The 72,089-nt window shown below is 38.9% G+C and overlaps 3 protein-coding genes and 1 pseudogene across 3 annotated transcripts; 1 reads left to right on the top strand and 3 right to left on the bottom strand.

Moving 5' to 3' along the window:
• Positions 1 to 28,496: 28,496 nt before the first annotated feature.
• On the bottom strand, positions 28,497 to 29,300 carry LOC145557630 (uncharacterized). Its single transcript, XM_081618805.1, has one exon. The coding sequence runs from the start codon at positions 29,298 to 29,300 to the stop codon at positions 28,497 to 28,499; it is 804 nt and encodes a 267-aa protein (XP_081474931.1).
• A 14,355-nt stretch (positions 29,301 to 43,655) lies between these two features.
• Positions 43,656 to 43,754, top strand: LOC145561168 (small nucleolar RNA R71; annotated as a pseudogene).
• Positions 43,755 to 46,223: 2,469 nt separating this feature from the next.
• LOC145557629 (uncharacterized) lies at positions 46,224 to 47,384 on the bottom strand. Its single transcript, XM_081618804.1, has one exon. It carries the CDS (start codon positions 47,382 to 47,384, stop codon positions 46,224 to 46,226), a length of 1,161 nt encoding a protein of 386 aa, XP_081474930.1.
• An 11,256-nt stretch (positions 47,385 to 58,640) lies between these two features.
• On the bottom strand, positions 58,641 to 65,089 carry LOC145557628 (uncharacterized). Its single transcript, XM_081618803.1, has 11 exons — positions 64,427 to 65,089; positions 63,374 to 64,299; positions 62,678 to 63,323; positions 62,490 to 62,513; positions 60,279 to 60,546; positions 60,064 to 60,166; positions 59,875 to 59,969; positions 59,625 to 59,743; positions 59,002 to 59,180; positions 58,843 to 58,905; positions 58,641 to 58,680 (listed from the first exon to the last, which is right to left on the bottom strand). Exons 1-11 carry the CDS (start codon positions 65,087 to 65,089, stop codon positions 58,641 to 58,643), a joined length of 3,126 nt encoding a protein of 1,041 aa, XP_081474929.1.
• Positions 65,090 to 72,089: the final 7,000 nt, after the last annotated feature.

The following is a 72,089-nucleotide window of genomic DNA, read 5'->3' as shown; positions in this document are numbered from 1 at the left end:
TCAAAGGTTGTGAGGACTAATTGATAAGAGCAATCAATTGGAATCAAAGAGCTATCTCCTAATTGTTAAGCTAGGGTTCACTATGAATAACAAATTAAGAGAATCACAATCAAAACCAATAGACAATTGCAATCCCTAAATCAATTGTTTGTGTCATTAGCAATTACAATGCAATCTAGTATAATTCTCAAGGCCTAATTGAATTACACACATGCAAACCTTCATTAATCACTTTAACCTCAACAATTAATCAACACAATTCCAAAATTAATCACAATTAATCAATCATACAAGTTTCACCCAATTCCTAGCCAACAACTACTCAAACAACATCATCAAATCAACTATCAACTATAGAGAACAAGAATCAACAAAATATCAAGAACAATTACTCTAATCAAACATCAAATATCAAAATCAAACCAAACAAACATCAAATTAAACAAAGCAATTGAATGAGATAGAGTTTAGAAATGCTCATTGATAATTAAGAAGATCTCCAACACAATTGTCACACTTGCATCTTCAATCTCTCAATCACCATTGAAATTCCTCACTTTCTCTCTCTAAAACTACTCCTAATCTAGCCTAATCTAGAGAGGGAAGCTCTCAACCTAAGAGAGAGAAAACTAAAACTAAAACTAAAGAATTACATGAATGAATAATAAAGGAAACCAAAAACTATATAAACAAAAGGAGAAAAGAAGCTTAAAATCGTAAAAGACCCAGAAACCCGCGCCCGCGGATAAATCGGCCGCGCCCGCGGAGGGGAACGGACACCCCGATAGCCGCGCCCGCGGCCCAAGCCCGCGCCCGCGGGGCCAAGGCCCGCACCCTCGGAGAGCCCTCGGGACAACCGCGGGTGCTTACTGCCCAAATACGGCAGTTTTGGAGCTGCAGCAACCCCGCGCCCGCGGCAGTTTTCCAGGGCCAACTTCAGAAGGCTGTAACTTCCGACCTAAGAATCGTATGAAGGCGTGCAACCTATCATTGGAAAGCTCTTTAAGTCTAGTTTCCAACCCAACATGAATCACTCTAATACGATCTGTAGAACTTGAGATATGACTAAAACAATGAACAAAGGTCCTATTTGATACTTTGCAATCCTTCGTTTTCCTTTGTTTCAAACTCAAATTCAATTCCGAAAAGTGCATATTGATCCTAGTGGGTGCTATTTTCAATTCCCATGCATATATCCCGCGACGTACCTACAAAACAAGACAAAGAAACGGAGAAGCAAGAGAAATAGCCGAGAAATAAATAAAATGATAAGAAAGCCATTAAAAGCATGCATTTCTCTAAACTAACACAAAAACACGCGAATCGAGCATTATTCTCTAAAAACACGACATAAAAGACTATAAAGGAGCATAGAAATATAAAGAAAACATAGCCTAAAGGTGCCATAAATGACACGGATCAATCAGGCCGAACGTAGCTCTCTTGAGTATCCTACTCAAGTACTTATGGGTAGTATTTCTTAAGTTGGTCAAGATTTGTCATGTTTGAGAATTCATTGCCATCCATATCAGTTAGTTTTGCTGCATGACAAGGGAATAAACGCGTCGTCAATTGTCTATCCCTAGATCAAATACAATTTATACAACCTAAACAAACCTAATACGAGTATAAAGCAAGCATAGGGGTCGAACCACAGAGAACGGTAAACACCACCAAATGTTATCGACAATTAAGCTAGTCCGGAATAGGGGATAAATAAACTAAAGTCTAAAAATGCTAAAACAAGAAATAAAACATTAAGGGAAATGGTTTAGGTATAACATTCACTTGAACATAAACAAAGGCATAGAAATTGAATTAATTATGAACTAAACATGCTCGAACATCGAAATAAAGGGTCCAATCTAGCCGCCTTCCGGGGTCAATTGGCTTCTCCTAACATAGCCTCTATGTTTCCACACTAGAACCATATATTAGAAGGTGCAATCAATGAACTATCGATAGTAATGAACCTTAACTAAGTCAACTTCCGTTTCTTGTTAGCAAAGATTCACCTTTAATCAACCAACAATGTGCACTTGCAAGAAGATTAAAGAATATCAAGCATATAAAGACTTTAATCACAAATAAATCAATTCTAAACCCTAGAACATGCTCAAGGTCCAACTACACCACAACCATCCCCTTAATGGGGAAATTACTCACTAATCATGATAATAACAAGATTAATCAACAAATAATCAAGAATCAACATGATCAAGAAGCAATACCAACAACTAAAATAATAATCAAAATAAACAAATAAAAATAGAGGAGAGAGAGTAAGAAATTGCCCATTAATTGAAGATGAAGGTCTACAAAGGATTGAACAAGCTCCTTCTTCAAAATCCAAGTTCATTAATGAAGAAAACCTCACTTTCTCTCTCTACCAAAGAAGACTAATCCTAACCTAACCTAAAACTAAAACTAACTAGAGAGAGGAATAGATAGTTATTATTGAATGTTCCTAATTACCCAAAAAAATGGGTACTAACTTAATAAAACTAGGAAAAATAGAAAAAGAAAATAAAATAAAAAAAATTAAAAGGAAAAGTAAAAAAAATAAAATCAGAAACTAAAAAATAAAAATAAAAGAAAAGAAAGAAAATAAGAAAAGGGAAAAGAAAAAGAAAATAAAAATAAAACAAATCAATTCCCACCAAAACAATCAGCTACCCCCTTTCCCCTTCTTCGAATTTGGCTGCTTCAATATCAACACCAAACAACCATCATCAATGGCTCAAAATCATCACCGACATCTTCATCAACCAGCAATCAATCAAGGCCGTTCAATTTTCATTAAAACTCGCGTGAGAAGCTCGTGAAATGGTTCGATCGAACCGGTGGCTGGTTCGACCGAACTACGGGGTTGGTTCGGTCAAACCAAGGGTATGTTCGACCACTCCTCTTCGAATAACAAAACCCCCAAAGTCTCTGACTCGAAGTTCGGCCGAACACTCATTGATTTGCTCGAACTTGATTAATTTGCTAATTGTTCTGATTTTTGGGTCGAATGGTTGCTTAATTGGTGGTTTGAGTAGTTGCGGGTCAGGTGTGGTGAAGGGCTGCCGTTTGGGTGGAGTGAGTGCCCGCTGCAAAGGGTATCGAGAATGGAGATGAATTGGAGCTATGGGTTGCGGGCTGCTCTGATTTGGGGCTGTTGCTGTGCGAATTTGTGATGCGGGGTGATTGTGTTGCTGTTGGTGTTGTTGGTGGTTGAGAACGGTGGCGCGGCTGGTGGTAATTGGGTTGGTTTTGCAGGCTGTAAATTGGTGGTTGAAGGTGAGGGTGAGCAGGGGTTGCGCGAAGGTGGATGAAGGCTGGTGGTTGGAAGTTGGATTGGTTGGGGATTGGCAACCGGTGGCTGTTGCATTGGGTTGTTGGTGTTTGCGGAGTTGCAGGCTGGGTTGCGGTTTGTTTGTGTTGGTGTTGCTACGGCTTGTGTGTGTTGGTGCTGCTACGGCTTGTGGTGTGGTCAGGTGGTGGCTGGTGCTGCGGGGTGAAGTACATGGCTGGTCGAGGGAGCTGCTGTGAGGTGAGGGTGGAAATGGTGTTTTGGTGTGGTGGAGGATAAGGGGAAAAGAGAGGAGGAGTGTGGTGAAGGATAAGGGGCAGCAGGTTGCGGTTTATGTTTGACTCAACTTGGAACCCGAACTCATTTGACATAAAACCCGAACCCCTGCACACAAAACCGAGGAGAAATTGGGATAAATAAAATAAAAATAAAAATAAATAAAATGGAAATAAATAAAATGAAATAGAAAATAAGAGACACAAAACTAAAACTAAAAATAATTAAAACTACGCAAGCAAATAAGATAAAAATAAAAAAGGAAAATAGACTAAAACTAATAAAGTAAAGAAAATAAACTAAAACACACCAAAATTACCAAAATAAGCTAGAAATGTTATTAAGAGAAAATAAGAGAAAGAAAGGGAAAATAAGATAAAATAAACACGAAAATGACTCTAAAACTACTCCCTAAGAGTGACATAAATGTCACTCATCACTGCACCTCCTGACAGGATTGTTTTGACAATGTAGGCTCCAGACTAATTAGGTCTAAATTTTCCCCTTGGGTCTAAGACATTTTTCTTTAGTGCTTTAAATACCAAATTTCCTACTTTGATATTTCTTGTCTTGACCTTCTTATTAAAATGCCTAGCCATACGAGTATTGTAACACTGAGTGTGATGTAGAGCTTCTAGTCGTTTTTCGTCGAGTAGAATCAATTCTTCGTATCTTGCTCTAGTCCATTCAACTTCATCGAGTTTATTCTCTAACGCGATGCGTAGAGATGATATTTCTAGTTCGACAGGTTGTACGACATATATACCAAACAAAATGGCGTATTTCCTGTTGATGTACGGATTGACGTGCAGTAACCCCACAATGCGAAGTGAAGTTTGTCAGGCCAATCTTTATAATTTTCAATCATTTTCTCGATGATAGTCTTTAAATTTTTATTAGCTGCCTCGAATGCTCCATTTGCTTGAGGTCTATAAGGGGAAGAATGATGATGTTGAATGCCGTATTTTTGTAGCAATTCTTCACATTCGGCTTGAAAGTGAGTTCCATTGTCACTTATCATTTCATGTGGGACTCCGTATCGGCAGATAATATTTCTCTCGATAAAGAGTGCTACATGTTTTGCAGTGAGTTTAGCATATGATTGCGCTTCGACCCACTTTGTGAAGTAATCAATTGCTACTAGAATAAATTCGTGGCCTCCTGTTCCTGGGGGAGTGATTTTGCCAATGATGTCAATTCCCCATGTAGAGAATGGCCACGGCGATGTGTAAGTATAAAGCAAAGATGGAGGGACATGTTGTAAATTGGCGTAAATTTGGCATTTAGGGCATCTTTTTACATATTGATGGCAATCCTTATTCATTGTAGTCCAATAATATCCTTCTCGCATTATTTTCTGGACTAACAATTTGCCGTTTACACGAGTGCCACAGATTCCTTCGTGAACTACTCTCATTACTCTTTGTGCATCCATCTTTCCTATACATAAGAGAGCTCGACCCTTAGGTACCCTTTTATCTAGCTCGTTGTCTATGAGTACATATTGGGAAGCCAAAAGTCTTAATGCTCGTTTTGCTCTTTTGTCAGCATGAGGAGGGTATTCTCCAATGGTGACATAATTGAGTATATCCATGTACCACGGTTCTTCTTCTTCTTCTTCTTCTTCTTGGAGTAAGTCGTCGTCTTCTATAGCCTGGATATATGCTGGTTTGTGCCTTTTTTCTATAGTTAGAGGCATTTGCTCGATTTCCGTGGGAATCCTAACCATTGAGGCTAATCTTGCCAAAGCATCGGCAAATTGGTTTTCCTCTCTAGGTAGATATGTATATTCTACCTTGTCTAATTGATCAGTGAGCGTTTCCAGGTAGGTTTGATAAGGGGCTAGACTTTCGCTCCTTACTTTCCACCTTTTAGATATCTGATTGATGATCAAAGAAGAGTCTCCGAATATCCTTAACTTCTTTACTCCCAATGCCAAAGCTGTTTCAAGGCCTACCACGCATGCTTCATATTCAGCAGCACTGTTGGTAACGTTGAAATCAAGCTTTATTGAGATTGGAACGTGCTCTTCTTTAGGTGATACTAGTAGTACTCTAAGTATCATCTTCAGTAACCATTATGTCTTCATCTTGAAATTCATTGTCTTGTATTGGCGTCGAGTCTTCTATTGGAAAATCTGCTAGAAAGTATGACATCACGGATCCTTTAATAGCTTTTTGTGGCATAAACCTTACATCGAACTGGGCTAGATTGACTATCCATCTTGATATGCGTCCATTGAGAGTAGATTTCTCGAATAGATACTTGAGTGGATCTAATCGGGAGACTACGAAAACGGTATGCACCAACATGTAATGTCTTGACTTAGTTGTGGCCCACACCAAGGCGAGGCACAATTTCTCGAGCGGTGTATAGCGTGTTTCATATTTGAGCATCTTTTTACTTAGGTAATAGATTGCGTTCTCTTTGCCTTCTACTTCTTGTGCTAGCATGGCTCCCATTGTCTCTTTGGTAACCGTCAAGTATAACCAAAGAGGTATTCCGGGAAGTGCTGGTGCTAATACGGGAGGATTTGCGAGATAGACTTTGATCTTTTCAAAGGCTTTTTGACACTCGTCATCCCATATTACTGGTACATTCTTTTTGAGCTTCTTGAAGATTGGTTCACATATTGTCGTCAGTTTCGATATGAACCTACTTATGTATTGCAATCGGCCAATAAATTCTCGAATCTGTTTCTCAGTCTTGGGCAGTGGCATTGACATGATTGCTTTAATCTTGGTTGGGTCTACCTCTATTCCTCTAGAGCTTATGACGTATCCCAAGAGCTTGCCTGAGGTGACTCCAAAAGCACATTTTGATGGATTCAACCTCATGTTATATTTTCTTAGCCTTTCGAAAAATTTCCTTAAGGCTAGTTGATGTCCTGGACGGTCTTTTGATTTTACAATCATATCGTCGACATATACTTCGACTTCTTTATGCATCATGTCATGGAGTAAGGCAGTTGCTGCACGTTGGTAAGTTGCACCCGCGTTTTTTAATCCGAATGGCGTTATAAAAGTTGTTTTCTCCATGTCTTCTTCTGCCATGAGAATCTGGTTGTAACCTGCGTACCCATCCATGAACGAGAGAAGCGCGTGATTTGCCGTGTTATCTACTAGAATATCGATGTGTGGCAAAGGGAAGTCGTCCTTTGGACTTGCCTTATTTAGATCTCGATAGTCGACACACATCCTTACCCTTCCGTCTTTCTTCGGAACTGGGACGACGTTGGCGACCCATTCGGGGTATTTGGATACCTTGATGAAACCTGCAGTTATTTGTTTTTGAACTTCTTCTTTTATTTTAAGTGCTACGTCGGGTTTCATTCGACGCAACTTTTGTTTTACAGGTTTCATTCCTGGAATTAGTGGTATAGTGTGTTGAGCTATTTCTCTGTTAATGCCTGGCATATCTTCATATGGCCAAGCAAATACATCGATAAATTCTTTAAGTAAGTTAATTAAATCGGTTCTTTCTTGTTTATTCAATGTTAATCCGATTTTAACTTCTCTTTTATGAGTTGAATCATTTGATATATCAATTGTTTCAGTCTCTTCAATTACCGGTGTTTTCTTTTCAAGTGTTTCCATTGCTTTAATAATTTCTTTGTCTTTTTCATTGTTAGCTAAGCAATGATCGTCATCTTGAATTAGAGAAGAGCACGAGAAGTAAGTAGAATGAGAAATATTATTGTACTCTGAGATCATTACATCAAAGAGTGATATGTACTTAGGGATTGGATCACTAACTATCCTAGGAGAAGCAATAGGAGGGGGAGGTGTTACTACTAAAGACTTAGAAGATTCTAAAGGGAAAGACTCTGACTCGGACTCTGACTCAGACGACTCTTCAAACATCGGTCCTTGCCCTGTCGTGATGGATATCTTCCTTCCGCTTGGAGTAGTCACCTTGATAGTCTTGCGCCACCCTTGTAGTGATCCTTCAGCTGGAGTAATTAGCTTCGAGGGATCAAAGCTTTCACTTTGTAGGACTGTTTGAATGAGCGAGGAGTTATCCTCTTTATAAGTTGGCCATTCTTTTCTCGCCCAAACAGTAATCCCATGACGTTAAAGTAAAAGCATGGAGGTTCTTTCTCCTTGTGGACGGGAGTTGGGATTTCATCAATGAAGTCGCAATCCAAGAAAATCTCGAATCCCGGTTGTCGTATGTCGTTTACAACAAATGGCTCGGGAAATTCATGGCATAGATAGTCCTCTCCTTCTTTTATGAACTGACCATTAAGCGTAAGGGGGTACTGATCCATTGGAATTGCTTTCTTTTGAATGCGAGCGTCCCTACGTGCTTTCGACTTTTCCTAGGCTCGCTTGAGATCTTTCCGAGTCGGTTCGAAACCAAGTCCGAAAGTGTCTAACTTAGGGAGGCCAGGTAACTCCAGCGGTTTTGCCATTCCTTTCTTCTTCCCTAGGTTCATCCCAGGAAAGTATGCTTATTTCTTCAGCATGGCATTGACAATCATGTTTGAATGTGGGTCATGGCAAAGAGGGGTCCTTTCATCCTCCTGGATTAAGGAGACTTCTTTGTTAAAGCCTCATAGGTCTTCATCATCCTCGTCGTGTTCCACATTAATAATTGGATTTTCTATAGATTTGATTCTCATTGGCGAAGCATCGATGGTGATTGGAATTCCTCCAACTATAGCTTTCACTTGTTGGTGGAGAGATGAAGGGATGGCCTTTAGATCATGAAGCCAAGGGCGTCCCAACAATAATTTAAATGAAGCTTTGATGTCTACTACTTGGAAAGTAGTAGCATGTTCTATTGCTCCTGCTGTTACATTTAGGGTAATTTTGCCAAGAGCTTGACGACGAGTGTTGTCGTAGGCCCTTATTCCTTGTGTAGACAGAGTTAAATCTTCGTCCCTTATGCCGAGCATCCTTGCGGTTCTAAGTGGAAAAACGTTGATGGCTGATCCATTGTCTACGAGAGTCATAGGAACATTCATCCTTTTGCAAACTACTGTGAGGTTTAATGCCTTGTAGTGTTTGTCACCTTCTGGAGGTAGATATTTGTCAGAGAAAGTGATCAAATTAATCGGGCTTGGAAGATCACTTGTGAGGAAGTTGGCTAGTCCCTCAGGAGTAGTGTTAGAGTCTATCCCGATTTGGTCCAAGGCATCCATTACAGCCAACCTATGTTCTCGAGATGTTGCCAGAAGTTTCCATACATTCATCTCATCTTTTGTCTTCTTAAACTGCTTGACAATGTTGTTGTCTTCAATGATAGGTATGGGAACTTATTCTATGGTTGGTATAGGTTGTGTTGAAACGGGAGGTTGCATTCTCCCAGATCTTGTGAGGACATCTATTGATGAGTCTTCTCCACCCCAAACGTCATCTGTGGTGTATGACACAGAGGCGGAAGTTCTACTAAGTCCTTTAGATAGACATCTTCTTCATCACTGTCCCAAACTCCATTAATGATTGCATCTTCTTCTTGTTGGACTTGGACTAGTTTCTTTTCATCAATCATTTTCTGTACCAAATCCTTGAACTTGAAACAGTTTTCTATAGCGTGACCCCCTGATTGATGATACTGACAGTAATATCTTTCTGTCCTTTTCAATGATTCGAATGGTCTCGGCTCGAGAGGTTTGATCTCGCCATTCTCAGAGAGCATTTCGAACATTTGCGCATATGGGATCCCGATTGGAGTGTAGATTCTATTGCTCTTCTTAGGTCTCTCAGTGACTTGTAAGGGAAAATATTTTGCCTCATAAGTCGTTCTCACTGGTGTGGATTCTCTTTTAGGTTCATCTTTCGGAAGTGGAAGTTCATCATATTTCTTATGGAGTTCGTTCATAACTTTGAGAGCTTCACGTAGTAATTGCGATACCTCCTTCATAGACAGTGTGAGCAATTGTATATCATCTTTATTCGCCGGTTCTGGAAGGTTATCCTTGACATCGAAAAAGATCTTCTCTTCTTTTTCTATGGCACTGATTTCTTTGACAGGTTTAATGAGAGAGGAGAAGTCAACCTCGTTTTCCTCATCGGAGATAGCCAGGGTATGACCTAGAGGTGCATTGTCGATGCTTGGCTTCTTACTGGCAGGGGGCAACGACAATTTGTTATTGTCGATCAAGTCTTGGTTAGCTTCCTTAAGCTTCCAACAGTTTTCAGTAAGATGACCCCTACCTTGGTGGTACTTGCAGTGTGCATTGGGGTTCCAATTAGCTGACCTCTTCTCAACTGGTGGGTCCCCAAATGGTCCAATAGGAGTTATAAGACCCTTTGCATTTAATCGATCAAACGCAGTGTCATAACTCATGCTAATAGGAGTGAAGTTCCTCCTAAATGGTTTCTTCTGTCCTTGGTTGTTCATAGCAATGACTTCTCCTAAATTAAAGGTGCTCACATTGTTTGAGTGGGCGGTTTTGGAAGAAGAAGGATTGTCGTTCTTCTTTCCTTTCCAGCCACTGTTGGAGTTATTGTTGGCAGCTTTTAATTTAGCCAAGTCATCTTCAATGTTGATCCCAATGTCATAAACGGCCTTGAAAGTATGGAGATTATTTTGATATTTGAGATGCTTGGAATATTTTTCTTGGAGATTCTTGATGAACAGTCTCACAGATTCTTTTTCACTTGGCACCTCAATCATCTTAGCAGAGGTTTTTCTCCACTTGTTAAAGAAAGAGGTGAAGCCTTCATTCTCTTTCTGCTTGAGGATTTCAAGTTCCCTATGATCAGTCTCGACTTGAATGTTGCACTTGTACCTATCAACGAAAGCGTTTGCTATTGACTCCCATGTAGAGGTCTTTTCCTTCTCGAGAGAAAAGAACCATTGTTGGCAAACAGTCTCGAGAGATAGTGAGAACAGAGAGGGGAAGACTTTCTTATCGATACCCTTAATACTCATTATGGTTTCGAATGCTCTTAAATGAAAGTATGGGTTGTCAGTTGCTCTGAATTTTGGGATGTCGTTGGCGTTGAACTTCTGCGGAAGAAGATCTTTATCCACCGAGACCCCTTGTGATGTAAGCTCTTGAAACTTGTAGTCGCTAGACAACTTTCTTAAACTCTCTTGCATGAGGTCCATTTGTTGTTGCTTCACGGGATCATCGATCCTAAGTGCGAGAAGATTCAGTGTCTCAGTCACGGTAGCCAGTTTGTTCTTAAGATCATTGACTTCTTCTTGAGTTGCCATTATAACCTTAGATTTCCTCTTACGAGCTATGGGTTTGTCGAAAAGTTGGACTTGTACGAAGAGGTTGTCTTTGATTAATCGTCCTTCCTTTCTTGACCACGCGCTGTAAATAAACCATTTTGCGTTTTAATTACTCGACTCGAATCATCTTGACTTTACGGTTTATTTTAAGGAAAAAAGAAAAAAGAAAAGGGTTCATATTTTTGGCAAAAAATAATGTACATATTTTTAGGGAACTAAGTATTATTATTTTTTATTGGAGGATGTTGAATGATGATTAATATCCGACTTACCCCCCTAAAAAAATGACGAAAAACGCGCACACAAGACTCTCTTAATCATGGTCAAAGTATGTGTATTGGTGTGTGCGTTGAGTGTAAGTGACATGCTTGGACTCTTGTGTAAGACCATGGGACTTAGTGCCTAAACTCGATAATTGATTCAATTAAATATTACTGACAGCAAAATTAACTGAATTAAATAGAAGACTGATTAATTAGACCCTAGGTGATGACTCGACCAGTAATCCGAACTGTCGGCCAAGCAACAGAACTAGCGTCGCACTGTGGAGCTTGGCGCCAGGCGACAGAACTGTCGTCAGGTGCTACACTCCATAATGTGGCGCTACAGCTCAGACCTTGGCGCTAATATTGGAGCTTCGGTCTGGGACTGTTTTCGGTGTTATTAATCAACTGGGGTATGCCTAAAGTCGTACTAGGTCAATTCCGATTAAAATATTAGACTTTATTGACTCATATTAATTAATTAATTAATTAATTAGGCAAAGTTCTTTAAGTCATTAATTTATTTAGTTTCAACACAAGTCAACAAACGGTTATGAGAAACATAGAATATATATGCACAACAAATAATGCACAATTAGTCAAGTAGGCACAGCATGATGCAATGCGTTTGCAACCTTACCATGGCTCTAATTCTCTAAAGTTCGGGATATGGGTTAGTCAATAGAGGGTCCATGGTTAATTGTCCGGATGCACCGCGCGGAAGCCTAACCGTGAAGGGTTGGCGCGAGTGGATGGGACACCGCGAGTTTTAGAAAAAACTCGCTTCCATGGTTTGGTGAATTCAACATCTCGGATGTACCCTTTGTTGCACAGAGCGTTCAATCAGGTAGATGGAGCATGAATTCCCAGAGGGTTATGTCCATATGTAGAACACATATGGGTTTCAGAAAAGTGAGAAAAAATTCAATCAGGAAGTAGGATCGAGCAAACAATACGAAAAACCGGTCGAAATTAGAACGCATATTTCTAGCTCGGTATTGGGGGAAATTGGCGCCAGCAATCAGAGACTGGCGCCAGCTTTTAACTGTAGCGCCTGGCGCCAATGCTGGCGTCTAGCGCTATGGTTAAAATACTGGCGCCAATGCTCTGGCCCTTGACGCTACTTCCCACATGCCTCAGCAGCTTTATGTGCTCGATAAAATTTTTCAGTTTCGCGCGGTGTTATTTCAGTCCTAGTTGTGAAAGATATTTCTCAAGTTTCCTACGTGTAAAATCCTATGTTTTTAACTCATTATGGATGGTCTTTCCAATGAGATCTTTTTTTATGCATATGACAATAATGTTAATCAAAATTACGTACATGAAATACTTAGAACTTTTCGAATCTCATCCACTCATTCTAAATCATTGCTGAAACAAATTCAGGAATTAAAATAAAAATCCTCCCCAGCGGAGTCGCCAAAAAACTGTAGGGAATAATTTCAAGCTTTAATCCCACTAGCTTAAACCCCACTGTGATCATACACTAAAGTACGGTGGCGTCCAAAAGGGAAGAAGACAGAGCAAAAGAGTCGCCAACAAGTTTTTTTTGAACTTGTAAACCGTTCACAGGGTGAAGGTTACACCCCTTAACGATCCAAGAGATCGTCAACTCCATAAGGTTTAGAACCAAATAAGGGTTCGGGGATGAAGGTACAAATCCAACATAAAAGAGATTGAACCTGCCCTAATAATAGGCCTCCACTTTATTCTGATCGTATTCATGTGCGCTTTCTGACTAACATGCAAACATTAGGATTAACCCTAAACCTGTTTAATCTATGTTGGTTGAATATTAATGCACAAATAAACTATTATTGGTGATCATTTGAATTATAATCAAATTAACCCTTAACAAGATTATTAATTATCTTATTAAGCGTGATTACAAGTACCAATTCCCTATAAACATGCAATAAAAGGTGTGATCAAGCAATAAATAATAAGCATCAAGCAACATAATAATAAATATCATCATCATAAACAATAAACATCATAATAACAATCATACTAACCATAATAATAATCATGTTGATCATAATAATAATAATTATAACAATAATAAAATTATAATCATAATCAAAACAATTATAAATATAATCATAGATCATGTTAAAGCATAATAATAGCAAGATCCTAGGCGTGATACTAACAAGATTAATAACAAACCCTAGCATGTCACTAAGCATTAAAAATCAAATCTTTAATCCTAACATGATACTAACAATCATAAATATTAGGAAGAGAATAAAAGGCATCGCAAGAATCATATTTGATATTAAAATTACCCTAGACATGATACTAGGAATATCATAATAACAATATAAACATGATTTCTACATCATAACAATTAAACCATTAAAGTACTTACTTCGATGCTTCGTACCTCTTTCTAATAACAAAATACACACGTTAGTAACTTCAAGGAAAATAATAAACAAACAATTAAATTAAATAATTGAAAGAGAGATTTGACACCATACCCTCTGAAATTAAACCTTTCACGTCTAAGGCGAAGGCAACTTCGAATATGGCTAGGTGTTTCTAGATCTTGTGAATGCGGAATTTTGTATGTAGAAAGCTATTTTAGAAAGAGAGAAAGAGAGAGAGAATAATCAAGAAAACTTGATGAGAGTTGGTGAATGATTAAGAGAGAACTAGAGAATTAACGATTGCGAATGAAAACTGATTGTAGGTGAATGATGGATGTAGATGATGAATGAAAACGGAGTTTTTAATACAATATTTATAGAGAAAATCAGCCAAAAAGATAAAATAAACAAAACAGAGTCTGACGCACAAAAAACAGAGCTGGCGCCAGGCACCAACACTAGCGCCAGGCGCCAGGCCTGGTTCCAGGCGCCAAGGCCTGGGGTTAGGCACCAAGCATGATTTTAACGCGTTTTCGAAAATCAGATAAATTTGTCGTACTGGAGGATAAAATCATATAATTTCCTCGAAAATGCTACTTGATTTTAATTAAAACTCTGAAAAGTCAAAAGTCAATTTATCAATGCTAATTGAATTAGGAATGAAAAGAACCTTCTAGAAGATTCTAGAAGACTAAAACCATTCCTAATTGCAGTAGGAATGATAAATCACATTAGGCCCTCTTCTAGATCATTGGGCCGCATATAAGGCTCAAACCGGGCCCAGTTTAGTAAATTGGACATAATTTCCTCAATATTCATCGGAATTGGGCTTATAATATATCATTGGAAAGCTCTTGTCAAGCCCCATCCAACTACACTATTATTGGACCAATATCATGGACCAACCAAACTGGATTGGCTGTTTTCTTAAAATAAGTTTTCAAAAACAGAGAGAAGAGAAAAGAATTAAAACTTATCCGCAACACTAAATTTTCCACACTTTCGCTTCATTCGATTATGATTCGACGCGAAAGGTACTCAATACTGGGTTTGGTTTTGGGGAGACACAAATGGGTGTCTACAATAAGCAATAGAGAAAAGTGAGAAATAAAGAACTATATACAAAGAAAATTGTTAGTAACTTCCAAACAAAATAAAAGAAGAAAAGAAAGAAAAAAAATAATGAAAATAAAGGAAAAGCAATTAGTAAAAGCAAAAGGAGTAATATCCAGTGAGACATCAGACCGAAATAGTAACTGGAAAAAGAATATCAGATAATCAACATTAGGAATCATCATAATAGAGGTACAGAGAAACGCATCAGACAGCGATCATCAAATCAAACAACAAGGCCAATAAGCCGGGCTGAGAATTCAATAGAAGCACATCATCATCATCATAAAACCAAAGGACTCAGAGATCGACACCAGAAGCAGACGAGACCAGGAATGAACTACAAAAGCAAGGGGGGAGAAACAACGAAGCACAACAATAAAAGACATAGAATACCCCCAAGATTAAGATGGGCCACCCCCCTAACTATAAACCTAAAGGCATATAGGCAAAAGAGAAACATCATATAAAGCACAAAAGAAGGGGGGGGGGCATGGTAGTATCATTCCGCACTATGGTAAGGGATAGAATGAGGACTCCCCTCACTGGTCTCCATCAAATGACTAGAGCTTGCCATCTCGCTCACCTCCATGGGAGCCTTACCCCTCAACCGACTTTCCCTCCTAATTCTGTTAAGCTCAAAATAATGAGACCAATCATCTAAGATCGGCTCACCCGACCTACCCCACCTACCAAAAGTCTCGGTGTCCGGAAAAGGCGAAGGATTAGCTGGATCATATGCATAATCACAACCACCGGGTCGCCTATAGTCGTAAGTGCCCGGGGTAGTGCCTATTATAGAACTATGGTGAATATGGGGGCCCTCCCAATAAGGGTAACAAAGTCTAGGACCCACAGTAGGGTAAAAAGGCTCCCATTGAGGGACAGGTCCTTATTGGACCGGGAGGTACGGATAGTTGACGTAAGGTTCTATTTCTCCCCTCCAAATATGCAAATAATATAATCGATTCGTATGGTAATCATAACCAAGGGAAGGGTGTTGCACATAAGGCATGTAGTACAACATGTTAGCAATAGAATCAAGCTTGGCATGAATTGTTGACATATCAAAAGTAGAAGGAGTAGGAGAGGGGAAAAGAGTAGGTGTACCTCCCGGTTCAACCGGGGGAAGAGAATGAGCATTCGATGAGCACGCATTGGTTGAACGATCTCTTGTACAATTTTTCCTTCGTCGGATAGAGGGATTAATATCTCTCACCGGGGGCCTCCAAGACAAAGAATCTCTCTCCTCGGGGCGAGTAGTTGCCTCCTTGCAAGGGATGAGGAGCCATTCCTTATACCGAGAAACTTTCCAAATGAAAACATCATCCTTCCTCGTTCGATCAAGAAATTTTTGATTCACAAGGGCGGAGATGTTTAGGAAATGAGAGGGAGATTTTTCTCGAGGATCAATAATTGGGGAAATCTCATCTAACAAAGGCTTGTAATCATCATTGATGCAAAGAGCTAGGATAGAAATCATTCCACCCTATTAAATGCACCCCGATAGGCAAACTCCATCACGAATATCCAAGAATCGAGAGATCAAATGCTCCGTGAAATCCACCGACTCAATCTCAAAGTCGTTTTGGTCGGCTATCCACAACCAACAAAGCTCCTTTGAAGTTTGAAGCACAGAGCGTATGTGAGGATTCGGTTGAAATACCTCATAGCCGGATGAATCATGGAAGCAGACTTTGAAGTTTGAGGGTCATAATTTCCTTCCTCCAAGATACTCCTCCACCAACGTTGCTCATCATATCCATGCTCACTTGCCATTCTACTATTAGTCGGATAGATACAATGATCCGGATCCTCCACCCAAGGAAACTTGAAATATGAACATGGTTAAGCATCCGTCAATGAGTGATCATTGTTGAAGAGCTGGAAAGTCAAAATCTTTGAGTAATTTGAACTCGGCTCACCCGACAGGGGAATTGCGTGGTTGATGGTGGCTGAGGTGCGGCTAGGTTGGCAATTGGTGGTGATGTGCGTGGTTGTGAGATTGGTTGATGTGAGGGAATGCGGGGTGTTGGTGTTGGTTGATACAGGTTTTGGTGGACGGTGGTTTGGGTGGCTGAGATTGGTGGTTGATTGGAAGGTGCGGTTTATGGGAGCATGGGAATGGTGTTAAGGGTGGCTAAATGTGGTTGTTGCTGGTGGATTGGTGGCTGGAGGTGGTTGTGATTTCGGTGGCTGGTGAGAGTGGTGATGTGAGGTGAAGGGGGCAGCAGTGGTGGAGCTGGTGGTTGCTGTTGGTGTTGGTGGGCAGCAGTGGGTTGGTTAGGGGCAGCAGCTCGTGAATGATGTTTGGCTTGAATTCGAGACTCCATTTATGACTCAAAACTTGAGACACGTATATTGAACCTCGAACCTTGGACCTCCGAGCACAATCCTACACAAACCAAGAAAACCGAGGGAAATAGGGACAAAAACTAAAATAAAATAAAATAAAATAAAACAAGAGAAATAAAGTAAAATAAAATGCTAAAACTAAAGAAATAATAAAATAAAATGAAATAACATAAAATAAAGAAAACAAACTAAAAACTAAAAGAAAAAATAAATAAAAGGAAAAATTGATGGAAATAATCCCACCATTTGAGCATCGGCGATTAATAATCCCACCTTTATACCTTATCCGCTCCTAACAGTCCCGGGTGACTAGTAATCGGTTGAAGAGGTATTTTTTTTTTAAGTTTATTTTACACATGTCACAATTTGATTTGTCCAAAATTAAAAGTAAAAATAATTAAAAAGTAAAAAAAAAAGAAAAAGAAAATCAACACCACAGCCACGCCATCCCCACAAGGCCACCACCACCACATAGACGCGAAACCACCGCAACCCACCCCAGCCAACCTAACCCCAGCCAGAAACCACGCCACCCAGACCCGAAACCACCTTCGAAAAATAAAAAACCCACCAAACCCAATTCCACCTTCAATAAGTCGAAAATCCCACCAAATTGGCTGAATCGAGGTCGGGGAAAGAGGAGGGAGGTCGGGATAGGGACGGAGGAAGGGGAGAGAGGATCAAAACGGGGGAAAAGGAGGGGAGCCGGGATCAAGGCGGAGAAAGGAGGCTGGAAATCAAGGGTTGTGGGATGGTTGGTTTTCAAGGGTTTTCGTGACGGTGGAAGGGAAGCTGGTGGTTCGAGGGAGGAGGAGAGGGGGCGTCGACGCTAGGGGAGTTGATCTGGGCGGTCGGCGTCATGGGGCAAGGCACTTTGGCGGCAATGATGGCGGGATCAGGTGGCGGGGAGGGTGGTTGCCTGGCCGGGGATGGTGGGTGGTTTTTTTAATTATTCAATTATTATTTTTTTCCTAAAAAAATTTTAAAAAAAAATTAAATTTTTATTTATTTTTATTTTTTTCGACCAATCATAGACCAACACGTGTCTGGTAACTTGTTATAACAAGTCACATGACCGGTTGGGACTGTTAGGAGCGGATAAGGTATAAAGGTGGGATTATTAAAAAGAATCCCAAAGGTGGGATTATTATTCTTCGATGCTCAAAAGGTGGGATTATTCCCATCAATTTTTCCTAAATAAAAAGAGAGAAACTAGGAATTAATAAAACTAAGTTAATCTAAATTAAACTAAAAACTACAAAATACTCAAATAAAAAGATAAAAGACGAGAATAAGCAAAATAATAAAAATAAAGGATAAAATGAGCTTAATTATTAAAATAAGCCGGAAAAGTATTCAATAAACACCCCTAAAAGTGACATAAAAGTCATTTATCACCCTCCACAAAAATGAGGGAAAATTTTTGTTTTTTGCATTTTCGAGTCGCACGATCACATTACAATGCACATTGAGTCATGTCGTGTCATCACATTGAGTCAACATTATGCACACACGATTCACACGAAGTGAGTCATCATTAAGTCAAGTTTATACCTTGAGTCGTGTCAAGTCAATGAGTAAAGCAACACTAAGTCTCAGGTTAACCCAGAAAGATATGAGCAAAGTCCTATAGTCAAAACTATAAATGCAGGTGCATCCCAGCAAGCGAGGACATTCCTTGATTTTTTCGAAATAAAAAAATCGCGAATATGACACATCAAATTCTTCCAAGATGAGAGGAGTTTGAGCAAAATTACATGTATTAGTAAATTAGAGATGAAGAGCTTTAATTTACAAAAGATTAGAGCAGATTTGGTTGAAAGGAAACGACCAAGTTCAAATTTTGGAGCAAAACCGAGCAACGAACAGCAGCAGCAAAGGCCAAATAGGGAAGACCCGACTCTAGTGCCAGATGACCAGGCTTTCGTCTGGCGACAGAAGCAAAATGTGGCGACACAATGCGTGGCCCCCATATTAGATTACGCGGACCCACTGCAAAAATTTCCGGGTTCCTTGGTACGCCAGTTAGCCCCTATAAGCAATTTGACATGATTAAGTAGTCGGTTTGATTACATTCGCAAATAAGTGATTGACCTGACAAAAGATCGTCTCACTTAGCTTAAAGCGCCAAAACATTGGCTCATCGCAAAGGCACCAACACAATGGTTCATAAACAGAAGCACCAACATACTGGTTTACAAGCAGTATAAGCACCGATGCACTGGCATGGCAAAATCAAAGTTCAAGCGAACTTTAAAGGATCAACAAGCGTTGGTCTTCGGTAGTTTTCTCGGGAATATTATCGCAACAACCAAGGATGACTTCAAGTGAAGTTATCTTCGACAGCATTTGCTAAGATTGTGGAGGTTGTCACCAAATATTTGAGAAGATAGCACGAGATGGGCGGTCTTCGATAACATTCGCTAAGATTGTGGAGGTTGCCACCAAGATTTGAGAAGATATCACGAGATAGGCGGTCTTCGACAGCACTTCGCTATGATTGTGGAGGTTGTCACAAAGATTTGAGAAGATAGCACGACATGGGCGGTCATCGACAGCACTTTGCTAAGATTGTGGAGGTTGCACGAGATGGGCGGTCTTCGACAACATTTGCTAAGATCGTGGAGGTTGTCACCAAGATTTAAGAGGGACGGTTCGTGATGAGGCGGTCTTCAACGACTTTTTCTATGATTAGGAAGGTTGTCACTATGATTCAAGAAAAAGGCTCGAGATGTAGCAACATTGATCGGCAGCGTTCCCTAGTTTGCGGGGGGTTGTCACAAACAACAGGAGGTGATTTCAAGAGAAGTTATCTTCGATCGTATTCCCTGGCTTACAAAAGATGGCCACAAAGCGCTAGAAGGTCGTTTCAGGCGAAGCAATCTTCGATAGAGTTCTCTAGCTTGCAGAAGTCTATCACGACGGAATTGGAGGCAGTTATAGGCGTAGCAGTCTTCAGGCGGTATCCTCTACCTTGAGGAAGATTGTCAAAGCAGCAGGATGACATTCCCTTGCTTGTGGAAGGTTGTCTCAACAGCAAATGCAGCAACAAATCGGTGACCTTTAGAGACGTGTGCTCGACGGTGCAAGATACGCGTTTCTTAACTCTTTTATCTAATTTAACTAACGCTAGTTTGCAGGTATCAGCGTTACAAGAATGATTTAGGATTGCAGAACGTTCTGAATCATTCTCCATCCCTATCGATACTTTAACTTTTGTTTTTGAAACTCGCGTTTCTCCAAACTCAATCAAAGTGGGGGCTTCTCTAGACACCCAAATGTGTGTCCCCAAAACCAAACCCACTGATGAATACCTTTCATGTCATTTGATTATCAAACATAGCGAAAGTGTGAAAAGTCTAGTGATGAGGATGTTTTTATAAAAATATCTCTTCTTTCTGTTTTTGAAAATATTTCTTATCTTACCCTATTTTTAAAAAACGTGAATTATAGTTTAGTTTGGTCCTTGATATGGGTCCAATAATGGTGTAGTTGAATGGTGTTTTAAAAGACCTTTCCAACGATATATTATAAGCTCAATTCCGATGAGTAATGAGGAAGTTAGGACCAAAATACTAAACTGGGCCCGGTTTGGTTTTTATATGCGGCCTAATGATCTAGAGGAGGGCCTATTATTAATTATCATTCCTAAAACTATTAGGATTGATTATAGTCTTCTAGAATACTCTAGAAGGATCTCTTAAATCCTAATGGAGTTAGAATTGATAATTCTGTTTCAAAGAGTTTGAAATTGAATAAAACTACTCTTGTTTCTGGAAACAGAATGCTCCTGGGAGTCTTAGGATAGTAAGGGTAATCAAGATGTCCTAGAACTATGTCCAATGAATGTCTGAATGTCCTTCAGCTATGCCTTGCTGTCCGAGAGCTAGGTCTGCAAAAGAGAAAGAAGGTTAACTACCCCGGGGGTGTGACCCGGGAAAGCCCCTCCGATGCTTTAGTCAGCGAACGTACTTTCTAGTGAGAGAAAGTAGAGAGAGAAAGAGTACTTTAGAGAGAGAAAGTAGAGGGAGAAGATTAGAGAATTAGGAAAAAGTTACCATTATCAATGATTGGAGAGCTATTTATAGATGTACTTTCAGGTGGCAGAAGTTGTACTTGTTTAGACAGATTAGGGGTAAATCCGTACTTTGCTCTGACTAATGATGGGCTGGATCATGGAGGGGTATTTTTGTAATTCCAGGTCATTGGGCTAAGGACAATGGACTAGACCCAAACATTTAGTCCCACGCGTGATGTGGGAGCGAGATCGCATGAAGTTCGGATATCACGCGGAATAGGGATCAGAGAAGTTGTCACATATGCTGAAGTAAATCCCGAGACGCACGTGGGGGCTAAAACGAGCCCCAAGGGTACCCGAGGGCTAAAAAGAGCCCCAAGCGACTTGCAAGGGTGAGAACCAGCCCCAAGCAATGCATAGAAGGTACTTTAATTCAGATGGTTGAGCAGTTTTGAGAGCTAAGCCTGATGATGTCTTAGGAGTAATTGATGAAATTTCCATTTTCGGAATATTTTCTTCAGGCCGAGCCCCATGCATTTTGCTGAAGGAATGTCTTGTTTCCAATTTTGACTGAGCCAGGGATTTTTAGAGACAATCTGATGATGATTCCCTTCTAATTAAGCTGGTAATAAAGCTTAATCCTTCAATGGTGACTTTCTGGGCTCAAGCATCCCTTAGGCCTATTTGAACCAGAGTTTTGAGGAGTTGCCATCTCCTTAGCTTGAACATATGAATTCCCACTGTACTTGCATTTGCCTCTCATTTCTCATTTTCCTTAGCGAATTTCTCAAAAAAATCCTCCCCAATTTTCTCCCAAATTCTTGAGAGCTTGAGCATTCAAGTCACATCACCCAAGTTCATCCAAGTTCATCAAGATCTTCAAGAGGTTAGTGAAAATTTTTACTTTTTGATTTATTTTCATAGATCCGAAAGCATGTCTAGGTGTTTTTGAATTTTTAATTTATGCTAGGAGTAGACAAACTTGGATTTTGAATTGACTTAACCCCGGGGTAGAATGGCTATGACCAGCCGATTTTAAGGATTTTTGTGAGTAATTTTCGAATTTCAGGGGTTTGTGCTTGAGAATTCCGATTTTTTTTTTTTATTATGCCTAGCTGAAATCAGGTGAGAGAGAGAGTGATTAGCGAGGCCGAGGGAGGTATTTGGCTAGCCGAGGGGGTAGTCGACGCACCATGAGGCCTGCTCGCCGAGCATTAGCCCGAGAAAGGATGAGGGAGAGGTGCGAGGCTGAGGGGGCTAGGGTGCTGGCCGAGCGGGTGTGACCCTGCTGAAGGGGTAGAGACACGCAAGGGGAGAGGTACTAAGGAGAGATAGTTTGATTTTGAAAAGAGAGCGAGGCCGAGGGGTGTGCCGATGTCCGAGGGGGTAATGCGCGGCTAGGCACTGCTATGCCCTTGGCTCTTCTTTTACCCTAGGCCAAGGGATGCGGGAGTGATGTGCGAAGGAGAGAGAGAGAGACATGCTGAGAGGGTCACTCGCGCCGATTGCGTATCCGGCCGAGTGAAAGATGGCTGGTCGAGGGTTTATCTGGCGCGATTCTTAGCTGAGGGAGGTGTGAGATCCGAGGGGTTGTCCGAAAGGGTGTGCGGCGGACTGCCCGGAGTTAGGATAGAGATACAGGTGGGGGGTGGTAGGCGAAAGGGTAGAGTGAGGAAGGCCGAGGCCTAGCACAGCCGAGTGCCTGCCCATGAGAGAGAGAAAGTCTTTCGGGTTTTTTTTTTTTTTTTTTTTTTTGTTGGATTTTTGTGTGAGTAATCAAGGAAAAGCCGAAGGGGTTACCTCTCAGGCCGAGGGGGTTACCCTCAGGCCGAGGGGGGTGATAGGCAAGCCGAGCTGAGAGAGAGTCGAGGCGGAGCGGAGGTGGGCTTAGAGTAAGGCTGAGATGTGAGAGAGAAGGTTTAGTGTGAAAGGAATACGGGTAATGTGCTGAGAAGTGTGAGAACTGGAGAGAGAGAAATTGAAAAGGGAGGAGAGATGAGTGAGAGCTAAGCTCGGCTTTGCTGAGGGGGTGCCAAGCCGAGGGGGTAGGGGTGTGCCGAGGGGGTGCTCAGTGCACTTAGGGGCAGGCTGAGCCCTCAGCCTTTGCGGAAGCTGAGAGATGAATAGGTAGAGGGAGAGCTGGGCTTGGTACCGCTAATCGAGGGAATTCGCCCAGCTCTCGGCACTTGAGTAGAGAGAAGGAAGAGCCGAGAGAGCGAAGTGTCCGAGAGGGTTCTCCGCGCGGCCGAGCCTTTGCTGAGGGCCTCAAGTTAGACTTGGGTATTTGAGTGTTTATTCTGGGCTTTTGAGAAAAGATAGGAAAGCCATGTTGGGCGTTCGGCCTAGCTGGAGCAAGGTAGAGAAGGATTCTGAGAGATGAACCAAGCCAAGGGGGGAGGCGGTGCTTAAAGTAAAATTTATTTATTATTATATTTTTTTAACCGCCATGCTAAGTGATGGCAAGGGGGAGCTGGACCCAACCTTTAATTGCTGAGAGACCTTGTTAGGCCCAATTGGGATAATAGGAAATGCGGAGAAACCGAGGGGGTAAAGCCTGCTAGCCGAGGTCCCTGGGGGTTAGGCCGAGGGAAATGAGAGGGATTTTACTTAGTAAAAAATAAAGTGAATTTTTTTCGCATTTGCATGTGTATTTCACTTGGGCTTGATTTCTAATTTTCTAAATCTTGGATTTTTGCTTGATATTATAGGAGTATTTCTCTCCGGGGTGCTTGATTAGCTTCAAGACAATTCTTTCCGGCCCTTTTGAGCACTTGGTGAGTCTTTTATACTTAGTTTTTCATGCTTCAAGTATCATATCTCCATGCTTAGTAATTATTTGCTACTTTTTCCTTGTATGCTTGCTTGTTCCTCGGCTGCGCTATTGATGATGTTAGGCTTAGAGGTACGCTTATTGTATTTTTGTATGTACATTGAGAATTCCTCGGGGTAGTCTTGAGTTGAGCTATGCATGTGTCATGAACGACCAAGCGACTCAAGATTACCTTAACTCTCTCCCCGGCCCTTCATCTTATGATTTGTTTAAGGAAATCTTGGCGGGGGGAGTGCTTGTAACAAATGTAATTGGTAGTAGTGTTGATTCTTCTGTTCCTTTGGGTGTGCCTTTTCCATGTGTGCCATCCCCACCCCCCGAGCATGATTTAGGCTTTGATTATTTTTTGCCTCCTTCCCCTTGGGAAGTTTCTCTTGCACGTGAACCGACTTCTAGAGGTTCTTTTAACAGATTGCTTATTGACGGAGTGGTGACAATGTCAATTGAGGATGATACTTCTGCTTCTCTTGGGGTGCCGGTGACTTTTAAACCCCCTATTAGGAGAATTAGCCCTTCTATGTGTCACCCTTCCACTACTTGGCTTAGGTCTTTGTCTGAGGGTACTAGACAATTGCAGACTAAGTACCACATTAGGGAGCCTTTTCTCATCTCCCCTCCTGGGGGTGATAGCACTGTAGATAACCCTCCCCCGGGGTGTATAGCTGTATATAGGCAATGCTTGGACAACGGGTTGAGATTTCCGCTACACCCTTTTATTGAGGAGTTGTTGATCGAGTATAACCTTAGTATAACTCAGCTTGTTTTTTAACTCCTGGATGAGATTAAACGCGTACATAGCCACTTGTAGTTTACTTGGAGCCCCTTGCACCATAACCGCCTTTAGGAATACACATAGGCTTCAGGAGGTCCCAGGCAATGTGGATAGCCATGGGTGGTGTGCTTTTCATGATAGGGAGTTCTATCTCACTATAAACACTAAACCCACGAGTCAAAAGGGCTTTCTCCATACCTTTCTCTTCATTTACCGTGCTGGGGGTTGGAGGGTTCCCCGAGATCATAGCGGAGTGCCTAGGGTTGGCTTGAACTACAATGTTCCTGCCATGGAGGTTGATGAGGCCGTGACGGCTGTTTGGTTGCAATCCTATAAGGAAAGAGGGTCCATAGAGAAGATTCCAACCATGTGGATTTTGAAGGATAAACACTTTCAGAAAGAGCAGTTTTTGAGTGTGGTGGGCTTGAGCCACACCTATGATAGTGGTAGGATTTATTTTTGTTTACTTATGTTTTTTCCACTTCTATGCTTTCTCCTGGGCCTTGTTGTTTACTAACATATTTGTGCAAATGATGATTTCAGGTGTTGCTTTCCAGCAGTTGACAAAGAGATTTCAGAAGAAGATGTCGGAGGTGAACTTTCGAGCTGCCAAGGTCAAGTCCTCCATGAGGAAGGGGAACATGAGTATTCCTCCCCCTCCCCAGGTATGCCCCCTTCTTTGAAGTTGGTTTTATGAAATGTTGTTTTTTTTTTACTAACTTCACTTGTGATTTGTTCTTTCAGAACCCGAAGAATTTAAAGTTGAGGAGGAAAACGGCTGAGAGGGGAGAAGGATCCTCCCAAGCCACCTCCAACATGGAGATAGATGATCTAGGGTCTCAGCTTGTCTCCCCGACCGGCTCCACTCACATCGAGCTTCTGGAGGCCGAGGGCTTTGGGGATCGAGGAAAGCAGCCTCGAGAAGAGGAGAGCGAGGAGGAAGGGGGGGAAGATTACGAGGACATGACTCCTTACTTTCCCAACTCTCTCCTCGGCATCACAAAGAGGGGTCGGAAGAAGATGGTAAAGTAAACCATGGTCCGATTCTCTTCGGCGAAGGATATCGAGGTGGTGAAGAGGGATCCCAACAAGGCTATCTCCTCGTCCTTTGATGGCGTCTTGAAGGTATATTTTGCTATATAACATCGAATTTCTATCTATATTTTGGTTGCATCTAACCATCATTTTCTTGTCTTTTTGAAAATGTAGGCCGGCATGACTTTGAGTGTGCTCGCCGAGGAGTACCGGAGGGGGGCCATGCAAGATGTTGAGGGTCTCCGAGCTGAGCTTTCAAAGGCTAGGACCGAGATCCATGGCCTCAAGGAGGAGCTTAACTCGGCTCGGAAGACGGTGAAGATGACCAAGAAGGAGCTTGCTGATGCCCAGGAGGCCGGGACACCCCGCATTCAAGCCCTTGAGACTCAGCTCAAGGAGGCTAAGGAAGGGAAGGAGTTGATCGCCAAAACAGCTGAAGGAGAGGAAGGACGAGATGGCCCAGATGAAGAGTGACCTTGCTGAGGCTCAGAGGAAGGTAGAGCAAAGTCAGGTGGAGGTAATTGCTGAATGGAAGAAGTCTCCGGCTTGTGCTGATTTCCAGTCCGAGATTGGATATATGGCCTTTGAGGCGGGGATTGAGGATGCCCTGACTCATATGCAGGTTGCCTTTACCTCTTTTGGTCTCCAAGATTCGTACCCTAAGGTACGAGGCAAGATTAAGGACCTTGTTCGCGAGGCCGATGAGGAGGAGCAGAGGAAGGTGCTCGCTGAGGAGAGTATGACCGAGGAGTAGCTTCTCTAGCCCTTGGTTTTATCTTCACCTATTTCTTTAGGATATCTTCTTTTTTATGAGACTTGTGATATTTGTTTTGGAATTTTGGATTTCTACCTCGGCTTGTATATTTGCACATTCGACTTTTACTTTGGCCCTTCTTATTTGAAGTAGATTTCATGTGCTCTTACTCCAGCTTGCTTATCGGTTAATACTTGTTTTTCGCTTGCTCACTCACCCCTAGGGGCCAAAAAGAAGCCCCTAGGCTTTTCAAGTAACCTAGGCATAAACGAGGGCTAAATGAGCCTTATGTTATTTTTGTAAGGACGTGATTTGTGTGAACATCCGGGGGCTAAACGAGCCCTGAGTTATAATTTAACTAAGTAAATGGATTAGGGGCTAGACGAGCCCCAATTTACGAGTGACAGGAGAGCTAAGCTATCCCTGCTTGTTATAATAAAGTGAAAACGATTTTGGGGCTAACATAAGCCCCAAGTTATAAGAGTTATGTTTTTCCAACCTTTTAAATTAGGCTGGGGGCTAAACGAGCCCCAAGTTATGAGTGATCTTTCGGCCAGTACACTATCTCAAATGCTTGAGTATAGGCTAGCATCTTGCCCAAAACATTGGAACAAACTTTAGTGTTAGCGAACCAAAATGCCTTACGCCCGGCATGCGGTGCTATTAAATGAAGGTTGGCTATGCTAATGAGCGATATAAAAGTTTCAAGTTATAAACTAAGTAAATAACAAATGCAAAATAAATGGGGCAAACATCCCAACCGGGGGTTTTTCATTATATTAACAAAAATATGAAAGTCATTACAATGATGCGTTATATTGAAGTTGATCTCCTAGCATCGGCTCTTATTGCCCCTAGGGCATCATTGTGATGATGATGCTTTAAACATAAAACCTCCGGAGGTTGTCTGCATTCCATGGCCGAGGGAGGACCTTGCTATCAGGGGTTTGTAAGCGAAAGGTTCCCGGGCGGACTACCTCTGTAATTTTGTAGGGACCTTCCCAATTAGGGCTTAGCTTTCCCAATACCGGGGGCTTGCCCGCAGCCTCACACTTTCGGAGCACCCAATCACCTTCAACCAGGGGCCTTGCCTTGACTTTTTTGTTGAAATAACGAGTTATCCTTTGCTTGTATGCTATAGAGCGAAGCAAAGCATCTCCCCTTATCTCTGGGAGTAAGTCTAAGGCCAGGGGCTTCAGCTGATCATTCCGGTCGGGGTCATAGAAGGTAACCCTAGGGGATGGGATCCCAACTTCCACGGGGAGTACTGCATCACTCCCATATACTAAGGCAAAAGGAGTTTATCCCGTAGCTTCCTTGACTGTGGTACGAATGGACCATAAGATCCCGGGCAAATCATCCACCCAAGACCCCTTCGTGCCTTCCAGCATTGTCTTCAACCCTTTCAATATTGTTTTGTTGGCCGCCTCTGCTTGGCCATTGGTCTGGGGTCGGCACATAGCTGAAAACCTTGTCTTGATTCCAAAACGCCCACAATACTCTATGGTTGGCCCACTGTTGAATTGCCGGCCATTATCCGAGATTAAGATGCGAGGTACCCCGAAGCGGGTGATGATATTCCTCCAGATGAACTTCTGGACTTGCTTATCAGTTATTGTTCCCACCGGCTCAGCCTCAACCCACTTGGTGAAGTAATCCACCGCTACTATCAGAAATTTCCTTTGCCCTGAGGCTACGGGGAATGGCCCTAAGATGTCCATGCCCCAACGATCAAAGGGTAGGACTGATTGAATACTTGTGAGTGCATTGGCCGGAACATGGGGCATGTCAGCGAACCTTTGGCATTTTTCACACTTCTTGACAATTCTAGCATCATCATCCCTCAAGGTTGGCCAATAAAATCCGGCCCTCAGCGCTTTTCCAGCTATAGTTCTTCCACCTTGATGGCTACCGCATGCCCTTTCATGAATTTCTCTAAGTACATAATTCCCCTCCTCCGGGGTTATGCACTTCAGCAACGGATGAGTAAAGGATTTTTTGTAGAGGATCCCATCATGAAGTAAGAACCACTCACTCCGCTTTTTGATCAATTTGAAGTCTGGGGTGTCCTCGGGCAGCTCCCCCTTTAAGCATTGAATAATTTGGTCCATCTAAGTTTCCCCTCTATCAATGTCCATGATAGCAGGCTTTTGGGTACTTGGCTTTTCTAAAACTTTCCACGTGATGTTTCGGGGGGCTATCCCCTCAGCTGAGCTTGCTAATCAGGCAAGAGCATCAGCTTGCTGGTTTTCTGAGCAGGGGATGTGCCTGATCTCGAATTTGTCAAATGATCTTGTCAAGCCTTCAGCCTTTTCAAAATAGGCTTTCATGTTCTCTTCCTTTACTTCAAATTCTTTCGTCATTTGCCCCACTATGAGCTGTGAGTCTGAGCATAATTGGACGGATTTTATCTTCATGAATTTGCATAAGTTCAGCCCCAAGATAAGAGCCTCATACTCAGCTTCATTATTTGATGCATGGAAGGCAAACTTGACTGAATATTCAAACTTCTCTCCCTCTGGGGAGATGATGACTAGCCCAACTCCACTCCCGGCCTTACTAGACGACCCATCCACATAAAGAGCCCAAGGGGCGGATGTGTCTGTTGGAGTAGGCCTATGAGCGCATTTAGCTATGAAGTCGGCTAAGGCTTGGGCCTTGATGGCCTTCCGGGGTTCGAACTCAATTTCGAAATCAGCTAACTGATCCGACCAATTTGTCATTCGGGATGAGTGATTTTTGCTCTCTAGCACTTTCTTGATTGGTTGGCTGGTGAGGACTTTGATCGGGTGTGCTTGAAAGTATGGCTTCAACTTCCTACTTACCATCACTAAAGCGTACACCACCTTCTCTATGAGAGTGTATCGGGTCTTAGCCCCCCTTAGGGCATGGCTAACAAAATAGACAGGTACTTGGCCTTCATCTCTTTCCGCAACAAGAACCGCACTCAGGGCATAATCTGATATGGCCAAGTACACGAACAATGTTTCCCCGAGGAGAGGACTAATAAGCTTTGGAGTGTTCATTAGATGTTCCTTCAGCTATTGGAAGGCTTTCTCAGCTTCCTCATCCCATAAGAACTTAGGCCTCTTGAGGGCCTTGAAGAAAGATAAACTCTTGTCCGCTGATCGGGAAAGGAATCTCCCCAATGCGGCTAGGCAGCCTATAAGGCGTTGCACTTCCTTCACATTTCGGGGGGATTCCATGTCAAGAATAGCTTGAATCTTATCGGGGTTGGCATCAATACCCCGCTGATCAACCATGAAGCCCAGACACTTTCCACCTTGCACCCCGAAGACACACTTGCTGGGGTTAAGCTTCATTTTATATTTTCTAAGGGTTGTGAATGTTTCCCTTAGATCAGCTATGTGGTCCGGACTTTCCTTGCTTTTTGACAAGAGGAAAATGTATGTCGTTATCTACCCTTCCCCCAAGTCAAACTAAATTTGTAAACACCTAACCAACCTTATATGAATATAGGGCAAGTTAAGGGTCGATCCCTAGGGAATGCAATGATGAAAACTAGAGTCTAAGTCAAGCTACCTCGAAGATGGAGTTGAGATTATGGTTGGCACTATGGTAAACTAAAGCCAGTCTAATCAAGTAAAACAAAGGTCTAAAATGGGTTCCACATGCAAGTTCAATGATAATGCTAGTTTAGAGATCAATCAATTAATTCAAGTATTGCAATGGACAAACAATAGTAGCAATCAAGAGAGTTCAAATGCTATATCCTATAGGCCAATCTAGGTGTCACTATGAAAGGCAAATCAAGAAGAATCACAAGCAAACCCAATCAATTAGAGTAACTTTCAATTCAATTGTTCATGTCATTAAGAGTTGCAATGCAATCTAGATTAATCTTATAGGTTGATCACTCCTAGTCTAATCAATCACATGAAAAACTATGTCAACCAATTTAATTGCAACAAATCAATCAATCAAAGAGCATCAACTAGCAATTTCATTAATCAAACATGCTTCCCCCTTTCCCTAGCAACTAATCTACTCACTAATCATGGTGAAATTCAAGAACAAATAACTAGAAAATGCATTAATCTTCATTCTATATCAAAATCTAAGAGAAATCAAAATATTCAACAATATCAAATTCAAATCCAAAGAAAAACAAGCAACAAGCATAAATCAAATAGCAAGTAAGTAAGAGATGAAAGAAGGAAGAGATTCTCACTAATATTGATGATTGAAAATGAAGAAATCCAAACTTGATTGATCAAATGTTGAGTTACAAATCCAAAACCAAGAACTTCTCTCTAACATCTCTCTAAATTCTCTCTCTAAAACTAAGCTAATGAAATATTATCAAAAAGTTGGTTTCAAAAAGGAATTACAATTCTATTTATAAGTAAAGAAGAAACTGGCAAATCCCGCGGTCTCTCTCGATGAATCCGCGGCCGCGGAGAAATGGGTACGGAACCCTCTGCGGGCTTTCTGGGCAACACCCGCGCCCGCGGCCAAAGATGCCGCGCCCGCGGCTAATCCCCTGCTCCCAAAACTCAATCTGGGGGCCACGGTCTCTCTAAGATAGAGCGCCCTCTCCAGATTTCCCGCGCCCGCGGAGAGCCCGCGGGGCAACCGCGGGAAGCTCCTGCCAAAATCTTGCAATTTGCTCTTCTTGAGCCCGCGCCCGTGGCTCCACTGACCCGCGCCCGCGGCCTGCTGGAAATACCTTGGAGACCTCTCCGAGGCCTCTCCAAGGCCTCTCTAAGCCCTCTCTAGCCAAATGCTTCTTCGTTACTTGGTCATTAAGGTCCCAACTTGATTCCTTTGCAAAGGTGATTCTCCAAATACCTACACAAGCAAACAAAGAAAGGAAATAAAAGGGAAAAAGAGCCAAATGAAAGGAAAACGCGAGAAAAACACGAGAACCATAAAGAAAAGAGGAGAAAGAGAAAGTATAGGAAAAAGGACCAAAAATAAGAGAAGAAAGCATGAAAAAGGGAAAGAAATAACCCTAAAAGACTACCCTATGAGTGCCATAAATGACACTCATCAAATTCCCCCAAGCTAGACTTTTGCTCGTCCCGAGCAAAACAAAGGCTAAAAAGGAATAAGAAGGGCTTATTCGAAGCAAAAAGAAAAATAGGGGCGAGAATTTACACTAAGACTCACTGTCGTAGGAATCACGGTTGTTTTTAGCTACAACAAGCCATTTAAACCCCTAGATCGCCCTAGAGGACGAGTGATGCTCTCGTAAGGGTATCCTAAGAGTTTACCCATAACTCTCCACCAAATCCCCAAGAGGCAAACCAGAAAAGGAAAAGAAAGAGGAAAAAGGAAACAAAATCTTTACGAAATGGACTTTACAAAGAGACTATAATTCAAATGAATAACAACCTTTCTAAAGTGAATTATGGTATGCACGTTATAAGATACGTAAGGTTGATTGAAACATAAATATGCTAAGCATAGGAACTAGTTATCACATTCCACTTTCATCCCAAACGGTCTTACCGCGTTCCCCTTACTAATCTCATGTCTCCCCTTAGTGAGCATCTTATAGATTCCGCGAAGGAACCGGAAAAAGATCAACATTTTGGGCTACTCGACATCTTTATTTCGCATCCCCTTTCCTTAGTATACAACCTATGATTCCATCCACCGATGAAAGAATCAACTCCTAGGTCCAACGGTCTTCCCAAAGGTTGTAACGTAAGGCAAGAAGGGTTAAGGTAGGCTAAAATATAAAATTTGGTGGTTATCCTAAATTGTGAAGCAAAGACCGGCCAAATCTCAACACCAAACTTAAGTAATCACCAAACAAAAACGTATTAACACCCCCAAGCTTATTCAAAGCAACAATCTACAATCATTAAACAAAAAGCGCAAGTGCTTTCCCCCCCCCCCCCAAGCTAAAAGAAACATTGTCCTCAATGCATAGAGAGGAGAAAGACACTTGAATTTTTATGGTTTTTCTTCTCTTTTTTTTTTTTTTTTTTGCATTTTCTCATTTATAAATTTGTTTGTATTTTCTTGAACTCCTTAAAAGCATTAGTCCTTGCCTTTTTTCAATTCGGACGGCTTTTTCAAATATGCATTTATTAACATCCTTGCCTCTTTTACAAAGGACGACTTTTACATTAGCATTTGCCATTATTTACCAAATATAAACAACTCAATTATGTGTACCAATTCGAACCAAACTTCAACTTCATAGACCATAATCACCAAGCATTGACCCTTACTTCACAAAAACCAAAAAGAAGGAGAACGAAACAAAAGGCTCAAGATATCTAATTATGCAGCTTGAAAAGAGGGAAAAGGTTCAAAGGGGTAACAAGTAGGCAAATGTATCCCAAACAAAAAAAAAAAAAAAAAAGAGTAAACAAAAAGGGACTATCCTAGAAAAAGAAAATACCTCCCCGAAAAGTTTCCTTTTGATAAGTGTCATTTATGTCGCTATTTTTAGTAGTTTTGTAGTTAGTTTTTCATAGTTTTTCTATCTTTTTACTTGGTTTTAATAGCGTTTTACTACATTTGTCATGTTTGTGTGTGAAATGTCGTTATTGCTCAATTTTGGCTTTTCTTGCATATTTTGGTGGCTTATGACATTAGATTAAACTTTATTGGTTTACTCTTATGTTTAGGAACACTTGGATAAGTTCATTGCTCAAGATTGAAGAAATATAAAACATAAAAGAACAAGTAATGAAGAAATGTGCACTTGATTTGCAAACATCATACTTCAAACGCCTATATCTTTTGATCTACAAAACATTTTGGGGCGATTCCAATTGGAGATGAAAGCTTATCTCAAGAGCTTTCCAACGACAGGTCATATGCTCAATTCGAATGTAAAACGTGGGAGATATGCTCATTTGAAGCTGAGTAGTTTGCCCAGTCCGAGAGGAGCGGGCGCTCCGGTTCTTGGAGCGGGCGCTCCACCACCAGAAGCGGGCGCTCCAAAATCTGCACGCCCGCTCCTCACAGGAAATCCAAAATAAAAAAACAAATTGTTTCCTCCAGATTTGGAGCGGGCGCTCCGACCTTCTGCACGCCCGCTCCTGGACCTGGAGCGGGCGCTCCACCTCCTGCACGCCCGCTCCTCTACGCGCTGCTCGACTTTTTGCAGAGCTTCCTAGGAAATTTAGTAAGGGCTATAAATAGATTTTTTTTTCTCATTTTAGAGAGAAAAATTCATATTTTCAGTAGTTTTAGGTTAGTTTTTGGTTTTTAGAGAGAGAAACTCTCAAATTTTTGAGAGAGAAAGTGAGAGAAACAATGATTTTCATGGATTTTGAATAATCAAAGGAGGAATTGGATGATTTGAAGATCTCCATTTTATATCAATGAGCATTTCTTACTCTCTTCTCTCTTTATGCTTTATTAATTGCTTTGTTAATCATATTTGAGTATATTTCCTTCTACTAGGTGTTGAGTGAAGCTTTGTTATGGTTAATTGAGTTATTTGAGATAAATTTGATGATAATTGTGTGATTAAATTGATTGAATTGATGATGGCATGTTGTTTGTTTTAGATTGGATTGATCTCCCAAGATAGCAAACTTAATTGCATGTTAGTTCTAGTTTGACAAGGGATTGTGAATTAGAATTTATATATTTGATTGCATTTTGGGTAAATTTCTTCTATGCACCTAGTCAATAAGGGATCTAGGCTAGGAATTTGAGAGATTGCTCTTGATGGTAATTAATTCCCATTTTAATTCTTTCTTTGCATGATTGATTATCAAATCGATTCCCATTAACTTGTTAATTGTTCAAAGTGGATCTTCGCTCCTAGTAGACTTTGTAATATCATGATCTTTATATGTGTGTTAGTGTAGTTGTAGTGTCCACTATCCATAAACCGACTTCGGCGTAGCTTAAGCATTAGATCGAGAACAATCCAACATTACCGTTCCTTGTGGTTCGACTCCGAACTTACCACTAGACTTGTTTAGGGGTTAGTTTAGGATTATAATAAATTTTGTTTGGCCGTGAGGAGGTTAGTCAACGACATAATTTCCCCGCGCTCCTTTGTCCTTCCTAGGTAGTTCGGTCACGGTCTTAGGAATCATACGCTAAGATTCTAGATTAGGTTTGCGAAAATCAAGGATCCATGCCGCTCATGCAAGAGTATGATGAAAGCTTGAACAAATATAAATCTCACATGGTTGTAGCAAAAACTCACTAAGGTTGTCAAATCAAAGATAGGGAGAAACTACCAACATGCCACAAACGAGTAGAATCCGGCTTCATGATCCGCCTAGTTCTAGACAACTATCTTAGCATGCTTTATCCTAGAATAAACCAAACGTAATCTCAAACCGTGCATACCATTATTACCTAGGAAGACTATTATTCAAAAGCAAAAGTCCATTGCATACAAGTCCAATTTTCAAAACGAGAAAGAGTGAAAATAAAGCCTCAAAAAGTTATGCACACAAACAAGATTAAAAGAAAAGGAAAGAAAAGAAAAGAAGAAGATGGAAAACTTAGACAAGGACAAGAAAGGGAAAGAGGAAAAGGGCAAAGATGCAATCATATCACGTTTATCCCAATCGACATACAAGCGGTCTAATGGCCACATCGCCAAAGACCCCAAACACACTAGGTGTTAAATTCATACATCCTCGAACCGTTCAACTTCTCCTAAATCTAATCCTAATCTAAGCAACCAAGAAAATGAAGAAGTGAAAATAAAGAGGTAAAATAAGAAAGGCCTCACCAAGCATCCGTGCTAAATTAAAGTACCCAAGGAGTAGGAACGTGCTTCTCCAAAAGGTTCCGCAATCCAAAGCATAGGCTACGAGCAAGGTGAGGTAAAGAAAAAAAAACTATATATACAAAATGAAATTGTTAGTAACTTCCAAACAAAAGCAAACGATAAAACACTTAGACACAAACTATATACAAAAAGCTAGAGAAACCATCATCTTCAAAATTTTTATTTATTTTTTTTCTTTCTCAAGAAACTCCCAAAAACATCAAGAAATGAAACAAAACAACAACAAGCAACAGACCAACGAGACCATTAGCAAAAATCCACCAAAAGCCTTATCAAAGACTTCCTACCTAGCCCCAGGTGCCTCCCCAAACCAACATAAAACATCCTTTTTTACCCTCCCCCCTCACAAAATGAAGGCATCGACCGCGATGCCTACAAACATGCAAAATATGGAAGGGGGAGAACAAAAAGGGAAACAAACATGCGTAAGGGGACTATTGGCCACTAGGGCCGGCACCATCATCACCCGTATCCCAACCTCCAGTGTAGCCGGGAGGAAATCCATAGTGACCCGTGAATAGGTCAAGTTGGGATCGGGTCAATTGGTCATAGGGCTCACGCTGAACAAGGGGCTCGGGGTGATGGGGGTGAACATAGTAGTATGCGAGATCACCCCGATAATCACTCCCCCCCCCGAGACCCTATAATCATAAGGTGGGAAGTCGCGCCTTGGCACATCGGGGTCCTCAACCCCGGGCCAATATGGGTACGTAAGGAGGTTGTCACCACCCCATGAAGGTACCGGCCCTTGTTGGGGCGGCACATAAGGGTAGTTGACCGGAGGTGTGACCTCCCCCCTACGCACACTAGCGTCATACAAGGCGCTAGTTTGATAAGACAAAGTTTAGTGGTCCGAGTACATACCTTGCATGCTCAATTGCATGCGCTCCATGTTGGCTCTCATGGCCTCCATCTCTCGGAGATAAGCATCTCCTTGGAAATCTTGTTGTTGTTATTGTCTTTGATGTCTCCTTTCTCTTCTTCTTCTCTGAGCATCATCATGAAAATGCTCATGTTGTTGTTGTAGTGGCGGTTGTTGTTGCTCTTCATCATATCCTTCTCCTCCTCCTTCCTCCTCTTCCTCATCATTCCCATCACCCCCATCAATCTCATCATCCTCCTCCATCTCATCATCAATCCTCTTATTGTCCCTAGGGACCATTCAAATGTTTCTAGCCTCACAAAGGATGGAGGTGGCGGCCGGGTTAGGGAGTAGGCAATGGTGGGTATTTCTCACTAGCCAAGAGTAAGTGTCGGCTCTCCTAGTGCTAGTTATGAAACGCAAAGTGTTAACTTGCTTCAAACTAATCCACACGTCTTCACTCCTTCCAACCGGAGTGCAAGACTTCAAGAACCCCTCTTGCTTGAAATACGACACAAGACGTGTCACCATGCCCCCACAATGAATCTCCCCCGTTTTGACCCCATGCATTATCTCCTTACAACAATTCATGAAGATATAGCCAAAATTAATCCTTGACCCTAACTCCAGCTTGGTAGCCATCCATAACACCATAATCTCCTCTCGAGATAACTTCCCCAAATCTTGCTTATTAAAGACAGAATACCCAAGAATTCTATGAAGGATCCTAAGGGCCGGATGGATAATCTCACTAGCAAGGGACTTCTTCGAATCAAACTCCCTCCTGTTGGCTATGGTTTTCCACCAAGAAACCTCATTATACTCAGTTTGGACTAGGGAGATAAGGGGCTCGAAGATATCACCATTGGGGTTGAAACCAAGGGCTACATTGAACTCGGCTAGGTTCATGGTGTGTTTGACATTGAAGAGTTGGAAGGATATAATAAAATCAGTTTCCCCAAGCTTATTGAACTCAAATGTGGAGAAAAACTCAATGGACGGCTCCAAATAGGTTCTAGGGGCCGACTTTAGAAACTCACCCAAGCTTAGGTTATCTAGAAGGATGTCAAGGTCATTTTCAATTCCTAGCTTGGCCATATCCTCACGAAAGTAATGGCGGGAGGGTCTAAACTTCCGGTCTTTCATTTTTTTTATAGATGGGGGTTTGTTTAGACCGGTTCCAAAATTTGAGAGGGCGTAGAGGAGGAGGAGGAGCATCATCTTGAGTTGTGGAATGTGGTTGGGGTTGAGGGTTTGAGGATTGGCCTTGAGAAGATTGGCCGGGGGATTGGTTTGAGCGCTTCTTGCTACTTTTGACTCTTCTTATCAAATCCATTTAAACAAAATTCACACAATTCACAAGAACACAACAAACTCCCTCAAACAAAACAACTTCCACCAAAATTACTCACAAACCTCCTTACAAATCCAACCAAACCACCACAAACTACAAGGTACCTGTTCCAACCAACACAACAACCAAAATCAAACAACAAACAACAATATCAACAATCATTCATCAATATAATCATGAATCAACAAGAAAAAGTAACAATCACCCAAATATACCAAATTTCCCATAAATCAACCATAAAACACAAAAATCATGCTCAAAATCTAGGTAAACAAACTAATGTAAAGAAATCAATTGGAATTGACAAAAATATTACAAAGGTTAGAAGTATACCAAGATTAGAGACTCAAATTAAACTCAAGGCACTTCAAAGACCCAAAATTTCCCGAAAAATCACGAGAAAGAAGATTAGGAGTGTTGAAAATAGAGGAATATGGAAGAATTTGTGAAAATTTTAAGCAAAAGTTGAAGAAATTTGTGAGAAATTGATGTTTTGGGGTTAGGGTTTGAGAGGAGGTAGAGAGAGAAAGGGGAAAAAAAGGAGAAGAAGAGGAAATAAGAGAGGAGAGAGAGAAGAGGGGCGTGCCTGGGTAATAAACCCAGATCGCCGCGCCCTCTCCTGAATATGTCGCGCCCGCGACAAATCTCCCGCGCCCGCGGAGAGACCGCGGGGCAACCGCGGGGACCTCCTGGAGTTTTTAGAATTTTTATACCTAACGGGGGCCGCGCCCTCTCCTGATTTGCCGCGCCCTCTCCAAAACCTCCCGCGCCCGCAGAGAGACCGCGGGGCAACCGCGGGAAGTCCCTGGAATGGAGTTCCAAATTTGCTTGAATTTAGGCCGCGCCCTCTCCAGACATGACGCGCCCTCTCCAAAACCTCCCGCGCCCGCGGAGAGACCGCGGGAAGTCCCTGGAATGATATTTCAATTTTTCTTGATATGAGGGCCGCGCCCTCTCCAAATTTTCCGAGGTCTCTCCAAAACTTCCCGCGCCCGCGGAGAGATCGCGGGGCAACCGCGGGAAGTTCCTGGATCGAAATTCTTCAAAAAGGTGAAAAGGCCTCCGAGGTCTCTCCTAGCCCTCGGGGAGCCCTCTCCTCTGCACTCTAAACTCTTCTTCAAACCCCTTCTTTTCAACAAGTGATGATAATAGGCGACCTACAAAACAAACACAAAACCAAATCAAAAATAAAATTAAAAACCAATCAAGGAAAAATAAAAGAAAAGAAAGGAAAAAGAAATTAGATGAGAATCCGGGTTGCCTCCCGTAAGCGCTTTTGGTTAACGTCGTTAGCTCGACGTGCACCACCATCTCAAGGTGGCTTAAAAAGAATCATTTTGTGAACAAGTCCAACAAACACTCCATCATAGTACTTCTTGAGCCGATGACCATTAACTTTGAATGAAGATGAGGTGTTCAAAGGAGAAATCTCCACGGAACCATTATCAAAAACCTCTTTCACCAAGAATGGTCCACTCCTTCTTGACATGAGCTTTCCGGGGAACAACTTCATCCTTGAATTGTAGAGGAGGACTTTGTCACCTACACAAAACTCGTTTTTCTCAATCAACTTGTCATGAACCTCCTTGGAGCGAGCCTTGTAGGTGCTAGCACAATCGTAAGCATCAAGTCGAAGTTCCTCAAGCTCATGAAGATCCAACCACCTCTTCTCCCCCGCACTAGCTAAGTCAAAATTTATCTTCTTGATGGCCCATAAGGCACGATGTTCAAGCTCTACCGGGAGATGGCATGATTTGCCATAGACAAGGCGATATGGAGTGGTACCAATAGGTGTCTTGAAAGCCGTCCTATAAGCCAAAACAGCATCATCTAACTTTTCTGACCAATCCTTTCTATTCCTTGCAACCGTCTTCTCAAGAATGAGCTTTATTTGACGGTTGGAGACCTCGACTTGGCCACTCGATTGAGGATGATATGGAAGGCCGAACCGTTGATGCACTCCATGTTTCCTCAACATCTTTTTGAAGGCGTAGTGAACAAAATGAGATCCGTTATCGCTTATCACAGCCTTAGGCACGCCAAACCTTGGGAAGATGATTTTGTTGAACAACTTCAACACTACTTTGTGGTCATTAGTAGGGGAGGCAATGGCCTCAACCCATTTAGAAACATAGTCCACAGCCACAAGTATGAATTGATTACCATATGAAGATGGGAATGGTCCCATGAAGTCAATCCCCCAAACATCGAACACCTCTAACTCAAGAATGGGCTGTTGAGGCATCTCATTCCTCTAGGAGATATTCCCAACCCTTTGACATCGGTCACATGACTTCACAAAGCCCCATGAGTCCTTGAAGAGATGCGACCACCACAAACCACATTGAAGAACCTTGGTAGCGGTCTTGGAAACACCCATATGCCCACCACTAGGGTCCGAGTGGCACATCCTTAAAACACTAGGCACCTCTTCATTTGGAACACAACGCCTAAGTAAGCCATCAACCCCTCGTTTGTATAGGATGGGATCATCCCACAAGTAATGTCTTGCCTCTCTTTTGATTTTTTTCCTTTGGTTCTTTGAGAAAGAGGGTGGAAACTCCCCACATGCTGGAAAATTCACCAAGTCGGCATACCATTGGAGTTCCTTCACCTCTATGGCATATAAGAAGTCATCAAGCATTCTATCCTCAATTGGTGAACCATCATCATGAATGTGATCACCCTCAAGGCGAGAAAGATGGTCCGCCACAACATTCTCTGCACCCTTCTTGTCCCTAATCTCAATCTCAAAAGTTTGAAATTCAAGCACCCATCGAATTAACCTAGGCTTGGACTCTTTCTTGGCAAAGAGATACTTGAGGGACGCGTGATCCGTGAAGACTATAGTCTTGGAACCCAACAAGTAACAACGGAATTTCTTAAAAGAGTGCACAATTGCTAAAAATTCCTTTTTCGTTGTTGTGTAGTTCTTTTGAGCCCCATTGAGTGTCTTGGACATATAGTAAATCACATGAAGCTTCTTGTCTACACGTTGTCCCAAAACACCTCCAATAGCCCAATCACTTGCATCACACATCAATTCAAAAGGAAGATCCCACCTTGGGGCTTGAACAATAGGAGTGGAGATTAGGGCCTTCTTCAATCTATCAAATGCCTTTAAGCATTTGTCATCAAAAATGAACTCAACATCCTTTTGAAGAAGGTCATTTAGGGGCTTAGCAATAAGTGAAAAATCCTTGATGAATCTCCTATAGAAACCCACATGACCAAGGAACGATCTCACACCCATGACATTCACCGGAGGTGGAAGTTTCTCAATCACTTCTATTTTTGCCTTATCCACCTCAATGCCTCTATTTGAAATCTTGTGCCCAAGCACTATACCTTCCTCCACCATGAAGTGACATTTCTCCCAATTCAAAACAAGATTGACCTTAACACATCTTTCCAAACACTTCTCAAGGTTCACAAGGCACTCCTTAAATGAGACACTCCCCACCGAAAAGTCATCCATGAAGACCTCCATTTCTTCCTCCAACATATCCCCAAAAATACTCATCATGCACCTTTGGAATGTAGCGGGTGCATTGCATAACCCAAAGGGCATTCTTCGATAGGCAAAGGTCCCATAAGGACATGTGAACGTAGTTTTCTCTTGATCATCGGGATGGATGGGGATTTGGAAGAATCCCGAATATCCATTGAGGAAACAATAAAACTTGTGCCTTGTTAGTCTTTCAAGCATTTGATCAATAAATGGAAGAGGGAAGTGATCCTTCTTGGTGGATGTGTTTAGACGTCTATAGTCTATACACATCCGCCAACCCGTGACCGTCCTAGTTGGATTGAGCTCACCCTTCTCATTCTCAACCACGGTTATGCCCCCCTTCTTGGGAACGACATGCACGGGGGAGACCCACCTTGAGCTAGAGATGGGGAATATGATTCCCGCATCCAATAGCTTGGTGATCTCCTTCTTAACTACCTCTCCCATTTGGGGATGTAGTTTTCTTTGTCGTTCAATAGAAGGAAGGGTGCCTTCCTCAAGTGTTATGTGGTGTTGGCACAAGGCGGGGCTTATACCTTTAAGATCATCAATTGTGTACCCCAAAGCACCTTGGTGCTTTCTCAAAACACCACATAACGCTTGAGCTTGGCTCACGCTCAAGGATGCACTAACTATCACGAGATAAGTGGAATGAGGGCCCAAGAACTCATACCTAAGGTGTGATGGTAGAGGTTTGAGCTCTACCATAGGCACACTATTACCTTCCTTTGATGTGGCCGCTTGCAAAGCTTCTTGGCTTGAGATTTTTAAGCACATTTGCTCATCCACTTCCTCCATGCTTCCATTAAGCAATTCTTCATAGAATGCCACTTCCTTGCATGGTGTACCTACTTTGTCCTTGTTCAACAAAACATTCTCAAGAGCATCGTTAGAGGTGAGCAAGTGCTCATGCATGGAAGACACAACATGATCAAGTGAATCAATCATCATGCAATTTTCTAGAGAAGAAGATGGATACTTCATGCTTTCATTCAAATCAAATTCAATGACCTCATCTCCTACCTTAAGGGAAATCTTTGCACTCCTCACATCAATCATAGCACCCAAGGTAGCAAGAAAGGGTCTACCCAAAATGATTGGAATGGTAGCATCTTCATCTATTTCAAGCACAATAAAATCCACCGGGAACACAAACTTCCCAACCCTCAATGGAACATTTTCTACCTTACCTTTTGGAAACTTGATTGACCTATCGGCTAATTGCAAGGTAATGTTAGAAGGTAAGAGTTCCCCTAGTTCAAGTCTTTGATAAACCGAATATGGCATTATGCTCACACTAGCTCCCAAGTCACATAAGGCATTATCAATTTGCATCTTGTTAATGGCACAAGGGATGGAGAAGTTTCCAGGGTCTTTCAATTTGGGTGGCATTTTGTTCATGATGATAGCACTACAATTTTCGGTCAAATTGATAGTTTACACAACCTCACAAGTCCTTTTCCCACTCAAAATGTCCTTGAGGAATTTGGCATAATTTGGCATTTGGTTGATCACATCGGTAAAAGGTAGAGAAAGATGAAGTTGTTTTAGCATATCAATGAATCTCCCAAATTGTTCATCCAATTTGTGTCTCATGAATTTTTGTGGGTAAGGGAGCTTGGGTTTCACAATTTCTTTCTCTACTCTCACCTCTCTAGGTGTTTCAACCACAACCTCATCCAATGATGCCCTATCCCCCTCATTCTCAACCAAGGCTTCCTTAGGAATCTTCTTATCCTCACCCTTCCTAGGTAATCTCTCCTCAAGAACCTTACCACTCCTTGTAACAATAGCATTCACGTGTTTCTTGGGATCAAGACCTTGGGAAGGTAAAGAAGAAGGGCTTGCATGATCTTTCAAAGCATTAGCAAGTTGAGAAATTTGGTTTTCAAGCATTTTATTGTGGGTCATCATTTCATTGAACTTCTTATCACTAACGGTCATGTATGTGTTCAACAACTTGGTTTGATTCTCAATTATTTCTTCCAAATTGGTCCTAGGTGAAGAAGGTTGTGAATAGGAATTTTCTCCTTGAGTCCTTGGAACAAATCCTGGTGGGGGACCTCTTTGAGCATTATTTTGAAAATTGCCCTTCCCTTGGTTGTTCCAAGTACCCCTATTTTGATTTTGACCATAACCTTGATTATGGTTACCGCCACCTTGATTATGGTTACCACTACCTTGGTTGTGATTTCCATAACCTTGGTTTTGATTACCATAATTTTGGCTTTGATTTTGGCCACTATAACCTTAGTTATTATAGCTACCACGAGAACCTTATTGGTTCCCTTGATTTCTATAACCACCACCTTGGTTATAATTGTCAAAATTGCCTTGGTTTTGGTAATTCCTATTCCATTGACCTCTTTGATTATCAAACCTTTGAGCATTATTATTTGACACATAATTCACATGCTCACTCTCATTGTTATCAAACTCATCAACACATTCATTAGGACAATTACTAGAGTCATGATCATACGATCCATATGCATCACAAAACAAACAACCCATAGGCATATTATGTGAAGAGGGAGGGGGTTGAGAGTTAGAAGGAGTACCTCTCCCCTTAAATTGGGAGGGAAGATTCGAAGCTTGGGAAGAAGAAGAAGTGTTCTACAACTTGGCTTTGATTGCGGTCATCTCCTTTCCCAAGTTTGTCATTTGGGAGGAAAGGTTGTTGATCGCATTTAGATGGTCCACCGAGTACAACGACGATTGCTTGCTTGAAGAGTCTCTCTCCCCATCTTGCCAATCTCTATAGTACGTCACCATGTCCTCAATAATGTCCACCACTTCTTCTTCGGTCTTGTTCATGATAGGACCCCCGGCCCCCCCATCAAGGCATGACTTGCCTTGGGGACTTAAACCGCCATAGAAGATTTGGACCACTTGGTATGTTGGGATTCCGTGGTGAGGGCACTCCCTTTGATACTCTTTGTATCTCTCCCATGCTTCGTAAAGGCTTTCATTTGGCCTTTGCTTGAACCCTTGAATCAAGGCTCTTGCCTCCGCCGTCTTCTTTTGAGGGTAGAAGCGGGACAAGAAGGCCTTTGTAACATCATCCCATGTTCTCAAGGAGTTGGGCTTCGCTTCTTTATCTAGCCACTCTAAGGATCTTCCTATGAGAGAGAAGGGGAACAACTTGAGGCGTATGAACTCTTGAGAAACTCCGTTGACTTTGATGGTGTTGCAATATTTTTCAAATTCTTTAAGATGGTTCAACAGGCTCTCATTCTTAGCCCCACTATATTGCCTCCTCTCAATTAAGGGGATCATGGCCGGCCGAATCTCGAAATCATTTGCCGGTGTTGTAGGCGGAGCTATGTCGCTCTTAAACCTATAAGCACTGGGTATTCCTATCTCCTTCAAGTCCACTCTCGGATTTTCTCCCATGCCTTGATCTTCTTCAATCTCTTCTTCAGTTGAAGAACTATACCCCAAGGATCGATTAGCTATTCTTCTCCTTGAGAGAGTCCTTTCGATTTCCGGGTCAAAAGGCAAAATGGATCGATCACGAGCTCTATGCATGCAAAACTTCAAAGAAAATATTAGTAGCACGGCTACAAGTGTAGCCTAAAGAAACAAAATCTTTTTGTATTTTTTTTTTCAATTAAAATGAAGTAGACTCAACAACAAAAACTAAACACTAATAGCACTCCCCGACAACGGCGCCATTTTGACAAGAGGAAAATGTATGTCGTTATCTACCCTTCCCCCAAGTCAAACTAAATTTGTAAACACCTAACCAATCTTATATGAATATAGGGCAAGTTAAGGGTCGATCCCTATGGAATGCAATGATGAAAACTAGAGTCTAAGTCAAGCTACCTCGAAGATGGAGTTGAGATTATGGTTGGCACTATGGTAAACTAAAACAAGTCTAATCAAGTAAAACAAAGGTCTAAACACTAGGGATATGGGTTCCACATGCAAGTTCAATGATAATGCTAGTTTAGAGCTCAATCAATTAATTCAAGTATTGCAATGGACAAACAATAGTAGCAATCAAGAGAGTTCAAATGCTATCTCCTATAGGCCAATCTAGGTGTCACTATGAAAGGCAAATCAAGAAGAATCACAAGCAAAACCAATCAATTAGAGCAACTTTCAATTCAATTGTTCATGTTATTAAGAGTTGCAATGCAATCTAGATTAATCTTATAGGTTGATCACTCCTAGTCTAATCAATCACATGCAAAACTATGTCAACCAATTTAATTGCAACAAATCAATCAATCAAAAAGCATCAACTAGCAATTTCATTAATCAAACATGCTTCCCCCTTTCCCTAGCAACTAATCTACTCACTAATCATGGTGAAATTCAAGAACAAATAACTAGAATTTGCATTAATCTTCATTCTATATCAAAATCTAAGAGAAATCAAAATATTCAACAATATCAAATTCAAATCCAAAGAAAAACAAGCAACAAGCATAAATCAAATAGCAAGTAAGTAAGAGATGAAAGAAGGAACAGATTCTCACTAATATTGATGATTGAAAATGAAGAAATCCAAACTTGATTGATCAAATGTTGAGTTACAAATCCAAAACCAAGAACTTCTCTCTAACCTCTCTCTAAATTCTCTCTCTAAAACTAAGCTAATGAAATATTATCAAAAAGTTGGTTTCAAAAAGGAATTACAATTCTTTTTATAATTAAAGAAGAAACCGGCAAATCCCGCGGTCTCTCTCGATGAATTCGCGGCCGCAGAGAAATGGGTACGGAACCCTCCGCGGGCTTTCTGGGCAACACCCGCGCCCGCGGCAAGATAAACCCGCGCTCGCGGCCAAAGATGTCGCGCCCGCGGCTAATCCCCTTCTCCCAAAACTCAATCAGGGGGTCGCGGTCTCTCTGAGATGGAGCGCCCTCTCCAGATTTCCCGCGCCCGCAGAGAGCCCGCGGGGCAACCGCGGGAAGCTCCTTCCAAAATCTTGCAATTTGCTCTTCTTGAGCCCGCGCCCGCGGCTCCACTGACCCGCGCCCGCGGCCTGTTGGAAATACCTTGGAGACCTCTCCGAGGCCTCTCCAAGGCCTCTCTAAGCCCTCTCTAGCCAAATGCTTCTTCCTTACTTGGTCATTAAGTTCCCAACTTGATTCCTTTGCAAAGGTGATTCTCTAAATACCTACACAAGCAAACAAAGAAAGGAAAAAAAAGGGAAAAAGAGCCAAATGAAAGGAAAACACGAGACAAACACGAGAACCATAAAGAAAAGAGGAGAAAGAGAAACTAAAGGAAAAAGGACCAAAAATAAGAGAAGAAAGCATGAAAAAGGGAAAGAAATAACCCTAAAAGACTACCCTATGAGTGCCATAAATGACACTCATCACTTTTCACTATCATGTCATCAACATAGGCCTCAACATTCCGACCTAGTTGCCCTTCAAAGATTTTGTTCATCAGACGCTGGTAGGTAGCCCCAGCGTTTTTCAGGCCGAAGGGCATCACATTATAGCAATACACCCCTTAGCAAGTGATAAAGGTTGTGTGGGTTTGATCCTTCTCTGACATGGGGATCTGATGATACCCCGCATTGGCATCCATTAAGCTTAGGAGGGCGTGACCAGCGGTCGAATCCACCGACCTATCAATTTTAGGAAGAGGGTGATCATCTTTCGGGCATGCCTTGTTTAAATCTGTAAAATCCACACACATGCGCCAAGAACCGTTGGGCTTCCTAACCAGCACTACATTGGATAACCACTCGGTGTATTGGCATTCTCGAATGAAACCCGCTTCGAGAAGGTTTTTAACCTCAGCGGCTACATCTTTGTTTCTCTCCGGCCCAGCATGTCGGAGATTTTGTTTGACGGGCTTGTAGCCCTCTTTGATGTTCAGCTCATGAGTCATTACCTCGGGGTCTATGCCCGGCATTTCATCTGCTGTAAAACCGAAGATGTCTTTGTACTCTCTAAGTACTTGAATGATTTCTTCCTTGAGCTGGGGGTCCAAGCTCTTTCCCACCCTCACGGTCCGAGCGGGATCATCCCCTAAGGGTATTCTCTCATCTTCTTCAATAGGCCTAGGCCTACCGTATTGCTTTGGATTCTCAGCCATGTAAATGCTCATGACTGGGTGCGGAGTTTCATCAATTTCCATGGCTTTCCTCATGGCCCCCTTGTCCTCCTGATTGACGGAGCTCTCAAGTGACTTCAAGCTATCTACATAGCATTTTCTTCCCTCAAACTGATCTCCAAATATCTTGCCCACCGATCCATCATCGGTCTCGAATTGGAGGAGTAAGTGATAGGTTGAGATGGCAGCCTTAACCCTATTGAGAAGGGGTCGGCCAAGAATCATGTTGTATGGCAGAGGGGTATCCACAACTAAGAACGTGTGAACCAAACTTCTCCCCTTGTTCTTTTCTCCCAAACGAACAGGAAGCTTGATCGTTCCCAAGGGGTATACATGATGCCCCCCAAATCCCACTAAGGGTTTCTCTAGGGGTGTAAGGTCACTTCTTCCAAAACGCATTTGCTCGATGCATTTACATGTGATGATATCCACTGAACTTCCACTATCTACTAAGATCTTCTTCACCTTAGCATTGGCCACCTTCATATGAATCACTAAGGGGTCATCATGAGGCCTTTGAATCTTTTTTCCTTTGTCATCCCCAAATACCATGAGGGGGTCCTTCGGGGCAGATGAGGGAGTGCCGATATCATAGATGGGCTCTTCGAGCGACCGCAAGTGACTTTTGTGTGCCCTATTAGACAAACCCCCGGAGGCAAACCCTCCGGCTATGACATTGATGCTCAAGTTAGTGTCAGCTGAGCTATGGGCTTTTTGCACTTCCTTGGCGGCCTTGCTTTGCTTATCCTTCGGGGGGGGGACTTGAGATATCTGTTAAGCTTTCCCTCTTCAGCTAGCTTGTCAAGGGCTCTCTTAAGCTCTCTGAAGTTCCGGGTGGTATGACCACACTCCTTGTGGTATTCACACCAAACCTTCTTGTTCCTCTGCTCTATCGGCGTGTTCATGGGGTTAGGCTTAGGAAGAATAGCCTTGTGATTTATGTCCAAATAGATCTCACGCCTATCAGCATTGTACTTGAGTCCTTCATCATCACTCTCAGCCCTCCTCGGCCTTCGATTCCTGTTCCCCTTGTTATTTTCTACGGGTGCCTTGCACACCTCACTAGCTTCAATGATCCTTTCAGCTCTCTCCATGGCTTCAGAGAAGGTGCTCACCTTGTCATGGACAAGTTCAAACTTCAGCTTGTTAGACTTGAGCCCGAAGAGGAGGGCTGTGGAAGCAACATTGTCTTGGAGGTCGGGGATGAGCTGAGACTCGGTGTTAAACCTCTTGATGTAGTCCTTAAGACTTTCATTCTCCCCTTGCTTCACCGTTATCAAATGAACGCTAGTCTTTGTTTGCCTACTCCCAGCGATGAAGTGCTTTTTGAACTGAGTTACTAACATGTCGAACGTTCTTATGCTCCCGGGGGTAAGGTTGTTGAAACATGTCTGAGCTATACCCTTGAGAGTAGTAGGGAAGAACCTACACCATGAGGCCTCACACCCGGTTTGGACTCCTTCTGTGCTTTGTAAGCGTTCAGATGGTCCGTCGGGTCTGTCTTTACATCATAAGGGTCCAATGTAGGGATCTTGACCTTGGGAGGAATAGGGGTATTCATTATCTCCTGGCTGAAGGGGGTGATGTTCTTGACAATCCCGAGCCTCCGTGGCCTGGGGGAGGAAGGACGCTCGGGGCTTTTGCTTACTGAACGAGCGGGCTGATTAGTTCCTCTTCTTGGTCTAGAGGTAGCCGAGTGAATCATGCTATCTCGGTACCTTGTTGACCCATGCCGAGAGTGAACTCTAGTTCGACCTCTCGGGGGGGGGGGGGGGGGGTTGTTATCTTCCTTGGAGTTCTCCCTCTTGGAGTTGATTATCTCTCAGCCATCTAGAGTGCCATCCTTCAGCCTTCGGTCATTGATAATCTCTCTAGCATCTCTTAGCCTGCTTGGCTGCCTTGTCTCCCGCTGGGGGGTCATGGGACTGATCGGGCTGAGAGCGGCGAGATGTCTGATGTTGAGGCCGAGAGGAGGCTTGATGGATATGGGACACGTGAGGCGGAGGATTAGGCTGCGGAGCGCTCCCCTGTCTGCCTTGCCCTACTCCTTGGTTGATAAGTGCCCTGAGGCTTTCCTCCAAGTTTCTGTTGATTTGGACTACCAGCTGATCCAAGTCTCGGCGAGTGACCACCTGGGGGCTGTTCACTTCTCTCTCAAGCTCACTACGAGTCCTAGGTAAAATCTCCTCGACTACGTGAGGGTTCCTAGCTTAGAGAATCAGAGCTTGCCTAATATCATCTTGATGAGTGCTCCGGGGACGCCTAGTGTTCACCATGACTTTTTGTTTGTTATCCCCACAGTTGGCGCCACCTGTTTCTGTAAACAGAATGCTCCTGGGAGTCTTGAGGTAGTAAGGGTAATCAAGATGTCCTAGATTTTTGTCCAATGAATGTCCGAATTTCCTTCAGCTATGCCTTGCTGTCCGAGAGCTAGGCCTGCAAAAGAGAAAGAAGGTTAACTGCCATGGGGGTGTGACCCGGGAAAGCCCCTCCGATGCTTAAGTCAGCGAACGTACTTTCTAGTGAGAGAAAGTAGAGAGAGAAAGAGTACTTTAGAGAGAGAAAGTAGAGAGAGAAGATTAGAGAATTAGGAAAAAGTTACCATCATTAATGATTGGAGAGCTATTTATAGATGTACTTTCAGGTGGCAGAAGTTGTACTTGTTTAGACAGATTAGGGGTAAATCCGTACTTTGCTCTGACTAATGATGGGCTGGATCATGGAGGGGTATTTTCGTAATTCCAGGTCACTAGGCTTAGGACAATGGACTAGGCCCAAACAACTACTTTTTAGAACCCTTGTTTTGTACGAAGTGGAATATATTCAGATTTTATTTTCGTGCCTCATAATCTTTATCCAAATCTTCTATGGTTGGATAGATCTTGAAATTATCTTTCCAATGATTATTATAATATTAATTCTGAGCTATAACAAAAAAGATTTGAATGGAACATGAAACTCTATCCAAAACTGATATTGTCCTACTATTTCGACCATATCTTTTTATCCACAAAATATTTTAATGATTTTAATTGGGTGGGAAATTAGACTTCAAGGGCTTTCCAACGACATATTGTATGCTTTATTTGGACTTCTGGATCAAAAGATATGATAAAAACAAAATCCGCAAAAACTGTTGTCCATGGAGTTTTATTTCGATTCGAATTTGGATTCTTTTCTTATTCTTCGACCATCTTTTTTCTCTACTAGTTGTCCTATCGCGCGCGAGGCGCGCGATAATTAAAAATGGTAAATATTAGGTGTTGATATTGTTGATCGAAATTCTTAATTTTAATTTAAACTATGTATTTAGTATTGTGTAATAATTTTTCCTCAAAAACTGCCTAAAAAATGGAAAATTAAAGGGTTCTAATTTATATTTTAATTATAAATATTTTTGGTGTAATATTTATAATTTATTTATAGTTGAGTTGAATTAATCTGTTTTATCGAAATATAATATTATAAAATTATAATTTAATTAGTTTAATAAGAGTTTTTATAATCCTTAAGTCATATATATCAGTTTTTATTTTCATCAAAGTTTAGGGCATCCAAGATGTAGTAAGTGTGAAATTTTGTCTATAAATTTTTCCAATTAGTATCAATTTTTCAAGTTGATTTAAAACATGGCTAGTGTTCTTTTTTTTCTTTTTTTTTTTTCCTTTCATGGAGAAAATTTTGATTCGGTTTAGAAAAGAGAGTAAGATAATACATAAATGAATGTTGGAGTAGAAAAAGTGGATAAACAAAGATTGAATAGTTGAAAGTAAGGGCAATCTGCTTGGAAAAAAACAATAGCAAATTCGGGAAACCATTATTCCTCTTGAAGTTTCTATTCACTTTCAAGAATTTCAATGAATGACTTAATTTGGTATTCTATTTGTGGAAAATAAAGGATTTTAATTTATGTAATTGTGAATTTTCAAAGCCTTTCATAAATTTTTAAGCATTTTATAACTTCGATAGCTTTTTATAATTTTCAAAGCCTTTTATAATTGGGATTTTTTTAAAGCTTTTCTTAATTTTCAAGTATTTTAGAAAATGGAACAAGGACAAGTCATCTATATACATCCTTGTCAAAGTTGTCAATATCTCCACCAAAGTCCCTACTATCAATCATGCCTCATTTGCGCTACTCATCAGATGAAGGAAGTTGCCATGACAGTTAATCACTTCAACTAATTCGATTTTAAAACACTAATTTATGACATAAATCAACAGCATAAAATAAAAACAAATATAATCAATCATTTTTTTCCTCAGCACAAATTCTAAACCAGACTTCTGCAAAGCTATGCATAAACAATTTAATGTGTAATTAATCGAGAATTAATACTCATTTTGTCAAAAAAAAACCACTTTGACTAATTTAAATTCCCGAGTTATTTTCCGCTGCGATAATGAATTGTTGTGTTTTTTTCCCTAGTAGCAACGTGACAATCTAACAATAATGAGTACTTTAAAAAAGCCAATAACAATAATTACGTGTACTAAATAAAATTCAATAAGGTTTTAATTATCTAAGTGATTATAGAGTAAGTGAAAATGTTTTGCTAGTAGTACTTTTTTTGGTTCTAAAGTTGAAAGTTTCGAGTCCGTTTTTTTAAAGACAATACAGGTTTTAATTACCCGAGTGATTTTCCGGAGCGATATCTTGTTAGTACGCTGATTTTTTATTAATTAGATTGTACATAGTATATTTTCAGCTTTTTTGCTATTTTTAGAATGTTCTCATTCTTATTCTTGTGTAGTACATTTGCAGTGTTATTACAAACAAAATAAGAAGAAACATGCATTACGATTTTCAATGGCACTAATTCACTGTAGCAAATTGCAGATGAAGAGACAAGAAATTGACATAATGGTTTCATTTTGCTATTTATTTCTTTTTTTTAGCGGTTTTTCTTTGTGAAATTCTCCTTCCTAAAAGCGATCTCAAAGAGATACACTTTGAGTTCTTCTGAATTTCCATCCTCTACTTAAAATGGCTGATTTTAATGGTGGTTCGTCGTCAAAGTTTCCTCCTGTTTCAGGCGAACATCAAAAATCGTATTTTATGTCGTTGTTAAGGAGGAAATCCGAACTTGAAGATTCCTTAGCCGTGAATTTACATGTCCGTACAGAGGCTGATCGGAAATTCAAAGTTTTACGGATGGAGTTGGATGTGTTGGAGGATGAAATTTCTCAATTTAAGGGTGTTGAAAAAAAAATAACAGGGCATAAGAGGGTTAGGGTTGATAGTGATTGTGTTGGTGTTATAGATATTGATAGTGGTAGTGATGGTGAGGCGGAAGTTGGTTCTAAGTCAAAGGCGTCAAGGTCTGTGGCTGCCGTAGGAGAGTCGTCTGGTGTGGTGGCTAATGTCGAGGGTAGGGCTGTTGACATGGAGATTTCCTCAGATGATGAGGATGTTCAGTTTATTGAAGAGGTCCCTCGTCGAGTCGCTGAGGAAGTGCACGTGGAAGGTGCTGATCAGGCTGTTGTTGTGGTTCATCAGGAACCACAGGAACCACCGGTGGTTCACGAGCAAGTTCAGCCTGAAGTAGAACAGGAGCAGGAAGAAGATGAGGAAGATGATGAGGAGGAAGATGATAAAGAAGATGAGGAAGATGAGGAAGGTGATGAGGAAGAAGAAGGAGGTGAATGAGGAGGGTGAACCTCAAGAGGAGCAGGTGCAGGGTGAAGTGTTCGAAGAAGAGGCAGGGGATGATGATGATGAGGAACAACAAGTGGATTCCGGGGAGTGGGATATCAACTCTAAGGATGAAATTGGTGGTAACATATATCACTACTCTCCCGGGGATTCTGATGTAGATTCAGAAGCATACAAGTTTCCCTCGCCTTAGTAGTTTGTTTAGGTTTTTTTTTGGGCAAGCTTTTGAAGTTTAGTTTATAGTTTTTGGTATTAGTTTGAAGTTGTTAGTATCTTTTTAGTTTATTATATGTAAATCTATATAGCTTTATTAGGCAGTAGGTTGTAATTGAAAATTATAAGCAAATGAAATATGGTTAATATTTAGATTATTGGTTTTGGAGTTCTGTTTTGTTCTGTTTCTTTGTTTTAAAAATAATATATGTATCTTTTGTAACATTACGTGTTGTGATAGTATTTTGAGATGTGTTATTGGTTTTGACATGGAATGCTATTGTTTTTCTTCCAAAAGATTTGTTGTTTCGAACTTGTATGGCTTATTATGATCGTTTTGCATTTCAAGTAAGTTTATGTTGTGATTAGCTATCCTGAAAACACTGATGAGTGTTTCGAGGGAATAAAAAATGAGGTCTAACTTAACTATTGTGTCGGAGTGGTAGAAGCTTTAATAATTTTAGACTATTTGAGCACTCTTAAGTATTGGATCAGGAATTATAGTGGTGACAAAATTCAAAGGTCGTCTAAATTAACTATTGCGGCAGAGTGGTAGAAGGTTTAATAAGTTTAGACTATTTGAGCACTGTTAAGTATTGGATCGGAAATGTTGGTAGTGACACAATTCAAAGGTTGTCTAATGCTATGCATGCTTTTAGTGAAACTAAGTTATAAAGGCTTTGAAAGGTTAATATTTGTAGCATGTTATTGTTTGACTTTTTATGCTGGTTCCATGGAACTTGATGCTTGGTATAGAATGTCAGCCTTTGAAAAATATTGGTTTCTTCCTAAATTTAAGTTCTTTTGATTATTTTTTTGTTAATTTACAAAGTTTGAAACAAAAACTCCTACATTTATGTCTTTAGATGAGTGTGATCAGGTGGCATGAATCCCTTAAGTCAAATATTTATGTTGGAGATGTTATTATAATTAATAGCATGTTTGAATGTTGTCTAAACTCTTTGATTGTTAGTTGAAATCCTGGTTATAAATTGAATACTTCTGTATATTTTTTTTGGTGTTGTGTTATTTATTGGTAAGGATGGTAAAAAAGCGTTGGGCGAAAGCCTCTGATTCAAGGTTCGTCATCTTCGATGACCGAGGCGAATGCTTGGGCGAATGGAATGTCAGCTAGCTGTGTAAAAGCAAATTTTCATTTTGTATTTTCTGAGTGCTACCATTCAAATGGAATTATTGTATGAGTTGTTTAAACACAAATATATTTAAAATGTAGTTTGCTTATTTTGTAGTCAATCATATTTTGAGTTTGGATTAACACGTTATTTTTGCGATGCAGAATATTCCCTTAGATTTTGCTAGAAAGCATTTTCGTAGATTTGGGGAAACAAATGATGTTGTGCTGCAGCTTTATTATACAGAGTTCAAAGATAAGTTAAAAATAAAGACTTATAATGAAAAAATTGTGCAATGTTTTAGTAAGGATGGAGTTGATGCAGTGATCGATGAATACCAAGTTCAGGTTGATGAAGGTGCTGTAATTGAGCTTTTGAAGCGAAATCCTATTGTTTTATATATACGTTTACAACTGAGTGCTAGTTCCTGATGTATTAATATCGTAGGCAGAAGTGTTGAACTTGTCATATTTGATGATTAAATAAATTTTAGATTTTTGATGATTTTGGTATTTTTGTTTATATAGTTTTGTAAAGCTTAAGTTTTACATGACTTCAGTACCATTAATTAAATAGTTTTGTTTGAGATTTTCTATATCAGTATGAGTTCAATATTAGCAATAGATTTTTGCTTCTATATCGTTAATCAAATATATCTTGTACCAAATTCTTACTACCTATATTGTTGTATTTATCGTTCTGTCCATAATCAGGAGTTATTTTGAGATTCACAGAAAAAGAAATGTATAATTTAGATATATAGGGAGAAAGAAATTTATAAAGGAAGAAAAAAAGGTCGTGAGATAAAGAAAGGGATGGATGTAGTGATGATTTAGAAGAAAAAAGAGGTTTTGAGATAGATAGAGGGAAGGTTGTAGTGATAATTCAGAATGAAACATCAAGATATTGAGGATTTTCTATTACTCACTACATTAAGATAGCTAGGAGAAGAAGGCAGAGTTGGCTAGTGGTGACAAATAACTCGTAAATGCTAAATATATATAAAGGTTATTAGAGAGTATAATATCAGGAAATTAATGTCTGAATGGTACAATACAAATTATTCCTAAAAGAAATCACTAAATTCTCAAAGTATATACAAAAATTTAAATTAAGAAAAACGTTCAACAATATCAACACCCGATATTAACCATTTTTTACTATCGAGCGCCTTGTTAGTTTGCTAGTTTTCAGAGTTTAAAGCTAGAAAGTATGAGTAAAATCACATATAGGACAGTAATCTAAATGCATGCACAAATCAGAAAAAAAACATAGTGAAATATTAAAAGAATTTCAAACATTTAGGTCGTTTTAATGACATTAAAAACATTAATGTTTAGTTGTCTTTAAAATTACTTGTCAAAGGTGTCAATATCTTCAAGTTAGGCTCCTTTTTTCGTTTCCTGATTGCAGTAGTCAGAAGCTATAAGTTAGACAAGGAGGTTAGAGTGTTAAGCTTAATGAAAAGTTTGTTGATAGGTATTGCTAAAAATGAATGCTTGATAATTGGAGTGTGAGGCCTAATCAAAAGACTGTTTGAAAAAGGATCCAAATTTGTAAAGTTAATTTGCTTTACACATCAGTAGTTTGTTGAGTGTGTAGATATTTAAAGGAGCTAATTTTGGTAGGCTTTGATTTCTAATTTTGGTGCAGAACTCTTAGTTTTAGAAGATAATATTGGTTTAGATTGTTTTGTGTGAATGTGCTGACAAGGAGTCTTTCTGCTCTTCTCTGTATGAATGTTGTAATTGCTATTTGATTCTACCTTACATCACAATTTGTCCATGAATACAGATTATTTAGAAGAAAACATATATTAATTATTGTAAGTTAAATGAAAATGTAGTTGACTATTATGGCATTTATTTGACTTTATGTTTTTATTGTTGTTATTATTGGGGAAATGGAATTTGAAGTTTCATTTGTATTGTGAAGGTTACTTGTAGAAGTGTTAGTTTTAGTTCAGACTTGAATTTAATTAATGGTGTTGTAGTTTCAAAGTTTTGACTTAGCTTATATATTGAATAATTTTGTGAAGGGTATGGAGTAGTTTAAGTTAAGCTATTACATAGACTTACATTTTAATTCAATTGTTTCGAGTTCTAAGTATTCTGACATTAGAAATTTCCATGGACAGAATCTCTTTTTCGTTTACCATTATGTATGAAAATGATATTCAGCAACATGAAAAATTTGTATGCATTCTTGTTTCTGTTTTTGTGTACTATTTAATTCATTTTTGTTGATGATTAGTTTTTGGAATTTTTATTTTGGATTTTGATTTTTTACCTGTACTGTGGTGTGTGTTTCTTGTGTGCCTCTAAATAGCATATTCCAGATGGCTTCAGAGATGTACTGAATCATGGTTTCTTTAACATAGAGTTGTCAGTGGATGGTAATGACAAGTCATGGTTCGTTACTTTAGTGCATGAAGAGTGTGGTAGTGGATGGGGAACATATCTTGACGCTAGGTGGTCTGATTTTGTAGAGGATAATGGTGTAGATGCTGGTGATGCTTTGATATTTACTTATTTAGGGGATAGCTCATTTGATGTTGAAATCCGCAGATCCAGGGGAAGTAAGAGAGATGAGGAAAATGGATATGGTGGAAGTTTAGGTACTTCAGGTAAAAGGCGTGGGAGGAAACCTGCTATTGAAAAGCTCTCATCTAAAATGATCGAAACTAATGCTTACCTTGCCAAGCTTGCAGCTGCCGTTCGTTAACATCATTTCTTATTCACTTTTACCAAAGCCTATGTTGATCAAGGAATTATAGTATGATTTTTGTTAGCTATCTTCATGTTTGTTTTGTTTGTTTTTTTTTTCATCCTATTCTTCTTTCTCTTGGCATAATTATTTGATTTTGTGTTTTATTTTCAATGACAGAATGTTCCATTCGAGTTTACTAAACGGAATTTCATTGATTTCCCTGAGACTACCGATGTCATTCTTCATCTTGCCGATACACATTTCAATGTGCAGCTGAAAGTCTTGAAGAAACAAAGAGTTATCAGTAAATGTTCCATTAGAAATGGTGTTAGTCAGTTCATTGATTTCTATAATGTTCAAGTAGATGTAGGTGCCTTGGTTAAATATAGAAAAGGAGTCCCTATTGTGTTTGACATTGATCTAGTTTCAATGTAAACCTATGGAATGACCATCTTAATTAAGGCTTTGTTGTTGTTAGGGTTCCCTTTTTTTTATATATATATATAATAATGGTTATAAATTGTTTTTGGTGGATCTTACTTTTCTTTTCTGTTCCACACATCTGAATAACTACATGATACATATATCTATTTCAAGTGTAAAATGATATACTGTAATCCGATTATATATTTTTATATAACTAAAAACATGGGTTACATTTTCAAGCATAATATATACATTGCTGCTGATTTTTTATATAACTAATACTTGATATTGTAGATTGCTTCCTATTTACATATATAGCATACTATATAGTTATTACATTGGTCTTAACACCCAATGTGTGAAGTTTCTCAACTTCTAAATATAGGAAAGGAGTCCCTATTGTGTTTGATGTTGATTTAGTTTCAATGTAAACCCATGGAATGACCATCTTGATTATGGCCTTGTTGTTGTTAGGATTTTTTTCTTTTGTGTTTTTTTTTTTTTTGTTTTTTTTTTTTTGTTTTTGGTATAATAATGGTTATGCATTGTTTTTAGTGGATCAGACTTTTCATTCTAACACAAATTTGAATAGTTATATAATATATATATCTATTTCAAGTAGAAAATGATATACTATAATCCGAGTATATATTTTTATATAAGTGAAAACACGGTTTACATCTTAAAGCATAGTATATACATAGCTGCTGCTTTTTATATAACTACTTCTTAATACTGCAAACTGCTACCTATTTACATATATGGCTTACTATATAGCATTTACAGTAATTTAAACACCCAAAATCATTATAGTTGCTAGCCGATTGCAAAATATTTAAGTGCCTAGTTTAGGCTAATCCCTTAATAAGTGGTGTTATTTAGGAATAAGTAATTTTAGTGTACTTTTTCCTAGTTAATGCCACACATTACAAAATATTTATAAAATATATTTTTAAGATTGTTAATACTTGTTGAAGCTGCTGCTGACTTGATCTTTTGTGAGAGTGGTTGCATGATTCTAAGAATCTTCCTCATCATCATCTTGCAATATGAGTGTTCGGCGCCTGGTAACCCTCTCCTGCTTGAATTTGCATAACTTGAATTCAGAATTTACCTGCTCCTCAGACCCGATAGCCTTTCCTTCCTTCGTACCTAAAGAAGCCTGATCTGATTCCATTGAACTGTCATTGACTATTTTAGCAGCTGTGTCTTGAGCCGCCATGTCAATCACTTCTTTCGTTGGTGTGTGGAAATCCAATTCTACTTCATTTCCAGATCTCTTTCGCTTCTGGCTGAAATCATCGGCACTGTCTTGATTGTTCTCACTTGCTCCAATCAAACTTTCAGCAAAAACACAAGCATCTTCTTCCTCTTGATTGGAGTCTATAAGATCATCCTTTTGTGGTGTTTCTTTCGTGTCAGCTGAGTTTGTATGTTTTGCTGACTTGAGTAGTGTCTTCTGAATCACTTCACTCTCTACAGTTTTTGTGCTGGTATCCGTAACTACTTTCTTGCTTTCAGAACCAGAAACAACATTTGATGAGCTGTCTTGTTCAGTAGTAGCTGCTGTTGGTTCCACCACCATATATACACCCTTAAGTCCCCATTGCAAGACCTTGTTCTTTGACAGTGCAGTTGTGGGTCCAACTTTGATCAAGAAATGCTTTGTTGCTAACTTGAAAACTGTCTCCTAGAACTTGTCACGTTGTTCCTAATCACATAGAAATGAAAAATAAATAGAGTTTCACATTTGTAGTATGTAGTGAGGTTAGTGTTATATAATGAGATGATAACTATTGAAAAATATGTTGTATACCATTGTTTTCATTTCATAGATTTCTTGAATTGGCATTCGAAAAAGCTTATCACAAACATCAGTGAATGCATGAGTTCCAATGATCCAGTTCCATCAGAGACATTGAAAGTTATGGTTGTCCTGCTCATTATAAGCAATAGTGTTAGTATGATTTGATGTATAACAACATTATTGTTGAAAAGTATAATGAATTTACTATTTTGATGAATTTTATACCTGTAAGCAGCATGTATGTCTTTCCTTGAGCATGCTTTGCAACTGTAGACAGTTCCAAGAGCAAGATCTGTTCGCTTTCCACAGTGGGAGCATCCTATATATGCTCTTAATCTTTCAAACTCTATATCGGTAGTTACAACATTTAACAAAAACACTTCTTGTGGAAGTGTACTTGTTGACTGCATTGTAAATATATAAACCAAGGTTATTATAATGTTAGATATTAACATATTCTGAAATAGTGCTTGCTATGCATATTGATTCTGTTAATTATTTTAAATATATGCTGCAAAAATATACCTTCTTGGCTTTTAGGCGGCCAATACTTGTTACAGTTCTTTCTGCTTTGGATTGAAGGCTTCCCTGATTCTTTGTTGTTCATTGATTAGCATACATCTATGTCTCTTTGCCCTTTTTTATCAAGACCAAATAATTGTCATAAATTTATGGTTTCGTAAATTACTGTATATACAATATTGTGAAAAACTTCAACATTCAAACTTTTATTAGTAGATCAAACAAACAAATGGAATATCAATTTATGCTTTACTCACATCACAGAAATTACAATTTGGGTTTCTCTCGTAATTCTGAATCTGTGTTCAAAACATTACTATGCTAACATTTTCAATATTTAGGAAAGAAAAGTCTTCAAAACTATACCATTCAGTTAAATCTTCTGCTTTCTCGCCTTGGGGGTCCTTTAGAATGAAATTTGACATGGTTGATTCAAGCAAAAATCCTGTTATTTGTAAAACGTCAATACTCATAATGTGATTTAGATATTTTACATGTGTTTATTATTTGAAAATTTTTATATGATCTAAGCTGTTATCTTACCTCGTCGAGTAATAGGTCATAGAGCTGTGATACCAATTACTTTGAAAAAGTCACTGCTTGAGACAATTGATTCAAACTGTTCTCCAGCAAGGTCATTCCAAGTGCATACTTTCATTGGCTGATCAGTACTGCAATTAGAGGTTTTTTAATATTCACTTTGTGTTAGTATAAAATGAAATGAAATGAATGCAAAGATATTAGTCAGTCTTTAACAACAATTACCTGTGATCTATCACCATAAGATCTCGAACTGATGTCTCTTTGTTAGATGATGTCACTATTCTCCTTGGTTCTTCTGATACATAAAGACCTAACACAAGTATATCTGAAACACCAAAAAAAAAAAATCACACTAAATGCTAACATTTTGTATTATGCCACTTTGATGTATTTGACAAATTATATGGTTGTATATGTAATTCATATAATATGGTTACCATGTCTATCATCATCAATAGGGATGCTTGGAATAGAAGCAAGTGTTTGATATCTGGGGTAAATTGATTCTCCTTTAGGATCCAAAGATCGGATGACAGTCTTGCTTCCTAATGACAAATGAAATGGAATGTCATCTTCTTTAGCCCTCCATTGTGCATCCAAGTTCCTTACTACAGCATCAACAATCTCATAGTTTCCTCTGAAACTAATAACATCCCAGTATGCCAAAATCTGGTTACCAAAAAGTGTCATCTTCATCCGGTTATTCTGTAACAAGAAAGAATTTGTTAATTTTTTAAGTGCTTTCATCAATTTGTGCAAATTGAATGTTGAGTTTCAAAATGTATGTAGAATTAAATCGATATACCTTGTCATCTTCGAAAAACATACACTGATATCGTGTATTTTTTTCTGATGTTTATGGACGACCCTTCTCTGCAACCCTTACTTTTACCTTGAAATTTTTTGTAGTTGTTTCGATTTCATCTAGGAATTTCCGTTGTGGCGCCAGGAAGATGTTCTCTGTTTGATAATTTTGAAATAACTAAATATTATGATCAAAGAAAACTTGTTTAAATGCTACAAACCTGTCTCATACTGCATGCCTTAAGTAAAAGAGTTTTTGTTCAAGTTTATGCATGCAAAATGTTTGAAATATAAATAGTACCAGTCTGTTGTTTTAATTGTACAAAATATCTAATCTATATGATTTTAAAATCATTTTGCATGCTTTTACCTGAATTTTTTTTTAAAAAATCAGAGATAATTATGCATGCATCATGTACAAATTCAGAATACACTTCTAATCCTGTAAGTATTTATTTTTTATTTATTTTTTATTTTTTAAAAATGTATAAGTAACACATTGCATGTATGAAATGGATGTTTTTCAAATTTTAATTAGCAATTGCTATGAATGCAGAATGTTAGAAATGAAAAATAACATCAGTCTTATGCTCCTACTGTACAACATCTAAAATGTATGATTCATAAATCAGTTTGCATGCCTTAAACAGATGTTCAAAATACATAAATGAAAGATGATTGTGCATGCATCTGTAAATACTTAAAATACACTTTTTATTATGCAAATTCCCTAAAATTATTTAAGCTTGTTATGATTTTAAAGTAAAAAGTTTCATACTGCATACTTAAAACAGATGATTCTCAGACTATGCATGCAGAATGTTAGAAATGAAAAATAACATCAGTCTTCTGCTCCTACTGTACAACATCTAATGTGTATGATTTATAAATAAGTTTTCATGCCTTAAATTGATGTTCAAAACACATAAATGAAAGACAATTGTGCATGCATTTGTAGATACTCAAAATACACTTTTGATTATGAAAATTCCCTAAAATTATCTAAGCTTGTTATGATTTTAAAGTTGAAAATTTCATACTGCATGCTTGAAACAGATGATTCTCAGACTTAAATTAGTAATTTTTAGCATGCACAATTTATATAATAGAGACAATTTAAAAGCCATAAACTAAGAAATAACAACACATGCATATCTATCTAAATCTATGAAGTGATAACAAAATTTATATTAACACGAAATTTGGATTGATCATACCTATGAAGTAGTTGATGACTGATTGTTGTGTGCTGAACCTAGTACAGCTTAACCAATCGTTTATGTATTTGAATTTTTTTTATTTATAGCATAAGTTTAGAATTAGTTGTTTTTTAGAGAATACAAATGATGCTAAACATTGCTTATATAGTGAAAAAATAGATGGGAAAAGAATCCATGCAAAAGTTGATGACAGAAATTTCCACCCCCCTTCCAAAAGAGATTGCATGCATGAACTTTCTCAGCATGTAATATTGTTCTTGTCTCCTCCTTTCTCTCCTTTTTTTTTTCCTTTTTTTTCCTCTAATAATGAAAATAAGATTAATATATCTAATTTTCCACTATTTACATTTACATTTTTGTGGCATTTCTCCTGATTTTAAAATCTATATTTTGAAATACAAATATGTTCATGTACATGACTTAAAATAAAACATAACTTACAAATGAATTATTTAGATTAAATTCCTAGTTGTTCCATCACTGCAAACACATAGGAAAACAGATAAAAGTTATTAAAAAATAAAAATAAGCTTACTCATTGTAATGGTGTAGAAATTATTGGTTTTAAGAAAATATACACACTCTCAAAACCAATATGAATGAAAAAGAATGATGATAACTTACTTCTTTTGCCACTCTAAATGATTCCTGCCAAACGAAGAATATCATAAGATACTATATTCTTCACTTCTGTCGCCTTCCGTTGCTTAGTGCTAGCTTCAGTTATTACACTGACATGAGCTGATTTACGAGCTAGAGAAAGTGCGACATATAATTGTCCATGTGAAAAATAGGATCGCAGTAAAAAAAACCACAACTTGACTAAGTGTTTGTCCTTGAGCTTTATTGATTGTCATTGCAAAACTAAGTTTCAAAGGAAACTGTTTTATCTGAAACTGAAAAGGATAGCCTTCTGAATCTGATGGACGTAATGATATTCTTGGAATCAACACGTGCTGACCTTTATTATGTCCAACAACAATACCACACTCAATGAGATTACGGAAAAACCGCTTGCATATGAGTCTTGTTCCATTACACACACCAGATGCTGGCAGAAGGTTTCTTAACAGAATAACAGGACTATTAACTTTCAGCTCAAGCTCATGAGGACTCATACCACCAAGGCAAAGTTTGTTTAGAAATTCAGAAGGATACACGGCACAATATTCATCAATCATAGTGTCATAACTTTTATACACTACTGATTCACCCGGGAATTTGCAAATCAAACTTGAATTTATGGCATCAACATCCTCATTCATCGGTGTCAAAATAGCTCTTGTAGTAAAAATGTCTGAACTAAATGGAAACATATCCATTTCTGGAAAAGCTACAGCTGTTAGATGTACATCATCAGCTATTCCAGTACAACAAGGCTTAACAATATCTGATGGAAGCTCAACAAATGCATCCTGTGTTTTTTGCAATTCACCTTTCCTAGTGCCAACAGAAAAGCTGCATATGAAGGATCATCTTTAGCCCTTAAGTTTTCAGTAATCCTGAACTTCAGTAGTTGTGGCCACAGAGCAGAACTAACTAAACTTGCATCAACTGCTTCTCTCTGTGATTTACGTGGAACAATTGGAAGAACTTGTCTAAAATCCCCACCAAAAACTACTAATTTGCCTCCAAATAATACAGTTGAATTGCAAATATCTCTGAGTAGTGAATCGAGGGATTCAATATTTTCCTTCTTAGCCATAGAAGCTTCATCCCAAATAATCAACGTCGTTTCCCTTAAAAGCGCAACTAAACTTCCCTGCTTAGGAACATTACAAGCAAGTGAGCCCGAAGGGTCTATAGGGATTTTAAACCGTGAATGCGCAGTTCTACCAGAAGGAATATTGGTTGCAGCAATACCCGAAGTTGCTGTGGGTAAAACAATCTTATTCATTAATCCGATTTCTTCATAAAGAGAATTATGTAAAAAAGTTTTCCCCGTTCCACCAGGACCATCTATGAAAAAGGCACCAGGCTTCCCCTTTGTAACATGATCCATTATGACATCGAATGCAACTCGTTTAGCCTGATTTAACTTTTCTTTACATTCTAAACACTCTTCTGGTATCAGAGCATTCAATGCATCTTCTATATCTTTCGTAACATGTGTAGCACAACCATAATCTTCTACTAAATTATGTAACCCAAAGGCCTTCAACGAACTTCCCATTGACTCAACTAATTGCTCAATCGATCTTACGGTTAAATGTTTCACTCTTGCAGCATCAGTAGGATATTTATATCGGTAATCCTCTGAAAAAGAATCATAATATTTTGTCCACAAAGACAGAGGATCGCTAGGCTGACAGAAGATAAGTACCGTGGTAAACAATCTTCGAATAACATGAGGCATTTGGATGGCACATCTTTCAGTCAAGCACAATTTTATTGCATCATCTTCTTCCATTAATCCTAACTTTAGTGCTTCCTTCTGAAAAGTGGCATAAATGTGTCCATTGACTGTACGTAGATCTTCAAACGACTTCGAACTTCTGACATTGTGAAGCAACAACCGCAAATAGTATCTTTCACCTTCAGAAGGTCCAACAAATGCTAACCTTCCAATCTGGATTTTTTTTATTCTTTCTTTTCTTCCACAGTTTATCTGATGCATTCCACCAATAGTGCTTTGAAAATTCACTATATAGCCATCCTGTTCCCAAAGATGATTTACAATTCATTTCGAAAAACTCTGTTAAACAGGTTCTAGTACACTTAGCATCTGAAACAATTGATGTCAGTTGTTCGTGAGGTCTCATCTGTATCCGCTGGGAATTAGGAAAGTGAACAGGAAGAGGTAAAATTGAAGGATACATTTCATATAAATAAAAACCAAAAAGACACCACGCAACCTCACAAGGTGAAACCCATCGTCCTGACTGATACTGTTCAATTTCATCTTGCATGGGAACTCCATCTTTTGTTTGGACAATATTGAAAGATATCTTGTCATGACCTTTATAAACATACTTATCCAGATACTTCACTACTTCAATAGTTGAACAAACTTCAACATTTAAGTGACAATTGAAATAAGCTAAAAGATATGGATTATACGGAATCACCCATGAATTATCCATTTCAACACCCCGAACTTTGACAGTATCACACGTAGCTCTCCTTCGATACAAAGGATATCCATCACTGTTACTTTTTGTCTCTTCACAATTTTTCTTTAGATAATCATACTTACAATGTCCACGTTGTTCTTTATGTTTCATACAAGGGCATTCTGGATTAAGATAACCACATGGACCTATGCTTGATCACAATCTCTCTTAAATATCCATTTTCAGAAGATGGTTTTTCAGCACAAACAAACTTATTAAAGTCATCAGAAGTCTTTATTTTGAATTCTGATTTCAAAATAATGAGAAAATGAGCATGAGGTAAACCTCTTTTTTGGAATTCAATAACATAAATCATTGCAGCCACTTCTGCAAATATTTTCTTCTTCCTAATTAAATGTTTTAAAGCAAGTACCTTTTCCCTAAAAACTCTTGAAACGATATATGGCCTATTTTGTGCTTCTTCTCTAGCAACAAGTTCTTGTTTTATTTTAGGCCAATTAGGATTGCATGTCATTGTTATAAATAAATCAGGCTTGTCAAACCTTTGAACTAATGACATCGCATTCAGATATCTCTTCTTCAAATCTCGAGGGCCACCTATAAACGTTGCAGGAAATATAACTCGTCTTCCAACATTTGCTGCACATTCTTCTCCACAATCTATAGTATCAAGAAGTCCCTGATAAAGATCAGCCCTTATTGGCTGTTGGTTTCTTCGAAAGAAATCCAAGCGTGTATTATCTACCTTGACATACATGTCAAAGATATATTGTTGAAAACATCTTCCAGCTCTGAGCAAGTAATTTCCCGGACGACACTGAAGCCTATATGCATAATATTCTCGAGCTGAAATATGTTTATCTACCTTAGATGAACCTCCATTTGCACCTACAAATCAATATTTGGAAAAATAAGGATAAAATTAGCAATAAAAGCATGTATATGACATATATATAATCAAATATACTTTATTAATTAGAAATAAAAGATATGAACTCATACGCCTAGCTTCTTCATCCGATATCTAACAACTCTTCAGTAGTATGTATACTACATGAAGAAACTGGATTTGTCTGAGACTGTAACTGCTGTATTCCACCCATAGACATCTTCTTTAGTCCTTGAGTCCACCCACAATCACCATATGGAAATAGCAAAGGATACTGTAAAGGATCATAGCAACCATAATAGTGTTGAATCATCTACACCAGTAACCAATATGTGTTGACTTTCAGGCTCACTGGAAGAAGTATTCTCTGGCCAAATAACAACAACCTCATATGTAGTTGGAGCATTATAAACACGCTAATCTGGAACTGTAGTCTTATTCAGTAAAATCTATGTTGAATCACTAATCGAAACTCCCCTCAAACATCGAAAAAAATCTGGCATACGGATTTAGATTTGTAATCTCCATCAACATATCCAAAATATTTTATCTTAACGTAGAAATACACTTTAAACGATTAGCTAATTCTTGTTGTCCATCATAAAAGTACAATTGCATATACCGTGGCCCTTTTTCTCCAGGAACTAAACTGGGAATATTATGATAAATATGTCTATGTAACTTAAAAACATAGATTCTATTCTTTGTTTCAGCTTTATGATCACCACCCAATGAAGTGAAAGCGAACAAATTATTATACAATCGCACATACTTCCTGAAATGTTTTGCTTCTTCATCTTTAGAAGTTAATAACCACACAAGCTGTGGAGGGTAATCATTAGCAGCAATCCTGATTTCTCCATCATCACATTAGAAGTGAAGTGATTCAAAAGCAAATTTCTTGGCCATACACTTATGACAGTAGATAGGTGCAGGAAGCAGATAAGACTTAGTAGGAAATTTTTTCCAATTAGAGCATCACATCCCTCTGTGAAAAATATGAACAATACAAATATTTATTGAAAAAATGTAATAACAAAAAAGAAAACTCTAAAATTACTTGTTGCTAGGACTTTGCTGATTTCCTTTTCCTGAAAATTTCCATTGGGTTGATCCTGTAACCTTTTAAATTGGATTCAAACACAAATTCAGTAATTTTTTCCTATTAAAATAAAATATCAACAATATACCATTAAGTCTCAAATAACCTTTGAATTTGATCACTACATTCACCCTCCACGTTTGTACGACGTTTATTTTTGTAACCTTTTGCTGTCGAAGCTGCTTATAATTGTAAACATCAAAATAAAAAAATAGTATCTTCAAATCAGCTGTATATAAAAGATGCATGGTAACACCAAGAATAAGTCACTGAAATTACTTGTCACTTGAATTGCATGTAGCGCAAAAACCTGAACAATAACTCTTTCACCATTTACTGCATCAATAACCCCTATGAAAAATGTGATCAATGAAATTTTTTATTCTGATTTGTTGACATTAATACTTTTTATTATTCTTAAACATATGTAGGAATTCTCTAAGAAGACACTAAAATTACTTGAAACTTCAATTGCACTGCCTTTTTCTTTTCCTGAATTTTCATTAAGCTGCTCCTGTAACCTTTTTACAAAATTACAAAAACACAAATTCAGTTTAAATTTTAAATCAAAAATTAAAAACAGTAACACAACAAAGTATAATACATTTTTCTCTAATACCGAAGTATTCAACCTTTGAGTACCTTTGCATTTTTTCAGTACATCTTCTCTCCAAATCTACAAGGTGGCTATTAGTGTTTGTCCTTGTTGATGAAGGTGCTTATTAAACATAAATAACAAATTCATAAGCAATTATCTCCATCTCAATTCAATTCAATATAAAATATGTTTACTACAAATGAGAGTTTTAAAATTACTCGGCGCTTGAATTCCTTTTCTTGTTTTCTTTTTAGACCCATTGACAGCCTTTATTTCATTACTTTCACTTTCCAACCCTCTTTGACGTTTAGTCCTGTATTTATATGATGTCGTTGGTGCTCATAATAATCGATCTACATAATTAGTGATTAACACTTATTTTACAAACTATTGTCCTAAAATCACTTCACTGTAAACAAAACTTCCCTAGATCTTCATTGTTAGATACATGAAAAAACTCATCCATTTTCTATTGTTCTTTGCAAATTCCATAATACGTCTCCCTTGCATGTGTCGTTGTATCAAGCAACTTTTTTTTTTCTACACGTAACTTGTGTTCTAAGTAATCTGAATTTTCATAACAAGACATACCATAAGCTTTAAAAATCCACAAAATTAAATAACAAACTGCAAAAAAGTTCAAAAAAGAAAAGTATAGAAACAACCAAAAAGTGTTCATTATCATTAATTACATATAATCCATTACAACCATTACATAACAAAAATATCTACTTCGAACTCTAATCTATGTATTTACTTAAAAGAGTTCAATGCACAAGCATCACAAAAAACTATCTTGTGCAACATAAATAAGCCAAGCAACTTCAAATACATGATCCAACAAAAAACTAACCTAGTTGAAGCAACAAGCAACAAAAGACCACACAGCAAGCAGTTAAAACTTCTTCAATACCAACTTAAACCCAATTCATATAATCCTTTAAAAGCCTTACATGCTTAAAACGTCCATGTAAATGTTCTGAGTCTTCCCCCTTTGGGATTTCTTCAATGATGGAATCAGAAATAGCAAATGATTCTTGAACTTAGGATTTTAGTTCAATCTTACTGAAAGCTATAACAGGTGGATTAGATATTAGAACCTGAAATTCCCCACCAACAGGAACTATACAGTCTTGTTCTATAAGACCTGAAGAAGGTTCCAATTGTTCTTTAACTCCCAACACACGTTCCTTCACACTTAAATAACTTTCCCTCTCCAAAACACATAGCAAAGCATCAAACCTACACCTCGTTGCCCTATAATTAGCATCCACTATTTCAAGATTACACACATTAATGAGATAATCAACAGATTTCCTAGCTAGATCTTGCTTAGCTTTAGCTTGACTCAAACAGTAATCACTAAACAAACACCTAAATCCTGAACCGTTCCTATGGTAAATGATGGTAAAACAAGAAACATATTGATTCGGAAATTGTTCAATAATTTCAATTGGAGTGCACTTTACATCAACACAACTCGAAAAAGACCTCAACACCTTAAGGAAATCAATAACAACTTTCCTCTGATTGTGTCCAATTCCAGTAGAAATATCTCCATGAAAATAAACCTTTGATTTGCCTTTCTCAATTGCCTCCAACTCCTCTTTCTTGTATCCATACAATCGACCACAACGTTAATACATTTGCTAATGTAAAGCAGTTACATCTTCAACAACTATGTCATATCTTTTTATAAGATCATACACAGCCTTTTTAGCCGCAATTTCACAAGATTCATCTACATTGTTCGTATCTCCACCAAGATAAACAGTAGGAACATCACTACTCTCGCTCCTAACAGCCACACAAGTAATGCTTTTTCGGAGATTGAGATATTGGTATTCTGGATCAGGGAAATCCAAGCATTCGGTAATTTGCTTCAACAAAGGACGAAATGATATCACTACTTGTGTGAGCGGAGCATCCATAACCTGTAATTCACGTACAATCAACCACTTCAGACTAAATTCCGCCCATAACAAATACAATTACAGACACCAAAAATCAAACACTTGACACTCAAACCATATAAACCTACTACCAATAGACCAATAAACAATGTTAACCTTAACTTTCTAATACACAATGTTAATCCCAATAATATCCCACGATCTTCACACAAACTGCATGCAACAATTATAGACTTGTAAACCATTTCAAGACTTTGTCAATATAAACCAGTACAAAAAAAACCAAAAACTCGTGTCACTCTCACTAATATTTCTCTCTGAACACAGAACTTATACTCAAAACACTATCACACTACAATCTCAAAAAGAAATTAAACTAAAACTTTCAACCACATACATGCATGCAAACTTTTAAACCTTAGAAATTATATTCAGAATAGAGATAGGCTCAAGTCATTCAAAAACAAAAACAACAAAAAATGCATGCAACAGTACTATACATTATTTAAAATTAAGAGCATATTGTTCTTTTGTTCCTCTATCATAATAATTGATCAACCAATCTAAATGCATGCACAAATTAAGAATAAACTTAGTGTCACAAATAGATTCTAACCAAATGACACAAAATAAATGTAAACAAATAATAACATACACATATATGTCATCAATCTAAAATGCATGCAATAAATCAAAAAATTATTTAGCATCTCAAATTAAATAAAACCATATTAAAACATCAAAATCAAATAGACAAACAATATATGCAACTAAACTCACACATCAAAATCGAACACATAACATAATTCTTAAATTTTAAGCTCAAAATTTTCCTTGCATGCAAAAAATCAATTAAACACTATCATCAAAATCAAAATAAAACAAGAAAATAATACGTGCAAGTGAACTTACACACTAAAACCATATAGAATTATTAATCACACTAAATTTCCCCGATTCATTACCATACAAAATGCAAGAATCATGCACTAATCAACTTCTAAATTAATGGATGCTTGCAAAATTACCTGCATATTGTTCTTCTGTTCCTCTATCTTAATAACTGATCAACCAATCTAAATGCATGCACAAATTAAGAATAAACTTAGTGTCACAAATAGATTCTAACCAAATCACACAAAATAAATGCAAACAAATAATAACATACACATATATGTCATCAATCTAAAATGCATGCAATAAATCAGTAAATTAATTAGCATCTCATATTAAATAAAACCATATTAAAACATCAAAATTAAATAGACAAACAATATATGAAAGTAAACTTACACATCAAAGTCAAACACATAACATAATTCTTAAATTTTAAACTCATAAATTTCCTTACATGCAAAAAATCAATTAAACACTATCATCAAAATCAAAATAAAACAAAAAAATAATACGTGCAAGTGAACTTACACACTAAAATCATATAGAATTATTAATCACACTAAATTTTACCGATTTATTTCCATACAAAATGCAAGAATCATGCACTAATCAACTTCTAAATTAAAGGATGCATGCAGAATTACCTGTTTTTTTCGTTAAATAACTTGATAATTGAAATAACTTCTATTACTTGAAATTTTGCAATCGAAAAAGCTCCAGTAATTGTGTTTAAGTTATCTCACAATTATATATATATATAATCAAACAAATAAAAACCTAACCCACTAAAAAAACACATGCCTTAAAACAAGCTAAAAGATAAATACTTTATGTTATTAAATTAAACTAATTACACAAACAAAGCTATGTACACCTCATCACTTAATATTAATTAAAACACATAAACCACAATTATACTAATGAAAGTCAATAAAGTTTTAAAAAGTTAAAAAAAAATCAACAAAACTTGATGGCAAATTTGCAATAACTAACAAAGAAGGAGTTAATTTTGGACATTTCACAACTTATTTTTGACAAAAAGGTCAAAAAAGTCATAAAAAAGTGATGAAAGTCAACAAAATTCAAGGATTTGATGGCATTTTTGCAATTACCAACAAAGCATGAGAAAAATATGGTCAATGCACTATTCCTTTCACTAATTTTCACTAATTTTTGCCAAAACTCCTAATCTTTCTCAACTTCTCACTTTTAAAGGTTGTAGATAAATAGAGGTCATATTTCCCCTTTTTCAAATCACCAACTCTCATCAAGAATTTTTTGATTCTCTCTCTCCCTCTTTCTAGCCTGGCCTTTTACTAACAAAATTCCTCATACATTAGCACTAGAAACATCTAGCATAATTCGAAGTTGCCTTCGCCCTAGATGGGAAAGGTTTGATATTTCATAGGGTTTAGTCCCAAATCCCTATCTCAATTATTTAATTTAGTTGTTTAATTTTATTATTTTCCTTGAAGTTACTAATGTGTGTATTTTGTTATTAGAAAGAGATACGAGACATCCAAGTAAGTACTTTAGGTTCCTTTCTAATCTTGTTGTTAATTGAAGTGGTCACGATATTTTAGAATTATATATTGCATTAATATTCAACCAATTTAGCATAATAATAGTTTGGAGCAAATTGAATCTTTGTTTGCATGCCTTTGAGATCGTTAGAATCACTTTTCACTATAAGAATTGAGTAGAGGCCAATACGGGCGAATACGACTCCATGACTCACTTCGTACTATCAT

The sequence above is a fragment of the Chenopodium album genome, chromosome 9 (assembly GCF_948465745.1).
Source record: "Chenopodium album chromosome 9, dcCheAlbu1.1, whole genome shotgun sequence".
NCBI classification, from domain to species: Eukaryota; Viridiplantae; Streptophyta; class Magnoliopsida; order Caryophyllales; family Amaranthaceae; genus Chenopodium; species Chenopodium album.
The sequence above is the reverse complement of the archived record's forward strand: the minus strand, read 5'-3'. Positions and strand labels throughout refer to the sequence as shown.

Excerpts from the sequence above, each read along its gene's own strand:
- LOC145557630 (XM_081618805.1), bottom strand. The coding sequence starts at position 29,300 with ATGAACACTCCAAAGCTTATTAGTCCTCTCCTCGGGGAAACATTGTTC.
- LOC145557629 (XM_081618804.1), bottom strand. The coding sequence starts at position 47,384 with ATGGTATTTGGGGATGACAAAGGAAAAAAGATTCAAAGGCCTCATGAT.
- LOC145557628 (XM_081618803.1), bottom strand. The coding sequence starts at position 65,089 with ATGAAACATAAAGAACAACGTGGACATTGTAAGTATGATTATCTAAAG. Across the intron at positions 60,547-62,489 it reads CATTTAGAGTGGCAAAAGAA|AATAACCGGATGAAGATGAC; the intron begins GTAAGTTATCAT and ends TTCTTGTTACAG. Across the intron at positions 60,167-60,278 it reads TATTGATGATGATAGACATG|ATATACTTGTGTTAGGTCTT; the intron begins GTAACCATATTA and ends TTGGTGTTTCAG.